The sequence below is a fragment of the Myodes glareolus genome, chromosome 16, assembly GCF_982192425.1.
Source record: "Myodes glareolus chromosome 16, mMyoGla1.1, whole genome shotgun sequence".
In the NCBI taxonomy this organism is placed as follows: Eukaryota; Metazoa; Chordata; class Mammalia; order Rodentia; family Cricetidae; genus Myodes; species Myodes glareolus.
This window is the reverse complement of record NC_142041.1, coordinates 73,654,533-73,726,621: the sequence shown is the minus strand read 5'-3', so window position 1 is coordinate 73,726,621 and position 72,089 is coordinate 73,654,533. Positions and strand designations below refer to the sequence as shown.

General features: G+C 39.0%; 3 protein-coding genes across 4 annotated transcripts in view; 1 reads left to right on the top strand and 2 right to left on the bottom strand.

Annotated features, from left to right (window-relative positions):
• Positions 1-16,864: 16,864 nt before the first annotated feature.
• Ca13 (carbonic anhydrase 13) lies at positions 16,865-42,075 on the bottom strand. Of its 2 annotated transcripts, XM_048420209.3 has the most exons (8): positions 41,923-42,075; positions 39,022-39,219; positions 32,418-32,536; positions 26,612-26,707; positions 25,212-25,274; positions 24,490-24,645; positions 18,806-18,961; positions 16,865-17,639 (listed from the first exon to the last, which is right to left on the bottom strand). In XM_048420209.3, exons 1-7 carry the CDS (start codon positions 41,957-41,959, stop codon positions 18,842-18,844), a joined length of 789 nt encoding a protein of 262 aa, XP_048276166.3. In that variant the 5' UTR covers positions 41,960-42,075; the 3' UTR covers positions 16,865-17,639; positions 18,806-18,841. The 2 variants fall into 2 exon arrangements, with proteins under 2 accessions (XP_048276166.3, XP_048276165.3); XM_048420208.3 differs by having other exon boundaries at positions 16,865-18,961.
• A 22,906-nt stretch (positions 42,076-64,981) lies between these two features.
• Rbis (ribosomal biogenesis factor) lies at positions 64,982-69,363 on the top strand. The gene is made up of 4 exons (XM_048420149.2): positions 64,982-65,141; positions 66,452-66,568; positions 68,881-68,997; positions 69,254-69,363. Exons 2-4 carry the CDS (start codon positions 66,455-66,457, stop codon positions 69,314-69,316), a joined length of 294 nt encoding a protein of 97 aa, XP_048276106.1. The 5' UTR covers positions 64,982-65,141; positions 66,452-66,454; the 3' UTR covers positions 69,317-69,363.
• E2f5 (E2F transcription factor 5) overlaps positions 69,352-72,089 on the bottom strand; it is a 15,593-nt gene continuing 12,855 nt past the window's right edge. Inside the window, exons 6-8 of the mRNA XM_085677399.2 lie at positions 71,959-72,089; positions 70,448-70,492; positions 69,352-70,025 (exon numbers count right to left, since the gene is read on the bottom strand). The exon at positions 71,959-72,089 is cut by the window's right edge and continues 137 nt beyond it. Of these exons, the coding sequence (XP_085533525.1) occupies positions 69,916-70,025; positions 70,448-70,492; positions 71,959-72,089 (286 nt within the window). The 3' untranslated portion in view covers positions 69,352-69,915. The remainder of the gene's footprint in view (positions 70,026-70,447; positions 70,493-71,958) is intronic.

Here is a 72,089-nt window from a genome sequence, read left to right as displayed (position 1 = left end):
ACCAAAAAAAAAAAAAATGAAGTAACCCACTATGTCTTATCGGATCACCATGGAATAAAGTTAGAATTCAACAATACTACTCCCAGAAAGCCTACAAACTCATGGAAACTGAACAGTCAACTACAGAACCACCCCTGGGTCAAGGAAGAAATAAAGAAAGAAATTAAAATCCTCCTTGAATTCAATGAGAATGAAGGTACAACATATTGAAACCTATGGGACACTATGAAAGCAGTGCTAAGAGGAAAATTCATGGACCACATAAAGAAAACAAAGAAAGTTCACATTAGTGACCTAACAACACACCTGAAAACTCTAGAGAAAAAAAGAAGCAGACTTACCCAGTAGGAGTAGAAGACAGGAAATAATCAAACTGAGGGCTAAAATCAATAAAAATGAAACACAGAAAACAGTACAAAGAATCATTGAAACAAAGAGCTGGTTCTTTGAGAAAATCAACAAGATTGACAAACCCTATCCAAACTAATCAAAAGGCAGAGAGAGAACATCTAAATTAACAAAATCAGAAATGTAAAGGGGGACATAAAACAAACACTGAAGAAATTCAGAGAATTATTAGCTCCTACTACCAAAACCTGTACTTCACAAAATTTGAAAATGTAAAAGAAATGGGCAACTTTTTAAATAGATAATGGTATCTTCTAAAATTAAATCAAGACAAAGTGAGCAATTTAAATAAACGTATAGGCCACGAGGCAATAAAAGCTGTCATCAAAAACCTCCCAACAACAACAACAACAACAACAAAATGCCCAGGGCTGGAAGGTTTTAATACAGAATTCAACCAGAACTTTCAGGAAGAGCTAATACCTATACTCCTCAAAGTGTTCCACATAATAGAAACAGAAGGTTCATTGCCAAACTCTTTTTATGAGGTTACAGTTACACTGATACCAAAACCACACAAAGACTGAACCAAGAAAGAGAATTACAGACCATGAACATTGATGCAAAAATTCTCAATAAAATATTGGCAAGCCAAATCCAAGAACACATCCAAAAAAAAAATCATCCATCTTGATCAAGTAGACTTCATTCCAGAGATGCAGAGCTGGTTCAACACATGAAAATCTATCAAGATAATCCATCATATAAATAAACTGAAAGAAAAACATATGATCATTTCATTAGATGCTGAGAAAGAATTTGACAAAATTCAATAGCCCTTCATGATACAGGTCTTGCAGAGATCAGCGATACAAGGAACTAAATATAATATAATATATCATGACTTAATATAATATAATTATTATATACAATAAATATATGTTATATTGCTAAATATAATAAAAGCAATGTACAGCAAGCCAACAGCTAACATCAAATTAAATGAAGAGAAACTTAAAGTGATTCCACTAGAATCAGGAAGAAGACAAGGCTGTCCACTCTCTCCATATCTCTTCAACATAGTGTTTGAAGTTTTAGTAATAGCAATAAGACAGAATACAGAGATCAAGGGGATTCAAATTGGAAAGGAAAAAGTCAAACTTTTGTTATTTGCAGATGATATAATAGTATATATCAGTGACCCCAAAAACCCTACAGAGAACTTCTACAGCTGATAAATACCTTCAATGATGGGGCAGGACACAAGATCAACTCAAAAATATCAGTAGTCCTTGCATACACTAAATAAAGAAGCTGAGAGAGAACTCAGACAAACATCACCTTTCCCAATAGCCACAAATAACATAAAATATATTGGGGTAACACTAACCAAGGATGTTAAAGACCTATTTGACAAGAACTTTAAGTCTTTGAAGAAAGAAATTGAAGAAGATATCAGAAAATGGAAGATCTCTCATGTTCTTGGATAGGAAGGATCAACATAGTAAAAATGTCAACCCTACCAAAAGCAATCTATTGATTCAATGCAAATCAAAATCCCAACGCAATTCTTCACAGACCTTGAAAGAACAATAATCAACTTCATATGAAAAAAAAAAAACAGGATAGCTACAACAATACTGTACAATAAAGGAACTGCCAGAGGCATTACCATCTTTGACACCAAGCTCTATTACAGAGCTACAGTAATGAAAACAGCTTAGTATTGGCATAAAAACAGAGATGTTGACCAATGGAATCTAACTGAAGACCCGGATATTAATCCACAAACCTATGAATACCTGATTTTTGACAAAAATAGCTAAAATTATACAATAGAAAAAAGAAAGCATCTGCAACAAATGGTGCTGGCATAACTGGATGTCAACACGTAGAAGAGTGAAAATAGATCCATATCTATCGCCATGCACAAAACTCAAGTCCAAATGGATTAAAGACCTCAATACAAATCCGAACACACTGAACTTAATGAAGGAGAAAGTGGGAAGTAGGCTTCAATGCATACACACAGGAGACCTCTTCCTATGTAGAACCCCAGTAACACAGACAATAAGAGCAACAATAAATAAATGGGACCTCTTGGAACTGAGAAGCTTCTGTATGGCAAAGGACACAGTCAATAAGACAAAAAGGAAGCCTACTGAATGGGAAAAAATCTTCACCAACCCCACATCAGACAAAGGACTGAACTCCAAATTATATAAAGAACTCAAGAAATTAGACATTAAAACTCTAATTAACCTAATTTAAAAAAATGATGTGCTGAACTAAAAGCAGAGAATTCTCAACAGAAGAATTTCAAATGGCCAAAAGATACTTTAGGACAAGTTTACCTTCCTTAGCTATCAAGGAAATGCAAATCAAAACAACTCTGAGATACCATCTTACACCTGTCAGAATGGCTAAGATCAAAAACACTAATGACAGCCTATGCTGGAGAGGATGTGTAGCAGCAAGGGGAACACTCACCCATTGCTGGCGGGAATGCAAACTCGTGCAACCACTATGGAAATGAGTGTGGCAGTTTCTCAGAAAACTGGGATTCATCCTCAGGATCCAGCAATACCACTCTTGGGAATATACCCAAAAGATGCTCAGTCATACTACAAAAGCATTTGTTCAGCTATGTTCATAGCAACATTATTTGTAAAAGCCAAAACCTGGAAACAAACTAGATACCCCTCAAGCAAAGAATGGATAAAGAAAGTGTGGCACATCTACACATTAGAGTACTACTCAGCAGTTAAAAAAAAAACAAAAACAAAAACAAACAAAAAAACAATGACATCTTGAATTTTGCAGGCAAATGAATGGAAGTAGTAAACACTATCCTGAGTGAGGTAACCCAGATCCCAAAAAAACGAATATGGTATGTACTCACTCATAATTGCATACTATCCATAAACAAAGGACATCGAGCCTTTAGTTCATGATCCTAAAGAAACTAAGTAATAAGGTAAATCCAAAGAAAAACATATATAGATCTACCTGGAAATTGGAAGCAGACAAGATCATCAGACAAAATTTGGAAGCATGGGTGCAGGGGGTAGAAGGAAGGGGAAAAGGGGAGGGTTGAGGAGAATTTAAGGGAATGGGATAGTCCAGATGGACGTAGGACAGATAGGAGAGCAAGGAAAGAGATCTCCGGATTGAAGGAGCCATTATGGGATAAGCAAGAAACCTGGCTCTAGAAAAATGCCCAGGAATCCACAAGGATGACCCCAGCTAAGACACTAAGCAATAGTGAGAGAGTGTCTGAATTGGCCTTGCCCTGTAGTCAGACTGATGATTATCTTGAATATCACCATAGAACCTTTGTACAACAACAGATGGAAACAGAGGCAAAGACTAACATTGGAGCACTGGACTGAGCTTCCAAGATCCACTTGAAGAGTGGAAGAAGTGAGAATATGAGCAAGGAAGTCAAGACCATGAGGGATTCATCCATTGAGACCAACTCCAACTGGACTGGGAGTGAATGAGCATGGGAACAAACTAGTCCCTCTGAATGTAGTTGACAGTTGGGGCCGACTGAAGGGCCACTGTCAGTGGCACTGGGATTTGTCTCTACTGCATGTACTGGCTTCTTGGGAATCCTGTTCTCTTTGGATGCATACCTTGCCCAACCTTAATGTAGTAGCGAGGGCCTTGGACTTTCCACAGGGCAGGGTGTATTGCCCTCTCTTAGCACTGGAAAGGGTGGGGTGGGAGGGTCTGGAAGGCGGGGAGGGAGTGGTAATTTGGATTGGTATTTTTTTAAGTAACAAAAAAGAATCAGTAGTTCTGTCACAGACGCTTATTAACTTTGTTTAAAAATATTCAATCAGAGAACTGGAGATGGAACTTAGTGGTTAAGAGCATTGAGTGCTGTTGAAGAGGACTTCAGTTTAATTCCTGAATCCACAGAATGGCTCACAATCATCTGTAACTCCTTTTTACAGGGCTACAATACCCTCTTCTGTGTTCCAATAGCAGCAGGCACACAGTGATACACAAACATATATGAAGGCAAAACACCCCTACACATTAAAAAAGAGAGAGAAACTATTTATTTACTAAATGAGAAAATAAATAAATAAATTTTCAAAAGCTCTATCAGTGGTGCTAATAGTTGGTCTCAGATTTCTCATTTGAGGGGAAGTTAGGTCAACTCAAAGGTCCCCCAGATCGTGTGAAAGACATTTTTGGGTTCCTGGGGTTCTGTACTACACAATCATAATCAGGTTCCCAGAAAACGTGAGTGTTTGCTTTCTCTAATTCTAGAAATGTCTTTTAAGGAAGAATACTGTGTGGATGGATAGATGAGTGTGTAGATGGGACCCCGGGGGAAGAGTGAAGCTTAGCAAGGGTACTTAAGAGTACAGTCTCTGAACTCTGGTGGAGGAACTGTTGTCCTGAGCGAGAGAAAGGCAGGAGCAGAGAAAAGTGACAAGCATTTACTGTGCCTGCCGCCTTGAATGGACAGGAATGCAGTTTGGCAGACAGTAGAATGGCGGTGAGAGCAGCCCTTGAGAGAGCCAGAAAGAAGCCTTTGATAAATGAGCCTTTGGCATTCACCGACAGAACTGCTTAGAGGCCCTCAGCCCGGGCTCAAAGATAAGTCTCATTCCCATTTGTAGAAAACTTGGGACATGATTGTAAAGTAAGAGGGGTGCAGGTGAGGGGTCCCCCTACATTAACATCACCCAAGGCTGCTCCCCTAATAATGCTCACCCCCCGCACCTCCCGCAGAGGCTGCCCAGGCTGTTTACTGTTGGTAAATTCTTCTTCAACCTTCTTCTCCCTGGCAGCTGCAGAAACAGTGTCCAGAGGGATCTTGCACAGTACCCAGAGGAGTGAGCGGTACTAGAACAGGTGGCAAGCTGCTCCCTGGGGAGGATGGTGGCCAGGAGATGCACCTGGCAGCAGGAGGAGGAGAGAGAGAAAGGAAAACAAAGAAATTATGACACTAAGTGTGAGCTAACTGAGTTACTAATAAGCATACGTGAGACATTCCCTAGGGTTATTAGCAATAAAGACAAAACGGGCTAGAAATCTGCACTGACCAAGTGGTGAATTAACCTTTCTCCCTTCTTTGTTTGCCAGTTCAGCAGTTTGAGCTTATCAGTTTTATAAGCCAACAGTGCCACCTTCTGGTCGAATTGAGGATGGAACATGGAGGTCCATGTACCGTTCTTTTTTCTTTTTAAGAAATCAGCTGATATTTTTTTTCTGTTAATGTTACCTTAATTGCAGCTAGACTTCATTTTCTCATCAATATTCTCATTTTCTGCAAGAGTTACTTTATCCCTCTCTCATCTTCTGTGATCCCTTCTTGAAATATGTCTCTCATCATAATACAGTTTTGATAGATATCATGTCAGGAAATAATGTGTTTGTTATGTTGTAAAAAACATCCATAGCAGTTCAAAGTAATGAAAAATACTGAAAATAGTTTGTAAACTTATGTTGTTGATGGCTGCAATAACAACTTAAACCTGTGGTACCTTTCGAGGGCCTTGAGGAAAGCTGTGCACTTAATGTATTAGTAAACCTAAAGAGGTGGGGTGACCTCACATACCAGCACTCGACTTTCAGAGGCTAGGAGAATCATTAGAGAGTTCAAGGCCAAACAGGTTCCAAACAAGCAAACAAAACTGATATATATTTTTAGTTCTATATCCAGTCATCTAGAGAAGAACAAAACTAACAGAAATTTAATTATACAACAATCTCTATGCTATTTCAAATGACTATGAAAAACTTTGAACTAAGAATCTGATAATGTTTATCATGTACTTTGGTGCTAGAACACTAGTTAAGAAGATAAAACCACTGGTCTGTTTAGAGACAGGAAGACGAGAAGAGCTAACACACGGAGAGCAGGCCCTGAATCTCACCTGGCAGCACACTAGAGCTGACTCTGATGGCAGGGGCCCAAGTGAGTCAGCCCTGAAGGTGTGAGGGCAGGAGAGCTGCACCCCCACCCTGACTGCCATGTGGAGACCTACATGAGGGAAAGATGCCCACCACCCCTTGCCTTCTATGCAAGTAGGAGAGTTGACCTCAGAAGCATGAGAGCAAGAGAGCTGGTTTTGCCTCTCAGAAACTGCAGCACTCGGGAGAGCAGGCCCTGCACCTCAGCTGAGCAAAACAGTAGAGTTGTCCCTGGTCCTGTGGGTATGGGTGTGAGAGCAGGAGAACTGGCCTCATGTCCCACTGCCTGCTGCCTTGGGTGAACTAGCTGGGGCACTGCTGGAGAGCTTGCCCTGGTATTGGCAATGAGGGAAACCTGGAAGGCTAATCAGCTCAGCTACCACCCAGGCCCAGGTTCACCCCAACATCCACCTCATCTGTGAACTGCTCGAACATGTGAAGGGGTCAGACTTGTGACTCCAAAACTGCAGGATTGCTATGAAACAACAACAAGATATCCCAAAAGTAGTCTCAGTGAGGAGCCAGTGTTAATGGTGTAGCAGAAGCCAGAGGCCTTGAACCAGACCAGTTATTCATTGATATAACTACTTACAACTAAGATGAACTAAAATATATATTATGTCACACTACAGCTTCCACCCGGGACTGCTTGTTTGTTTGTCTTTTAAATTTTACTTTTTTTGTGGGGGAGAATTGTAAGGGCAGAGAGCAGGTATGAAGGGACAGGGAGATCATGGATTAGGATGCATGGTGTAAAAGTCATAAAGAATCAATAAAAAGGTTTTTTTCTTAAATTGGGAGAGGAGGAAAATGGAGTGTGAGAAAGAAGGAGCAGGTAGACATTGGGCCTGGAAGAAAGGGAAGGAGGAAGGGAAAAATACTAAAATTATGATATTAATTTTATTGTGCGATGAAAAATAAGAAAGTGGGGTAAGAAAAATGAAAGAAACAGGTAGGGAAAAATCATTTGAGGAAGTAGTATTAGAAAGAACGAGAAAGTGGTCTAGATGAGTTGTGTGGAGAAAAATGTTCCAAGGGAACAGGAAAAGGGACATTCTAAAAGCAAGAAGTGTTGATGAAGAAACACAATGGGCAGGGCTAGGGGATGGGGGTGGATTTGAGGCAGATTGTGCTCAAATCATGACAAATTCACCAAGCCATCATCAAGACTTTCTCTGGCAGGAAGTCCCAGCATGGTGTTCCACAGTGTGAAGAACTTTGACCTGCTGGCTGCTGTGTGGAGATTTTGCAGCAGCACCACATTAGGCAGCATCAATAGAGCTAAAACAGTCTATACAGGTTTGAGAGGAAAGGGGGAAGAAGATTGTGAGACCTGAACAGCTGATGATGCTGTGTAGTATGAGGGCTGGCTTGTTGGGGTTTCTGTCCCTCTCAGTACCCCAACAGCCGGCAAGCAACAAAGAAAATCACACACAAGACTCCATAAGGTTACAAACTGATTGGCTCATTAGGTCAGGCTTCTTGTTAACTCTTATAACTTATATTAACCCATTATTCTCATCTATGTTAGCTATAATGGCTCCGTACCTTTCTCTGCTGGGCAAGTTACATGCTGCCTCTTCGGTGGTCTGTACAGGAATGGCTGAGAGAGAGCTTCTGCTTCCAGAATACTCCCAGTCTCTTTGCTCCACCCCTACTTCCTGTCTGGCTTTCCCGCCTATACTGCCTGCCTGGCCAATCAGCATTTTATTAAAATATGATTGACAGAATACAGATAATTCTCCCGCACCAATGCTGCCCTTGCTGAAGAGGAGTTTGCCAGGAAAGCCAATATTTCCAGAGAGGAGCTAGGGACACAGACATTGTCAAAGATTTTGGGGGTCATCCCACAGGTAAGTGGGTATGCGTTCAAATTTCGGGAAAAAGAGATAAAAAAAAATAGGTATTACCTACTTACATAAATAATACTTAGAGTTGTGGCACTAGATAAAGTAACAAAAAGCCAGAGACTGAGAAGAGAGAAAAAGAGAGGAAGAGAGAGAGAGGGAGAGAAACTGGGGGGGGGGGCAGGCTGGAAAGGAGTAGATAAGGAGCAACTAGAAAATCTATCTTAGATAACACATGAAGACACAGAAACATATATCTATGAGGTATGTGAAAGTCATTTAAGATTGTTTTTCTAAAAAATGATGCCTTTGTAATAAACATTAACTAGCTATGAGGACTAATTCAAGAATTCTGAGATATTCAATATTATCCTATTGAAATAATTTTTCAATCTCACTGAATTTTAGCAAGGGAACTCTGGTGGCAATCTACATAACAGGGAATTTTTGCTCAGGTGGACATATGATGAACCAACCTGATTCCATCCTAAAATCAGTAGCCATCTTGTTACAAGGTCAAAATAAGTTCATTTCTGTTATCTATAAAATTTAGGTTTGCATGTCTGAGCTTTTGAGCTGACTGTAACTTCAACCTTCCTGGAATTGGACTTGATTCATACCTGAGTCTTGACCTACACTCACCCTGATAAGATAAAGTATTCTACCAAACAATTTTGAGATGCTCTGCCAAGTTTCTATGTAACCATAATTCCTATGGAAACCTACTAGCCCTGCAGTTTTGGAGGGTTTTTTTTGAAGGGAGGGGAGGTGTTAGCTACATAAACCCCACTTTCTTCTATGTTCAGTGCTTTTCTTTTAAACCCCACTTCATGGAGACAGTCCTGTCTGACAGAAAATAAAGCTTGCTTAATTTGACTAAAAAAAAATGGGGTAATAGTCTTTACTTCTTTCAGTGGGATTAACACATGAAGTGAATCTTCACAGTGGAAAAAAAAAGAGATTATATTCCTCTGCCTCATAACTGGTGAGGAAGCCTTAAGGAAAAGAATCACCAGGGCTCACACCTCGAAGTCTTGTGGCTAGCAAGCAAACAGCTCTATGCATGTGCTTCTGTGTAGTGGCATGGCTTTAGCAGAACCTTCATTGTGAGGACAGGACCAATATATAGTTTGTGATTTCTACCGAGAGCACATAAAAGCACCTACCTCATAGTAAATAGAATGGTAATCTATACGAGGAAAGAAGTCCGAGTCTCAATGTGATGAGTGGCAGATAGATAAACGTACACACTCTGCTTACTAAAAGAACACTGTTAGGTACATGCAGGGAGACCCCTAAAGCTGCAAGATTTTCATGGATCGAAGGATGTTGTATAACAACCATAAAATCCGCTTACAAAACACTTCATATCTGTGAAATCTCCACTTAGTCACAGAATATGATGTGCTGGCTGGTGACTTTCACAGTGGGTGTCTCTCATCTATATCCCACCTGGCTGAAAACAGAACGGACCTATCTGAAACAAAATCCAAACCTTCCTCATAGAAATTTCCTTGGGAATAGAAGAGGAAGAAGTGATGAATCTTTCTGTACTGAGACATATAATCAACTACTTCATTCTCTTTGAATGTCCTCCTGACTATATCTGAAATTAACTGAAGTTTAGAAATGGAGGGCACATCTAAAAGAGTATTTTTGCTTAATTTGAAGTGGGTGGGTTCATTTCTGGTATAAACCTTTAAGGTAAGAGGATACTTTCCTTTGACCCTGACCTTGAGGCAGGAAGATACACTTTTAACCTGAACCACATCTTCAGCTGGAAGCTTATATAAAGAGATGGAAGATGGAAGCTTTTGCTCTTTGCCTTCTTGCCTCATCTTGCTTATAAGTCCATTCCTTCTATTAGAGCCTACTCTTCAGGATTCCAGCATCTTTATGTAGGATTTCCCTCTGTATGCTGTGCATACCATTGATTAATAAGGGAACTGCTTTGGGCCTTTAGCAGAGCTATAGGGAAACAGAACTAGGTGGGAAAAACTAAACAGAATGCTGGGAGAAAGAAGGCAGAGTCAGAGAGAAGCCATGCAGCCTGCCAGACACAGACTCCCAGAACTTTACACGGTAAGGCACAGCCTTGTGGCAATATATAGATTACTAGAAATTGATTAAACTAAGATGTAAGAGTTAGCCAGTAAGAAGTTAGAGCTAATGGACCAAGCAGTGTTTTAAATAATATAGTTTCTGTGTGGTTATTCTGGTTCTGGGCAGCCGAGACTAAGAAGCAGCCCTCTGCAACAGCATCTACTGAAGACTAGCTGAGATATTCAGTGTCATGGAGTGAGAAATTTCTGGATTCTGGAACTTTCTATTCAAGTCATTGTCATATTAGTTGGATCACAATTTGTAAGTCATTATGATAAATTCTCCTTCTCTCAATCTCTCTCATATATATGTATATATGTGTACACATACAAGAGAGAGATTCATTCTATAAGTTCTGTTTCTCTAGAGAACGCTGACTAGTAAACTCTAGTATTAGTTTTTTCACTCACTCAATAAATTGAATAAACAATATTGTTTTTTCAATCCCTGAATACCATAATGAAACATCATTCCCCATTACACATGAGTGTAGCAATCATATATAATAGTAAAATAGCATTAAGAATTAGACATTACTATTTATATTATGTATAAGAGTGGAGCAAAGAAAATTTTCCATAAGTAAAAATAACCTTCAAATTTGAAAGCTTTGAGTGGATGTGTTCAAGTGTACAATTAAGGAAATGTCAATTAAGGGAAGTTGATTTTGAAAAGTATTGTTAATGATTAAGAAGCTTACAAAGGTGAAACAATCAGCACTTTGTTGTCTACCTTAAAGAAGTAGTATTCGTTTGTTCACTTCTAAGAAAATATTTGGATATCCAGACAGCTGCTGACAGAAATAATGCTTCACAAGGGGAAACAATGTAGTTCATCTACCAACTCAGTTCACCAAGGCTTTCTCTAAAGATAGTTGCTGTTCTTCAGAACATAGCAATTCTTCCTGTAAATGCCACATTTGTGTCACACGGACAGCTCAAAATGGCATAGTCACAGCTTGAGATTTCAATTTAGTTTTTACTCCAGAGAAACAGACTGATGAATTTCTTGAAAAGCACATTAGGAAAGGAAAGGCTGAGTCACTGAAAGTGACCATCAGTTTACTAAAAGGGGAAATGGCTCGTGTAATGGTTGCTAAGGTTCAAAAAAGTAAATTCTCACTTGCTGTGGAATAATGCTTTTGTACACTGTAAAGATTTGTCACTCACATTAGTTTAATAAAACACTGGTTGGCCAGTGGCCAGGTAAAAAGTATTGGTGGGGCACCCAGATTAGGAGAATTCTGGGACTAGGAAAGGCAGAGATGCAGTCACCAGTCAGATGCAGAGGAGGCAAGATGAGAACGATACACTGAGGAAATGTTCAAGCCACATGGCTAAACATAAACAAGAATTATGGGTTAATTTAAGTTGTAAGAGGTAGTTAATAATAAGCCTGAGCTAATAGGACAAACAGTTTATAATTAATATAAGCTTCTGTTTTTTTTCTTTGGGACTGAATAGTTGCAGGATTGGGCAGGACAGATACTTCCTTCTACACTCATTGATGGTGTTTCCAAGAAATGGATGGAAGGCAGGGACATCTCTTGGTCTGTTGCATTCTTTTCTGTAATAATGGGGCTTACATGGAATGATGTCTTGAGAGGGAAAGAGCAGTGGCAGGTATTCCAAGCGCAGAGAAAGCTTGGAGATGATCATGCAGACTCTTCTTCATCAGCAAGACCCAGTATCATCTTATGTGAAGAAATGGGAAAACCAAAAACAACAAACAAACAAACAGAAACAAACCAGATGCCTTTAAGTTTTAACAAAGTTGTGAAGATTTTTTTTACAAAGAAGACTAATTACTGTTGGTTTCTGTGAATCCTGCTCAGATGTGGCTTTGATAACTTCTGTCCCAGCCCCTTGGAAGTCAATTTTGACCTTTAAAATGTATCTCAATTAGTGGTTAGAAAATATGCAGTAAGGCAATTTAATTTTCATGGTCACTTTAAAAAATTTGGTTACAGTAGTGGTTAGTGAGTTTAGGCTTAGCACTATCTTGATTATTATGGCAACCACAAAACAAGAAGTATACCAGCGATCATTTTGCTTTTAGTAAATAAAAAATTTCTCCTTTTGCAGTTTGGAACTTTTTTGAGAAAATTTGTTTAGAATTCATGTATGTATAGATTTTAATAATTGCAGCATGTTGGGGTTAGGGTGTCTATTTCCTCTCTTTCCCGCATATTTTAATTTTCCAATCTAGTTGGTAAATTTGTAGAACAATAAGAACTGTTTGTGTTAGTTGATTTTTTCAGAAAATCTTTAGTAAACAAACTTAGGAAGTAGCTTCCTAGAAATATCTTTTTATTTATCAAGGAACTGATTATTTCCTCTAGAAAAATACAAAAACTGGGGCTTTGAATTATTATTGCCTCTGTAAAGTTGTAAGAAAGGGCATACATAGTGTCTGCTTCTGAAGTTTGATTTAGGGATCAGAATTGTGCTTCTTTAAGACTTACTCTGTGAGCAAATGTCACAGCAATGATTTGTGCTCTTTATGCTCTATTACTTAATGGTGTCAAATCACTGTTGAATTTATTGTGTTTGTTTGCTTGTCTAATTATGTATATGAGTGTTTGATATATATATATGCATACACACACACACACACACACACACACATATATATATATATATATATATATATATATATATATATATGTTTGTGCACCAAATGCATGCTTGGGAGGTGAGCACAGGGGCCAGAATATCTAATCCTTGGCACTGGATAATATAATCAATATAAGCCACCCTGTGGGTTTTGAGGTTGAACCCAGGTCCTTTTGAAGAACAACCAGTGCTCTTAACAACCTCTGATCCACTTATCCAACTCCTGTTAAACTAGTCTTAACACCTACCCATGGAACCTTGGAATGCATGAACATTTTAATAACATCTTAATATTATTTCTCATATATAATGTTCTCATCTTAATAGTATTTCATGGTATAGGGCTTCAAATACTTAGCTAAATACAGAGATAGAATAAATTAGAAAAGGCAATCAAATGTTTACATTTCCCATTTGTATTTTATTTTCTGAAAACCTTCATAGTTATTCATTTAGAGTAAGGTAAATATTATTTCACTTTGGTCATAAAGATAATAAACAACATAAAAGGAGCACCTGGTGTTTGGAGACTGGCTTTAAACTGGGGAATAAATAATAGAGTTTGTTTCTGCAGTCTTGATTTTTACTGAGAAATCACCATTCTTAGTCAACATTTCTTTAACTAGAAGCACACGAATCAAACAATGAAGCACAGAACAGTATTTTGTCATTATTGTAATGTTGACTTGACAGCCTACTCCTGGAAGATGCTCCCAGAGGTCGGCAAACAACTCAAACTGCTGATCCGGAGCACTTTCCTCATTGGCCAAGGGTGGTCGTAGGCTTGATTTCAAGATTGGTGGCCTAAGCGGGTGCAAAGCTTCCTTTTGGAATGATTTCATAATCACCAAGACAGCAAATAGCTTCTGTTTTCAGTGGAATAATCTGGAGCACCTCTTATTTCATGGGGCCAGGGGAGGGGGAGATGGATACATTGCAAACTGTGCTAGGCTTGCACCTAATCCAAGCATTTATTTTCATCCATGTGCTCTTTCACTGGTAGTCAACAAATCCTTTTTCCCTTCCTTACATCCCTCCCTGCATCTCTTCCTTCCATCTTCCTCTCTTTCTGCTGCTCCTCCTTTCTCTTCCCCTTATTTCTTCCCTGCCACATTCTCCCTGAGAACTCCTCATGTAGGCCAGACTGTCTTCAAACATGTAGTGGTTCTCTGCCTCTGCTTTTTGCCTGTTGGAATTACATTGGTGATTTTTTGAGTGATAGATCCATAGACTACTGTGGTTAGCAATCCATGATGTTCACTGAATAAGCTCAAAGGCAGCTAAGAAAGAGTGGGATAAGATTAGGGGAGCCATCTCTTCTCCTGAGCTGTGTCTTCCCTTGGTTTTGGTGATTTGGTTCAGCATTGGGGAGGAGATTGGCCAAGGAAAATTTAGGCCAGACACATTTTAATATGTGTGAGCATAGAACCTGTTTTTTGGCACTAGTCTGGCTCACAGAGTGGGGAATGGGTATACACTGACGGCTAACTGAACTCCCAAGGGTGCAGTTAGATTGTGGTTTGGACTTGGCCTTTGTTTTGCCAATACATAAGCTAGATTAATGTCTGAATTTTTTTAAAAAATTAAATATATTTATTTTTACGTGTATGAATATTTTGTTTACATGTATCTGTAAACTGTATGTGTGCCTTGTGACCCAGAATTCAGAATAAGGCATCAGCTCTCCTGGAACTGGAATTACAGGTGGTTGTGAGCCACCATAAAGTTTCTGGGAACTGAACCCATGTCCTCTGCAAGAGCTACAAGTGCTCTTATACACTGAGCAGCCTCTCCAGGGCCAACCTCCGGATTTTTTTCTTTCTTTTATTGTGTGAGTCAGTAAACACCACCATTAGTCGAGTTACTTTGAAATTTCCATCAATGTCAAAATAATCTTGATATGTGTTCATTCCCCTGTGTACCAGTTTTAAAACTCTCAAGAGAAGAAAATGAATGATTCAAAATTCATCCTACCTGAAAACTTTTCTGACTGTTAACTTTTCATGTCTTAGATCCTCTTCTCCACATTGTCATGGTACTCCATAAGTACACCAAATTAAGAAACTTAGCATCTTATATTTTATTTATTTATTTATTTATTTTTCCATCAAAAAATTTACACATCCCCCCCCTCCTCCCGTTCCCCTCCCGCTCCCCCACTCACCCTCCTCCCCCACCCTTCCTTAAAAGAGGGCAGGGAACCCTGCCCTGTGGGATGTCCAAGGCCCTTCCCCCTACATCCAGGCCTAGGAAGCTTTGCATCCAAAATTGATCAAATCTGTCCCAAGAGCTTGGGAGATCTGAACTATGTAAGAACAGGAATCACCTGTCCGTCATCTTTATATCTAGCTCAGTCATTAGTACATAAGACACCCGGTAGTCATTGCTGAATTTCCAATGGGTGTTAGGTGTGTGACAAAGTCTTCCACCTCTGCAGATTTCCAGTCCAACATAAAAAAGGACCACCCCAACAGGTGCTACCACTGGGGAAATCTAAAGTGCTTTCCATATTTCTGTGCCTCAAACAGGATTACAGAGAGGAGCTGGACCTCTCAATAAATAAAGATAGAGGTTGCTGTGGGACAAAGGTCTTGTACCCTGTAAAGATTTGTCACTTATATTGGTTTAATAAAATGCTGACTAGCCAGTAGATAGGCAGGAAGTATAGGCAGGGTCACCAGAACAGAATTCTGGAAAGAGGAAAGGCTCAATCTGCAGTCATCACTCAGATGCAGAGGACACAAGATGAGTATGCCTTGCTGATAAAGGTACCAAGCCATGTGGCTAACACAGACAAGAATTATGGGTTAATGAAAGAAGAGTTAATTAATAAGAAGTCTGAGCTAATAAGCCAACCAGTTTATTATTAATGTAGGTGTCTGTGTGTTTCCTTGGGACTGAACAGCTGCAGGACCAGGAGCGACTGAAACCTCTGTCAACAGAAGGTTGTGGTTAGGAGGAAGACACTAACGATGATGATGGTCTTCAAGCCCACCTAACTTTATGTGTGGCCATGGCTCCTAGACTACCACAGGGAACACTGACTCCCACTAAGAAATGTGGAGGCTTACTGATCTTAGTAATCTCTTGTTTTCTTCTATGCTGTGGTTTTGTTTGTTTGATTGTTTTTGGTTTTGCACTTTCCATTAATTTGGGCATTAAATCCAATCGTTATCATGCTACATTTGAAATATTGCGTAATTCGTGCCTTTCTGTGGGGAAGCTGTCATCATGTCATATTGTTTCAATGCTAAGTTATTATGTATGCGTAGCTGAGGTTCAAAGAGGCTCCCCATACCTTCAACTCCTTCCATCACCAGTCAAGCACAGATGATTAGAATGGAGGGCATAAAGGTATTTCCAGAGGTCCTCATCAAAATACAAACCTGAATTCACTTTTTAAAATAAGTCACACCTTCCATCAGAAACTTAGGGCTGAGTCCTTCTGAATTCAAGAAGACATATACTCCCCAAGACTTTCTTTGTCTCCCCTGCTGTGAGCACAGCTAAGACCTTCAGTCTCTACCCAGAATAACTTGTACTAAAAACAAACTTCTGAAAAAGAATGTTTAATAAATCCACACATTCCTACTGGATGATTTGCTCTAATGGGAGCAAAGCAAGGAGATATGAGGCTCTGTCAGGAAGAGTTCTCTCAACCCATGACTGGAGTGGAGGATTCCTTGTTAGTAAAATTCCTCTTCAGGGAGTCAAAGGTGAGTTTCCAGTCACTCCAGAGAAATATCCATTTAATTCAATACAATGAAGAGTATTTTACGTTGATCAACATTGAGGATTTTGTGTTCTTCCCTCACATTGCTCAGTGTGCATACACTGAAACTGTAAGGACTTGGGATAACATCTGACTTTTAAAACATTTCAGGGGACATGGTTTTGCTTTGCTTTGCATTGTGCTTGAAATGTTTTTGTAATTTGAGATTATTTTCTTTTATAAATAGTTTAAAATATACAATCCAATTCCATCTGTTGCATATACAAAGCCTTGGTACTGACAAGTGTTTAATCTTGTTTTCTTTATTAAAGTTGATTCAAATTAAATTATAACACAAAATTCTTAACAAGCAAAAATAGGTGATGTGGGAAAAGGGAGATCCACATGAGTAACTTGCAATTCTATTGGAAGAGCCTATTATGACGGTTTGAAAGCACCAACCATCTACCTCCAAGAGATATACAGAAACAGATGATCTCCAAGGAAACCAGTGCTATGTGGGTAGTTTTAGCCCACTATGGTGAAATGTACATCACAGAGCAGACACCATGCTGCAGTGTAAATATGAATTATCAATTGTGTGACTCGAGGATGCCATTGGAACTCCCACCTTTCACACTCCAAACCATGACTAAAAAACAAACAAACAAACAAAAAAACCAAAAAAACAGACTCTTTCTCTGGCAGAACTATCCCCAGCTTGTGTTTCTCAACGAAAGAAACATCTTTTCACCCAACCCTGGTACTATTAGGGCACAGGACTATAAAAAGTGGAGTAATAAATATTACCTTTAAAAAACTTTCTAGAGGTATCCTATTTTAATTGTTAATTTATTTGCTGTATTTATCTCAGGTAGAATGACAGCTACAAAAATTATCAAAAATCCTATAACTATGAAACTCATTAAATATGTATGGCATATGGGTCTTCCTTAAAGTCCTAAGTTGGACCTTGAAAGAGAAAAACAATGGCTGAGGTGTCCATTCTAATCTTCAGGCTCTTGTCTTAAATGACAGTAGACTCCATCATACAATTTTTCTCAAAATGAAGTTATTCTATCAAGAAGAATACAAAGAACATTTTCAATAATTAGCTTTATATTTAGAAGATGAGAGAGATCTGAAACAAATCATTGAAATTAAGAAACCCAGCAACATTTTCTCAGAAAATAGCAAAAGTGTAACAAATATTCATGTCTTAACTATGATTATTGAATTAATGATAGGGTCACTTCATAATGGAAAAAAAAGAAACATGTCACCCATCCCCTTCACCAAATACAAACACTAGAACAGGTTAAAATTATTACCAAATGACATCTTATTCAATCATTAAGAGACTTAGTAACAAATGAGAAATGAGCTTTGCTAGAAAAATGCATTGGATGGCTTTGGCATCTATGTGAAACTCAGTTTGTTTTTTTTTCACTACTGACAGAAAAAACAATGGATATAAGATATCTCCCTGCTCTTTTAAAACACAAGCAAATATATGGAACCTGTTCACCAGCTCAGGGCAGTTCTGCTGCAGCGGTATTGTGTAGCCTGACAGACTGAACCAGTTACTGCCGGGAGGCAGCCAACACTACCACACGGTATGTCAGTCATCACCCTGATGGTCATTAACATTCTTAGGTGGATGAATTATATGAAATAAGGTCTTAAATAGTTGTTTATATCCTAAAGAATTCCTCACTAAAACTGTAGGTTACTTTGATCAAAAAAGTAAAAACATTATTCTATCTTAATTCCTGTGTGTCTCACATAGTATACTTTATCACAGTACACACAATGAGAGCTTGAAAAAAATACATTAAAGGAAATATATAGTCTTGATTAATAAGAAAAATATAAAAACCGTAAGAACTGATTGCTTGGGAATTATACCACTTTCAAAGTGAATTTAAAGTTTTTAGCAAACACTTTTAAAATGTGGTAGAATCAGCTAAAAGCCACAACAAACTTTTAGTACAGTCTGAGATTTGTAAGGCTGACCATATGGACATGAAGGCTGAAGCAGGTGAGCTGTGTGATATTAACAGACACCAAACAATGTTTACCAATTGGATATGTGTGACTGTAAATCTAGGAGTAATGAGCTAAGTTAGTTCAGATTTCCAGTTTTCTCTGTGATACCAAAGCCGCTGGGAAAATGGAACCCCTAAACTTAAAAGTCTAGAAAAGTTGTTAGTAGGAAAGTCTGAGTTCTGTTTTGTTTGCACCTCCATGCTTCTGGCTGTGCTGACCCACTGTGGCTGTTAGTAAAAAGATGCTCTCACTCTGCGGCCCTTCAAGGGCTGTGGTGGACGATGATTGCTCAACAGAAAAGCTGCCGTCTCGCCCTCGGCTGAACACAAGAGGCTACGGAATCTGGCCAGCTGTTGAAAATTAGAGCAAAATTAATTTCACCATAGAAAGTCAGACTGAACTTAATGAGCTGTGTGGAAAAGATAAAAGAGTTATAATCTTTCCACTACCAGCATCTAAAAATATTGCAATGCTAAATTTCTAAGTTGCAACTCACAAATCATAAAGAATTGTTCTGCTAGGTTCCCTTCACTATACAAACAATGATGGATCTGAAATTAAGAATATAAACATTCTTTACTTAAGGATCAAAGTTGTAAAAGTAGGAAGTGCTCTAAATAGTACATACTGATATTCACAGAACAATTTTCCATATGTCCCCTTTCTCCTCTCCAATACACACCTGGCATATTTTCTTACAAAAATATGCTCAAATATACCTGATGTTTAAAATCTGTTTTTCAAAAAGAATCTGTTTTTCCATATAATACAGTTATAAGCTTTTTTGTATATCAATAAACATAATTTTACATAGTACTTGTAACTGTTTCAGAGTTCAATATACATTGCCTGTTAAAAATGTGATATGAAATTCCAATAATCTGGGAAAGTTTAATATTGTTTACTATGATTTTGCAAAAGTCTACAGTAATAAAATAAAGACTGGATAAATTACCTGAATAATGCTAACCTCATGTGCTACAAAAAGAACTGCTTATTAGAATAAGGTTTGCTGTTTGTTTTGATTTTTGCTGTATTTTGGTGAAGACAAATTGGTAAACTGTAAGACTGAGAGCCTTTATTCTCTATGCAGTTTTAGTCCCCTGATCTCAGAGCCACATCAGTTAGGCTTCCATCCCCTTCATTCCTTGTACAGTATCAACCAGGAGGAAAGAAGAGGAGAAAGAAACTCTCAACATTGTCTTATAAGCATGGCCTGTAGATACAGGATCACCCATTTAGAAGCAGATCTTTGTCTTCACAAATGATATTCCAGCATGTCTTTTTAAGGAGTCCAGACATGGGAATAAGGAGATAAATGATTACAACTTAGTCATTTATGTTAGAGTGGGCCATTCTAGTTGAAAACAGATAAGACTTATGAGAAAGAATCGCTGATAAAATTCAGTAACAGAGCCTAATAAAACCCTAGTCATAACTCCAATCAAGGTGATGGTGTTGGGAACGCAGTTCAACCTCAAAATAGTGATGAATGAGCCTTCCAGGACAATGCACCTCCCGAGTGACATCATTGATTGCTTAGAAGACCTGTCTTTGTCTTTGGTTTACACACACACACACACACACACACACACACACACACACACACACTTATCTAAAAGCTTGTTAATGAATCCCTACCTCTGCATCCTTTTAACCTCATCAGTATAGAAATGCATCTTATAGTAGAACTTTCTTCTCCCAGCTTGCTCATTTGCCGAGAGTCCTACACCTGTCTCCGTACTCTCTTCATCACCATCATCATGTTTCTGAGAACATGTTTTCCTGGCCTGGCCTAGGCTTAAGATGATTTCTGCAAGCACATGATGCCCCTTGTTGAGAATTCACATGTATGCTCTTTCATGTGCTTACATCCTTTTTAAACTCACTCTGAAGTATGTTAAACCATTGACATTTGACACCTCACCCCCCAAAGAAATACCGGTATTTGAACAAATCTTTTTAGCCCAGCTAGGTAGGACCTGGCAAGTCCTGCTAAGGTTAGTTTCTTTTGGTTTCATGAACTACCTGGCTAGCTCAGACACCTTATCCCCTCATGTAGACACAGGCCCATTCTGGCAGGAAACTTGCTCCTCTTTCACTATACTGACTCAGCACCCACCCATTCGTGGCAGGTACATCCCCACATAGCCTGGAGGCTGAGGTAGGTATGACCTGCTTTGCTGGTTTCCTGGGCTTCACTACTAAGGTCTTCGTTTCCTTGAGTTGCAACCTCAGCAAGATGAAATCCTTTTTCGCAAAGTCCTCTACATTTATGCCATAGTTATACTCAGCTATCTTTAAGAACTCTCTGCTGCCTGCCAAAGGTGAGTAATAATGAAAATAACCTCCTTTCTGGAACATGGAGATTCAGACACTGTGCTAAGTGCTTTATATTACATTGTTTCATTGAATCTCCCAAATGACTTATCAACAATGCCTGTTACCGCATCTCAGTAATGACAATCTTAAGAGGCAACCAGGATGTTTCAACAAATAAGTTATTCATCAACTAAATCATGAACTACCACAAAAGTAAATTGCATTAAAATTTAAAAAAAAAACATTTTAGTTTACTCTTCTTTCACTTAGTTTTATCATGGAAACATTAATAAAGTAGGAATGTTTCTCCCACCAACACACGCCCGGTTCTCAACCCACATGCCTACCCAGTCTCTCTTTGCTTAATCCAGATGAATTGAACGAAGTTTGAAATTTATGCCCTGGCCTTTTATGGCCATTCTGTTATCAGTCATCCTCATCAACTTAGACTGTGAAACCCAATATGGACAAGTTCAGTCCAGATGACTTTGAAGCAAATTCCGAACATTGGTTCATTTCAGTTTAAACATTTCAGAATGTGCCTCTCTTAGAAGCTCACTTTAAACACTTTATTAGGCACACAGTGTACACTTTTCGCATCATTTCTGAGTCTTAGACTACTGCCACCCAACTATCCTTTCTAGATCTTTACAGATCTACATTTGCAGGTACCATGCAAAGTCACTTTTGTGAAGGTGATCTCAGAACAATTAAATAACAAGACTAGGGTAATTCCAAAAATTTCAGACCTGACCAGAACACATACACATACATACAGTAAAACAAAAATAAAAATTTAAAATTTTAAAAAGTAAATGTTTTGAAAAATTATTTTTGCTAAGTCTTTAAATCAATAATATAATTGTCTATATAAAAATACTGAGCAACTGAACTTTTTTGCATTTTTATAAGCTTTATATTTTAGGAAAAATTTAGATTTACATAACTACTACAAAAAGACTATAAATATTTCCCACATATCCCAGACTCAACTTTGCTATTTATTATGTATTACATTCTATGGTTCACTTTCCATAGCTATTGTTCTGACAATAGCTTGGAATCGTTGATGAGTCTCTTCTGTACTCAGACAGCCTTTGGTTTTGTCTAATAATGACTTTTATTTACTTTCTCCCATTTTTTTCAGCACTGGGTATTGACCGTAAGGTCTTGCAGGACACTAGACAAGAACTTTTTCACAAAGCCAAATCCACAGGCACTGTGTTGAAATGTCTTGTTAGCTTCTCAGTCTCCTTTTGCTTTTAACAACCTTGGCATTTTGGAAGGAGTCCTAATTAATTACCTTATGTAAGAGCCCCTACAGTGCTTTGTCTTAGAATTTTCTTTCCTTGTGAATAAGTTGAAACTGGATTTTAAAAATATCTTTTTCTTCATTCCTTAAATCTTAATAGTAATTTTAATGGTCATTAAATGCCTCCCTCCAGCTGGGAAACATTAAAATATCTAATAGTGTCCCAGCTGTAGTCATTTTAAGTTACTGTTTTGAAGGAAACTGTCAATTCATGGGAGCTCTAAAATTAAGTTATTCTTTCACATACTATCATACATGAAAAATCACATTAACAATTTTAGCACAATGAACCTCAAACATAACTGTTTGAATCCACTGTTGAGGCAGTTATAATATGCAACTTTGTAGGGAGTTACTTTTAGTAAGGTTCATTTCATCTCACTAAATAATTAAATTAAATATCTTTATAATGTTCTTGTCTAAATCACTTATGTATTGAAAAAAACAACAATAACAAAAAGTTATTTTCCAAGTGTATTTAAAGAATAAAGATGTTCTTGAACTATGAAGGGAAACATTATCCACCTGCCATTAGCCATTCTGAAGTCATAATACTTAACTAAGTTTTTCAATTTTAGTAAATGACTAAAAGCAACTTAGCAAGTGAAAGGAAGAAAATTAACCCCATTTATAAGGCCACTGACTCAGAAGCAGGTTTTTTTTTCTCATTAGGTGATGAACAAAATTCATAGGACTCCTGGATTGTTAGTGTTTATTTACTTGTTAGTTTAATGTATATGAGTGCTTTGTGTGCATGTATGTCTACGCATCACTTTCATGCCTGGATATTATCCAAACTTTCATGAAGTATTTTACTAACTATACACTAAGTCGTTTCTTGTCTGTAACCCAAAATAAGGGAAAACACTCAATACAATCTCAGTGCTCACTCCTGAGATGACCTTAGAAAGCCAAACCAGACTTAGCCTGATGGAGGCAAGATGGAGAACACAAAGCCACGCAGACACACAGGCCTAGTGCAGGACGGCGTACTAACTCACTGCAAAAATAACTGCACCTACTGCTGTGAAGATTGCAATGTCTACCTTAAAAGAGCTAAACAGACCTCCGACGAAAGATTTTGTCTGAGAAACATAATGTTGAGGAACATATTTCTGAGGACTTACGATATCCTGAGATTCCAGACCCTGTGACCTACTCTGATGGCAGGGAGGGACTGAAGCATGAGCAAGGCCCTTAATTTGATCCCCTATCACTTTGAAAGATAAATAGAACTTTACAAAGAAAATGCCTGAGTAAATACTTTAGCAAGGAAGGTACAGATGGGAGCTACCTCTTAGTAATGTTCTTTCAGGCAGCCCCACAAAAGTTCTGTCAACAAAAGCCAAAATTCAGTTGACATTACCACAGTGGAAACACATAACAGGAGAGCTGCCACTCGAAAGTGTAAGTATACAGCATTTCCTTTGCTTGAAGCTATCGGGCATACGCATGTCTCAGGGACTGGGCTGATACCAATCTCAGTGTTCATTTCTAAAACTGTGGGAGCAGTAGTCTAGGAACTGAGGAGAAAGGAGAGGGTTGCCTTTCTTGAGGCATCGCTGTACTAACTGTCCTCTCTGTATGAGACTGTTTCTATGTCAACTGAAACAAACAAACAAACAAACAAACTAACTAACTAACAAAAGCAAATAAACACGCCTTCAAAATTATGTTTCACACTCAAAGAGACTTAAAGACAGTGGCTCTCAACCTTCGACCCTTTAATACAGTTCCTTCTGTTGCAGTGACCCCCAACCTTAAAATTACTTTTGTTGCTACTTCAAAACTATATTTTTGTTACTGTTATGAATTGTAAGGTAAATTTCAGATATATGACCTCTGTGAACATCACAACCCACAGGTTAAGAAGTGCTTAAAGTTTAATAACATAATATTTCTGAACAATGACTACAGACTTACACAAAACGTCAATTAATAGAGTTTTGAAACCATTAGCCTCGAATTGTGTGGCACATGCCTATAATCCCAGAACATGGAGGTTGAAGCAGAAAGATCCTGATTTCAAGGCCAAGATAGGCTACTTAGAAAGACCTGGTGGAAAGAAAAAATGAAGGAGAAAGGAAGTGGATGAAGGAGAGAGGAATCCTAGTCCAACCATTCACCTAATTAATGGAGGAAAACGCCAGGCTCCAAAATGTGGCAGAAATAAAAACAGCATTAAAAAGTGATTTAGCAATTTCCTTTGATAACATCACAATCAACTGGGAAGAATTATCACACCTGTTCAGAGCTGATATTTATAGGTTGTTTTAAAACAATCCATGTGACGCTCTCAAGAAGAGGTGGGACTGTCAGAGAACCGGGATATGTCCAGTAGTCCCAGGATGATGGAAGCAGACACAGGGGGTCAAAATTTGTGAATCGGGTTTGTTTGCCCTGGGAAAGCAAAAAGAATATTACAGATTACAAATCACACACAGCGAGACACAAACACATTCAAATTCTGTGTGATTACTTACTATCATTCATTAATATTTAGTAAAACAAATCTCCATCTTACTCCAAAAAAAAAAAGACTAGATAAAGTAGCCAATTCTATGAATTTATTTAAGAAGAACAAGAGAGGCAGGCATATACCTACATCCTAGCAGTCAAGAGGTAGAGGCAGCGGGGTCATGAGTTCACGGTCAGCCTGGGCTCTAAATGACATATGTAGAGAGATCCCAGGTCAAGAGAAAAAGAATTTCACTTTACATAAGTAGTCTTTTAAATAAGTTACAATTTAAGTCTTATTTCTAAAATTATAGTATTAAGAACATAAATCTGCATACATTTATTGGTGATTCTTTTAGATAATATCAGGTTCTTTGCCCCTTTAAAAAGATAAGTGACAGTAAATTCGCTCTGCAGCTTTGGTCTGGTATGTTGATACTCACTTCAAAGAAAGCAGGAGAGAAGGAAGTTATTAGTCACTAACAAATAGTAATAGTAATTAATTTTACCTTTTCCTTAATGGAATCCAAAATGTCAGTGATCTTTTGCAGCTGGGGATTGTGTTCCCCAATCTAAAAGATGTAAAAGTTCAAAACAAAAATAGTTATAATAGCAAATTAGTGCAAGCACTCCATTTCTGTCCTTAAGTTTAAATTATTTTCTAAAAGCCAGAGTCAGCTCAAGCCTATAGTGACTGTTCTAGAACCAACGTTCTCTTCTACCTGACAAGCTGATTATCCCAGAAGATTTTAGTAAAACAATTTTTTTTTGTAATATCTGAACAAGATATTACGGAGATCCTAGACTGCACCTACAGTCTGGTTCCAAAGTTGGGAGTAATAGCTTCACATGTATCAGATGGTGTACCAATGATTTGTTTTTATTTTATTTATTTATTTTTGAGTATGTGTGTATGTATATTGATCATGTATATGTGGATGCCCGAGGAGTCTAGAAGAGGGTGTCAGATTCTCTGGAGCTGGAGTTATAGGCCCTGGTGAATAATCTGACTATGGTCTGAACCCTGGTTCCCTGGAAGAGCAGCAATCACTCCTAACTGATGAGCCACATTTCAAATACAGATTAACTTCAAAGAAGCACTGCTTAGACAAGTGACTGACTATTAAGTCAGCTGTGACATTTGAATCCAGACTGACTGGGCTGCTTACATAAAATCTTGGATCTCCTACTTGCAAGCTAAAGTTACTTGAAGTCCCAGATCAAGAGGCTACCCTGAAGAGCAAATGCATTCTAAATACAAATGTATAAAATGTATACATTTCACTAATAAAAGTGTTTTCAATCTACCTAAATGTTTAAAACCCTGAGAGATTCAAGTGCCTTCTCTTGCCATTCTTGGATCCTGTTGCCAACACCTAGAGTTCTCAGATAAAATCCTGGCTGCTTCCCACATCACTCCCAATCTCTCAACCCTGCCCTATCCCCACAAGTTACAACATCACACAGATAATGAGGCATGGAAAAAGAGCACACCCTAAAGAAACTGTCCCCAAGTGTGGTGACAGAACTTGTCTGTTCACATGCAAATATCAGAAAAGGAGAAGTTTATGGCTTTTCTTTTCTTCAAAACAATTGATCAGTGTGTTTGAGGGCCTCAAAGTAATTTTCCTCTGTTCCCGGTCTCTAAATGTTGAAATCAGGAACCAGAAAAGCCTAGATTTCTTCTTGGGATTTCAGCTGTTACTTCTGCTGCTATTTTTGCTGATGCATCAGTTGCTACTCACATACAAATGCTCAAGTGGCAATGCGAAAAATAATTAGAGAGTTTCTACACTACTATGGAACATTTTACTGTTCACCTCAAAAGGGAAATACTAAATTTAAAACTAGTTTCCTGTTTAAAACTAGTTTATGTCTGACTATTTAAAATGCAACAGTGGATTCTCACCTGAAGAAATATTCCCAGGACAGCCAGCCCATCCGACTCATGAGCTGCCTCAACAAAGCTGGGGTATTTGTCTGAATTCCAGTGGACAACATGGAGCTGAAAAGAAAGCACACAACATAATTCAAACATTTGCATAAGCATGGTGAAAAGTGTAAATGCAAGTGAAACATTGATATAACTGCCTGGTGCTGGGGCCTCAAATGTATAAGGAATCTGTAGTAGTTTGACTGTAATTGACCCCCATCAGCACATAGAAAGAGGCACTGTTAAGAGATGCGTGGCCTTGTTGGAAGAGGTGTATCACTGTGGGATTGGACTTTCAGGTTGCCTTAGCTCAAGTTACACCCACTAAGACAGTTCACTTTCTACGGCTTGTGGATCAAGATGCATAACTCTCGGCTTCACCTCCAGCACCATGTCTGCCTGTACACCACCATGACCTACCATGATGATAATGGAGTAAACCTCTGGAACTGTAAGAAAACCCAATTAAATGTTGCCATAGTCATGGTGTTTCTTCACAGCAATAAAACCCTAAAACAGAATCCTTCAGTAGACCTTGACTTTATCCTTCTAATCTATTCATATAAAATGAGATCAGAACAATTGCAGGCACCGAGCTATCTCTGGTCAACTATTTGAAAGCACGTTTCCTATGTCCTGAACATTTTGCCCACTTTCTTCAGTCCTACCACACTCCAATATTGTTTTCATGTGACCTGCGGCCTCTGCCCCTCACTGAAGTTACTTCAAATGAGCAGGTATGGGCCAGATATAAGCTGTCCATGGAGTTCACTGAGGTGCCTGCACTGTAAAGGTTCAAGAAGTTAACTCGTATAAAGTGGTTGCTGAGGGTAATAAGGTTGTTTCTAAAACTGACCTGTCATATTTATCACTGCAGTCTCACATTTCTGTAGCTGGGAAATGCAAATTCTCCCTATGATAAACTATTTTAGAACTAGTCATGTTTTTATTATTAGATTATTTGTACTGTTAAGTGTTAGTTACATACATTTGTGGGATACCATTTAGTGTTCTGATGGAGGGGTACAATATTCCCATAATCATATTGAGCTGACGGACATAGGCAGTTTACATTTACTACCTTATATAAATATGTTCAGATCCATTGCCAAGAGCAAGTTTTGATGGAAAAAAAAGAGGCTTTGGGTCAAAGAATTGGAGGTGCCTGAACATGAAGAAAGTGGCAGCTAGTGCCAGAAGAAAGGGAGAGAGGAGTTTGAGAACTTGAGACTCTTGAAAAGTCTCTGCTTATTTTGTAACTTAATTCTCAGGCAAGCAGACATTCATAAAACCCAACAAAAACCTACATGTGAGCAACAGAGTATCCTTAATACAGAGGAATATGAAAAATTTCAGAATAACCAAGATGACTACCACTTCAGTTCTGCTTGAAAGAAGGACAGAGAGGAGCCAAAGGGCAACATACCATGCCCAAAAAATTTAGTTCCTATCATAAATGCTGAAGGCCATGCCATGTTGTTATAAGCAATGACCTGATGATACCAAGGATCACCTCAGATAAGATCCTTAGGGATCTTCTTCGCAGCTCAGGAGCAGAGCACTCATTCAGCCTTCATGGTCAAATCACCCTCATAGCCAACTGTCACAGAGAAAACTTGGCATATTCAAATACACATTTCATCACCATGCTTCAGAAGAAATGCACAACTTACAGGCAACGGAAATGAAGAGAATTGTAACAGTGCAACAAGCACAGAAACAAAGGGATATCCAGACAGAAGCATACAAAGTGGGTTCTGTACCACATTCCTAGTTTATGTGAGATAGTAGGGGGAGGAAAGAATCCTCAAACCACTGCATGATGAAACAAGGCTCACAGGACTCAGGAGAGATACAAACATTCCACTGTGGGGATAGGCCGATGAGGGTGGTAAAGTTTCAAATGGCTCTGTGCCAATTACAACAACTCCTTAAATATCTTGCTTAGTGAGAAATGGCATCAAAGGTTCAGGAACCCAACTGGTTAGAAAATGGGTGTGTAAGTTCAGAGAAAGAAATCTCCTATGTAGACATCTTTCTGTTAGCTAAGCAACAATAGCTTGAAATATGATGAGAAACCAGATAAAAAAATCTGTTTATTAAAAAGTCCTCTTCTCCCTCATTTAACACCTTCACAGGGGAACATATATTATAGTCTCTTTTTGTATTAAAAGTAAACAAATTAGCAACTTCCTACTTCCTGACTAACAGGATCATCAATTAGAGATGAATGACAAGTAATTAGCCGCCACAATAGTCAGATTAAGATTGTTCCTACAGGGCAGAGTAGCAAACACACCAGATTTTGAGCACCAGCAGAGGCAGGTAGGTTTCTCTGAAATTGAGATTATCCTAGTCTATACAGTGAGTCCCAGGCCAGCCAGAGTTACTTTGTAAGACTATTTAAGAACAAAATTAAAAAGATTCTTACTTGTTAGTAAAATCATTTCTAAATATAGTATTTATTTAACTTTAGTGCTTTTAAGATAAATGATTGTGAGATCCAAAATATGCTGCCAAGTACTATAGGAAAAATCTTTCATGAATGTGGAAATCTGATTTATGCTTTTCTTACATTAATGTGTTAGTTTTTCACCTGTTCTGAGATCATCGGTTTATAAAGAGAAAAGTTTTATTTAGACTCACAGTTTCAATGGTCTCAGTACATGATCAGCTAGCCCCCACCTTTTTGGTAGGTGGCAAAGTAGCATGTCTCATTTGGAGTACCTGACAGAGCAAACTGGTTACCTCATCACCAGGTAGCAAAAAATGGCATGTGAAAAAGCAAAGTCCCACTACACCCCTCAAGGGCACACTGGAAATGACCCAAGAACTTCCTCTGAGGCCACCCCTCTCAAAGGTTCATCAACCTCCCAATAACAATAACCTTGGGAGGAAAATTTTCAATGAGGGGTCTTGTGGGAGATAGTTCAGATTAAACATATAACAATGATAGATAAACCATAAACAAATACAGTTTCCAATATAGACTATTAACCTTTTAATTACACTATTCTTTCATATCCATGTGAATCAGTTACTTTTCTGTTAATGTGATCCATGACAAAAGCTCCTTACAGAAAAAAAAAAAGTTTATTTGGGCCAAGGGATCCAGAGGGTTAGAATCCATGATGGTAGGGAAACAGGCAAGCAGGCACCAGGCATGGTGGCTGGAGCAGCAAGCTGAGAGCTTGTATCTCAAACCACAAGCACAAAACAGAGAGAGTAAATGGTGAATACAGCAAGAAGCCTTGAAACCTCAAAGTCTGCCCTCAGTGACATATTTCCTCCCAGCAAGGCCACACCTCCTAAACCTCCCCAAACAGCAGCACACATAGGGGACTAAGTGCTCAAATACATGAGCCTATGTGGGGCATTCCCATTTCAACAACCATTGCATGTCTTGGCACAAATTTTTTCATGATGAGATTTCTCTAAGCTGTCTATAATATCATAAATCATAGTTGAAACATTACATTTTCATATGTTGCAATTTAAAATGTCTTTGTTTTCTTTTTGTTTCAATTTCATAATGGGAAATAACATGATTACAGCTATGTTCTTAAGCAAAGGTACCTAGAAAAGCTAATTCACACACTGGAACCATCTCTAGAGCTGAGCACAAAGGGATGTTTCTGAACTGTGGGCCAAATGTGACTGTCTCCCAGACATTAGAAATTCCAGCCCTGATATCCTCTGTGAAAATCCAGGTTTGTATCTACAGCCTTGCTATAGGCAAGCCCCAGTGGCATGGCCTTCCAAGTATATCATGAACCTCTACAGTGTCTTTACATTCTTACTCAAATTACCACTGTTTGCCTCAACTCTTTTGTAGTCTTCTGCTTTGTCTCCCTCCTCCAACATCCGTCCCACAACAGCCTGTTCTCCACTTGGCAGTCAAGTGTGTTTTAGAAAATAGAAAGCAGAGCAGGTCCGCGCTCTGCAGGACAGGGGCCTCCCCTTGTCCTCTCACCAGTTTCAGTCCTATAACGTGAACTCTTACTCTCCCTCAGCATGCTCAATCTCATTCCTACTGCACAGCACTTCTCTTTGTTATTGCCTCGACCTAGGAAACAGTCTGAGTCAAGATATTGTTCACAGCGCCTTCTCCTTGTCCTTGCATGCTGTCTCAAAGAAGCTTTGCCTAACCCCACAGTCACTCTTCAGGTCACATGCTATCAGTGTTGCCAGAGAACCAAACACCTAGCACTTCAATCCTCTCCCCTGAGGACAGAGTAAGTATTGCAACATAAAACACTGGCAAAATGGGAGTGTTAGAAGGCAGCCTAAAGGCCAGGTACACAGGAAACAAATAAGGAAACTGGAAAAGAAGTTCCATTTGCTGGATTTTCTGAACAGCACTCTCCTGGGTGTCTAACCACATCTCTGAAAATGAAAAGCTGAAGAGAATCTGTAGCACCTGGTAACTAACTGCTCAGTCTGCCTAGACAAATCATAGGCCAAACTCGCTCCACTCAAATAGTCTTTGTTGAGTCAGGAAAGGCTTGGCTTTCATCTTTTGGTAAAGTTCAGTGCTATTTAATGGTATTAAAATGAGGTATATGGCACTCCATATTTTAAGTAGAGGATTAGAAGAGTCAGAGTATTCCTAGTAAATGCAGTTATAACAAAAAGGACTACCTTACCAGAGAAAAGGGAATAAGACAATGGAGCATTAATTTTGGACTTCACAGAAATGGTATCATCTCAGGACACCCAGACCAAGTGATCAGCACAAAGGAGATTTATTTTCGCCAGAGGGGCAAAGGGAAGGGAATAGGAGACAAAGACAGGAGATACAGGATGAGAGTGAAGGGGGTCGGAACAAGAAAGAAGGAGAAAGGATACCTGTTCTGGAGGGACAGAGGACTGTCTCTGTATAGTTGCGGCCCATAGAATAATGCATTCCATTTTAATTGGGCATGTTAATTAGGTGAATTAAAGGGGGCCTTTGATTGCTGCACTTTAATACTTTGATAGCTGAATCTTTGTAGTCAGCCTCAGGAGGAGGAAGTGGCTAGCGTTAGGAATGTAATCTAATGGTTTTAGCAAGGCAAAGTAACCAGGGAGAAGGGCAAGGCCTGCCAAAGCCAAGTTTGTCCACGCTCCCAGAATCCCTTCAGTGCTGTTTATCTATGTTTTGAATAGTAGCAGAGTGCATTAGATTCTTGTAAATACAGTCTGAATTTCATGTCTAAAGCACTAATTGTTGTCATGTATGGAATGTGAGCTTTGCTTATGTCTGATTATTTGTGTTTGGATCAAACATGCACAGAGTTGAACATAATACAAATGTTTCTCTTCTCTCTGGCCTTTGAAATCCAACAGAGGAAGTTTAATGTCACATGACTTGGGTTTTAAATAAATGAATCATAATGGCTCACTGGATAAATAACTTATTCTTTTCCAGTTAGTCTCTGATTTACACCTTCTCTCACCAACAAATATACTTCTTATTTTTACTGTTATTCCTGTTTGGTCTTGTTTTATCACATAGAATCTTGTCATATATCCTAGACTGCTGGCCTGGAAGTCCTGATGCTCCTGCCTAGACATCTCCAGTGCAAGGATTGCAGGCATGTGACACCATGTTAAGATTCACCCATTTCCAAACATATAAGCAACACTACACTCTCAGAGTTTAAGGGTATGAGCGGCCACGTGTGAAGCTTTCCTGTTAGATGAATGATGCTGTCTCAGACACCGAGGTGTCTAAGTACCTGAGGATCTCTTGGGACTATAGAAGGCTTCTGCTATGGAGTAGGTTGTTTGTGCACCTTACCTCTGCAGCGTATCTCACTCCATCTACCATATGTTCAGAGCCATGGTCATCTGCTGAGCCCCAGTGTAGGTGGAACTGCCGCAACCTATAGCTTCCAGTGAGAGGACCTCCACGCAGAACTAAACACCAACACATTTTAAATGGTTAGCAAGAAAAATCACATTGATCCATCCCATCAAATCTTCTCCCTGAATCACTAAACACGTTCTTGTCCTTACAAATCGGTTCTGTTTGCTGGTATAGATACAACTTTACATATATGAAGGGTGAGAGAAAGAAACACCACTGGAAACAGAGTCCATCATGTAGATCTTTACAGAATACTTGGTAAGTCACAACACACCCACAGACAGCAAAGGAAAATGGACTGGAATTCTCAAAAGTGAAAATCCACTCTATTTAACTGAGAGCAAGCCAGATTCCCTGCATAAGAATATGAAAGGCAAAAAGGGTTCATTGTGAGCTTGGGAGAGCCAAATAGCTTGTATGATTAGATGCAGGCTGTGCAGGATGTCTGGATGACAAGGATCTGGACTTTCTCTATCTGCATAGTCTTGGATAAAACCTACCTTCTAAGCTGCCACTTACTCATCTAGCCACTGGAGAGAGACAGTCTCCCTAAGACTACTGTGCAAATAGAAGAAACATGGTAAGCAAGAGACTCTCCAGTGCACAGTACAGAGCAGCACAGTAGCTGTGCTACCCACCGCTACCATGGTCATGCTGTTGCTGTGACGTTAAAGACTGGTGCACCTTCTGTGCTTAGAGGAATTTGCAAATAAACATAAAATATAAAAAGAATTTAAATTATTTTTTAAAACTCAAGATGTCTTTGTCACTTTGATGAAGTATATTTCAGTGTTTTCCTCCAGGAAATATTATCTCTAAGATTATGATAATAAAATTATATTATAAATATATATAAACACACTTTAATACAAAGCAGTCCTAAACTAGGTGAAGGAGCACACACTTGTAATCTTGGCAACCGGAGTTATCCATTGAGTTTGAAGCTAGCCTGTATAACAAATTAAAGAATAAGAAAAGGGAGGAAGGAAAAGAGAGAGAAGTGAAAGGGAGGGGAAGGAAGGGAACAGAAGAGAGTCCTAAATTAGTTCTGCCTAATTGTTTATGCTGCAGACATAGGGACAGAAAGGAAACTTTGTATGCTGAATACACTAAACTCCACCAATGTAATGTTAAGTTGGGAGTGACACTCCAGCTCCTAACATCCATCCCAACCCACTGGTCTGGGAGTTGCGTTTGCCTGGACTCCAAATCCCAGCATGCCAGGCCCTGACCCCTCCCCGGGGTAGAGTCAGGACCATTCTCACAGGGTATTTAAGTGGGCGCCCAGAGCAGGAACACATGGTCCCAGGTTTTGCATGTGCTCCCCAGTTTTCTGTCTCCCTGCCATGCTCTCGGCCACCCGAGAGTGTTGCATTTCATAAAATATCGGTATGTTAATTTGGTTTGATTGGGCCTGATTGGATTTCTTAAGCGGCTCGTTTTAGGATTTTTTCCTAACAACCAACAGACAACAAAACTGTTAGACTGGAGAAACATAGATAATAACAACGCATATTTAAATTACTCTTCAGAAAGTGTACCAGTGCTGTGTGTTCACACACCACACACACATATGCATGCACACAATTAAAAATGATAGTACCCAAAGAAGGCTATTTCAAAGCACTCTGAACAATAAAAAAAAGAAGAGATCACCATTGAGGTCAGTGTGTGAGTTTGCTCTTGCTTTCCCCTGAGAAACACAGTACTTTTGTTGCTTCTCCTTGTACTGTGCTGCACACATGAAAGCAGAGACTGCGATCCTGCTATTCCCACTGCCTAGCTTGGTAACTGTCAGAAGAGATGCACAAATATCTGATGAATAAATGGATAAGATATTTGATTTGCCTTTAAATAGATTCACCATGAGTCCCCTGAGTGACGCCAGTCATATATTCATTACGCAGGCCTACACTGACTGCAGCTGGAATGGCACCTGAAGGAAAGTACTCAAGTGCTCTATTGTGCTTTTCTTTCTTGCTGTTGCATAACAAAATCTGAGCTGGCCAAAGAGTCAATCCCTTGCGTATAGAAAGGAGATTAGAGAGCTTAGGTAATCAATGTGGAATTGACTTTGGGAGAAAACTCAGGCAAGCTGGCTCTGGAGAAAGAAAGTGATACAAGCAGCACACATTGTTAGAGAGACATCCTACAGTTAAAGTCAGGTTAGCCAGCTTTGCCTGGCTAAACTATGTGGATTGTTTTACGGGTTACACATTCAGACTGTACAGGTCAGTATTTCAGTAAAATAGCCAAGTGAGTTTATGATAAGCGAATGCCTAATTGTGGAGAAGACTATTCTATTGAATGGGGTCAGGTCAGGAAAAGTGAGTTTAAAATATCTCTTTAGCTGGGTGATGGTAGCACAAGCATGTCTTTAATCCCAGTACTTGGGAAACAGAGGCAGGTAGATCTCTGAGTTCAAGGCCAGCCTGGTCTACAGAGGGAGTTTCAGGAAAGCCAGAGCTACACAAAGAAACCCTTGTCATAAAAAATATCTAGGTTATTAGTATCTTAATAAAACAGTTAATATGTGGCACAAGACTAATAGTGACAATTTATTTTTAACTCTTTGTGTGGAGATGGGGGGGGGTTCGAGACAGGGTTTCTCTGTGTAGCCCTGGTTGTCCTGAAACTCTCTCTGTAGGCCTTGAACTCAGAGATCCTGCCTGCCTCTGCCTCCTAACTGCTGGAGTTAAAGGCCTGTGCCACCACCACTGCTTCTTTTGGCGTTTTAAATAGGCTGACTCATGACCCTCCTAATTCAGCCTTACTGTCAGAATTTGGTTCAAGAATGGAGTTGTACTAGAAGTCTACGTTCTTGTGAGAAAACTCTAAGGAGACAAGATGAGTCCTGTGACTCCAGGATTTTCAAAAACGTGAAATTTGTCTTGGAATGTGCATTTGTGTTCCTCTCAGCTGTGTAGCATGTAGAAGTGCTTGCTACCGTTGTAATGGTAAAAATGAAATGCTGCAGATCCCCAAGTGGCTACAGTGGCAGAAATGCTGCAGGTCCCAAGCAGCAGCAGTGGACAGTGGTCCCGAGAGCCACTAGTTCCAGGCAGGGACAGCGCAGTTCCCCAAGTGGCTGCAGCAGGCCATGAGTCCCAGGCAGGGAGCCTCATGGTGGGCGAGAGACAGATGGATAGAAACGCCATGCAGAGTGAGGTTGGATATTTATTTAGTGGGTTATGAAAGGGAAGGGGAGAAAGGGAGAAGAGCAGACAGGCAGAGAGAGAGAGAGAGAGAGAGAGAGAGAGAGAGAGAGAGAGAGAGAGAGAGAGAGAGAGGAGCTGCCTCTTCATGAGGGAGATGGAAAACAGAAGGAACTCAGGCTGGAAGCTGAAGATCAGCTTGCCTGGGTAAAGAGGGAGGGAGTGGGTGTGGCTTGTCTCTTAATGGGACAGAGCATACCATTACAGTGTCGATATGCCTCTATGGAAAGACATGTTTTTGCTAAGTGAGGCTTGCCTGTTTGCCCTTGTGATAGGACATTTTACTCTGTCTGTAGCTTTGAATGAAGTTGGCTATTGCGTGAGATTTTAGTCTACCTCATTCATAGGTTCCACTCTCCCAGGTCCCACAGCCAACTAGACTGGTAAATACCTGACAAGAGAAGGAGTTGCAGGTGTGCGCCAAATGGTGGGCTGCCATCCCTGATGAGTAAATAATAAACTATTTTCTCCATTTTATTCTTTTAAAAAAGTAATAATTTCTCCAAAGTCACATGTGCTATTGTTTACCTTCATTTAGAATTTTCAAAAAGAAATCGCTTCCAAATAAAACACTAATGTAAAAGGTCAAGAGAAGCCAACCTGCCAGTTAGAACAGTGTAGAAAGTTCTGGGTGGAGTGATCCCAGGACACTACGGGAGCCAGAGTCAGATGAGATGCTGAGAAAAGGGAGTTCTGAGTTTAGAAAGACGAGTATCACAGGCGAGAGCAGCCCATCTCCACTACCAGGTTTCTCTTTCCTCGTCACCCTCCTCTATATGCAGTAGATACTTCTTCCTAAAGAATTCCATGCCCATCAGTCCTCTATTAACATTCTGAAGAGTGGGTGCCTGCAGGTTAGGCAGTGTGCACATGGGCATCTGTTCAACCAAGCAAAAATCTCAAGGACCATGAGGACAACTCTGTGCCTCTGCTGTGTTCACTGATAACATTCAGAGTTAACTTTTAGTCAAGAATGGCTTCTTGGAGCTGGAAAGGTGGCTCAGTGGCTAAGAGCACTTGTTATACAAACATGTGGGCCAGTATTTGAAAGTCAGGGCTGGGAATGGTGGCTCCCACCTTTAATTCCAGAACTCTAGAGGCAGAATTAGGCAGATCTATTTCAGTTCAAGGACAGCCCGGTTTATATAGAAAGTTCTAAGTCAGCCAGGACTTCACAGAGTGACTCTGACTCAGAAGAACAAACAAACAAACCACAAAACAAAAGAGAAAAATCTAGATGTAGCCATGAGGCACCTGCAAGCCCTGTGGGGTAAGGCAAGCAGGATTGTTGGGCTTGCAGGCTGAAGGCTTGTTCCAGGTTCATTGAGAGACCCTGTCTTAAAGGAATAAAAGAGTGGAGAGGAGAGGAAGGGAGGGAAAGGAAGGGAGAGGAGATACGGGGAGATGAGGGGAGGCGGGAAGAGAGAGAAAGAGAGAGAGACCTCGACTGCTGCAGATCAAATTGAATTGAGAAAATTTTTTTCAAATAAAATACTAATATTCATCCTTTTTGAAGTATTATCTCAATACTTTTTATTCTAATTAGATGTGAGCAGACTTTTTTGTTTATTTGAGAACATTAGATATTTTATTATTGAAATATTATAAACATATCCTGTTACAAATGTGGATGGTAGCAATTTGATATTTAGAAACTTTGAACTGTTTTTCCAAACTTCTCAGTACACTAAGCCCACCTAATAACAGATTTACAAAACTCTAAGCCCAGAAGAAATGCAGTTGAATACATATAATAAGGCCGGTTTTCCCTTTCTGCTTCTCATAAAAAGAAATATCACATTCATTTTTCTTTATGTACTTTGTACAGGTCCAGAGAAAGGCACCCCTGTGATGATCTGACAAATGCAACGAAGACACTTATACAAGCTAACAATTTTTTCACTAACAACAATGCTTTTTAACAATAGTAGAATATTATGATTTTAATTATAAGCTGATGAATCAAATGATTAAATTTTTTCAGTCCTTAATAGGAAGCTAATGACATGGCTCAGGAGATAAACATGCTTTCCCAGCAAGCCTAATACTTGAGTTCAATCCTTGGAACCTACACTAACCTCCCTAAGTGCATCAAACAATGACGTGAAAGCACAAACGACAACAAGTTTTCACACATTTCCATTTGGATATATATTTTTAACACAGTATCATTCATGCTTGGCAGCAGGTAGGCTCAAACAGTATTAAATATTCATTTTAAGTAAATATTATTTTATTCTCCCTTTAAGTAATAAACGGACATGTGAGTTAAGTTTCTACTTAGTGAGTCCACAATTCACATTGTGAAAGATATGAACCATGAGCAAATCAAATATAATTTTTAATATAAGTAATGAAAAATATAAGGATAGATGTTTTAAATATTTTTATTTTTAAATTAAATACCTCTTTCCTTCTTCCTTAAATGTTCAGTATTAGGACATAATAATAAATTATGATAATTATATCTTATCTATTATCAACGGTGTTAGAGCTATACATTTTAATGAAAAAATCCACTAAATATTTTGAATAGGAAAAATTTTTAGAGTAATATAACACTAGCCTAAACATAATTTAAAAAGTAAATGTTAGATACTAATACGGCATGCATATATGTGTGTGTGTGTGACTTCAAATATACATACATATATATCTAAATATATATCAATTTAAATATTAAAGAAAAGTGCCACACTGATTACATAATAATAAACTGTAGGGATATACTTAATTTTTGTCCTACATTTCTCTATGTTTTGTTTACTACATATACATATTGTGATTGTAAGCAAAAAAATGATTTAAAAAGCAAATCTCTTAGTACTGTATGCTTACCATAATTAGTAAAGTAATTATGACTAAACACTTTCCAGAAACGTGGGACTAGAGAAACGGCTCAACAGTTGAAGTTAAGAGTATCTGTTGCTGTTGTACAGAGGACCTGGGTTCAATTCTGCATACCCACATGGGAGCTCACGAGCATCATAACTTCTAAACATCCACACATTCATACATGTAAAATAAATAAATCTAAAAAAATAATTAAAGTTTCCAGGAAAAAGAAAGATTAAAATCTTTTATGAAACACTATTAAACTTCAATATTTTAACTGTTAAGTAATAATAAGCTGAAACCAATTTTTAAATGTCATGCAGCACACTTTTCCTACAAATTTTCTCTACTATTTTATGGTAACATAAAGATCCAAATAGATAGCACTTAAATTCACATGAAAAAATATGCTTCAATTTTGAAAATCCCAGAATGAGAGATAGGAGAATAAGTCTTAAAACAACAAATAAGCCAACAGAGCTGACCTGATTTGTCCTCTGTGTCGTCGAAGTCAACGTTGAAGGAATGACCACTGTTGCTGATGATTTTAGCTGAGGCAGGATCATACTTGATACTGAGAGGTCGGAGGGAGGAGTCATATTTCACCTCTTTGGTTTTAATCTCAATCGGAGACTGCTGATCACCATCAGCAATGGGGAAAAATTGATTCCAGTGAATAGGGCCTGATATGCATAGGACCAAAAGAAAAGGGCTAAGTAAGTTCTTCACTCAACAAATTAAAGTTGATAGCAGGCCACAGAGATGACGGCTCCACGAATAAAGGGCACGCAGTACAAACGCGACGATGAGAGTTTGGGTCCTCATCATCCATATGAACGCCAGGTGGGTGTGGAAGCTCATTTGGAACGCAACACCTAGGAGGCAGAGACAGAGGGTGTCTGGAGCAAACTAGCTAATTAGACTTACTGAATCACTGTCCTCTAGGTTCGCAGAGAGACCCTGACTCAATGATGCAGAAGGTGATGGAGAAAAAATGAGAATGACAACCAAGGTCAATCTCTGATGTTCACACACACATGCACATGTATATATACCCACACACAAGAAAACACTCGCATACACAAGCATGTCTCCCACAGCCCCCTGAAAAAGATTAGTAAAAGTAATATCCTCATCCTCAAAGCCCCAGTAACTATATTTTAAGCAAGATTAGTACTTTGTGGGCATGGAAAGCATTTATTTTGCTTTAAGTTGTTTACATAATTAAAATGTGCTTATAGGTAAAGGAATACTTACATTTTATAAAGTATTCCCCAAAGATACCCATCTACCAAGCTAAAACAAAAGTACAATTCATTGTTGCAAACAAAGAAATTCCATCTCAAAATCAAGAATGTGCCCTGCCTGCTCCAGAGGCCAGGAAGTCTATAAAGTAGAGAGATGAAAAGATCATGTTAAGCATCAACACACTCTGTCCCAAAGGTGTCTGTGAATCAGATGCTTTGGGTCATAGCAATTTCGCATTAAAAATCCCCAGAAGACACTGTACAAAAGGCATTAAATTTTCTTATTCGATCATCTCACTTATCTTTCTATGTGAGACTCTTTCTGTTCACAATCTAGTCTTTGTATTTAATATAGAAATTCTTTCCCTTTCATGGCCACCACATATAAGTTTGCTAAGGAGTACAAGATTTCAAATATGCAATGTGTCTGTCACAATGTGCAAACATTTTTTATAATAGGCAAGGCGCTGCTTTCGCTTTCGAACCCCTTTCTTCATCAATTCCTAGCCATCCACAATCAGAGCTGTTTATAGAGAAGTCAAATCTATGAAAAGCAAAAAACAAATAGCCAATTTATCTAGTCGCTTGCATTATTGTACCTCTTAAAAGAGGCCTACCTTTGTACATTTTCTAGCACATTCAAACTTAAACGTTAACATGGTTGGTTCTTAAGGAAACAGCACATGGTTCCTCAGATCTGGTGAACTTTTGAACATCCACAGTGATATATAATATTTGGTGATGTCACATGGCCAAAACCATTAAAAATGATCAGAGGTTAGTGGAAGAAGTGACAAACTGCTTGGGAAGAGGCAGTCTGTCCTGTCCAGAGTTCCCCTTCCATCCCACTTCATCACTGCTGCCCTCAGCTCAAGATCCCCTTACTCTGATCAGTCACTAATTTTGTCAAACAAGAAGAAATAACAAGGCTTGCTAAATTAGGATGTGGCACATCACAACAGAATTTTCACAAAATCTCCCTTTAAGGTGTGGGTCTCTTAAAACCACTGTATCTAAACATTTTTGTAAAGTTAAAAAATGAATAAGATATAAAATGACTCCTGGTTAATGCCTTTTCTAAGAGAAATTTTTAAATTTTCTGGAGAAGAATTTTATTGAAAACAACACTTTCTACTTCTTAGGGTAAAATCAGTACTTATTGATTAGCACAACCTTATACCTGCCAAATAATAAAAGTTATTCCATCAAAGACAAAAATTAAAAGTGTGAAATTGTCTTTCCAAAGCACAAATTAAAGAATAGTGAAATATAAGATTGTCATTGTGACATTAGTTTCATTCTTAAAATTCTCAAGTTCATCTGGTGCCATTTTAAAATTCATGACAACCTCAAGCAAGCTGCAATTAAAAATGATTTTTTTCCATTAAGGCAAAAGGATGACCACGAGTTCTGCCCAGTCTAAGTTACAGAGTGAGACACCATCTCAAACCACAAAGTCAGAAAAATAAAGTAAAAGAAAGGAAAAATTTCAGTAAATTTGCATGAAATGTACCGTAGAATACTGTCCAATAATGTACATGAAATTGAAGTTTTTAATAGTATTCGCAAACTCCATTTTGATAGACTTCTGCAATTCTTTCTCTGCAATTCTTTTGAATAATTACTTTAAACAATCAGTTCAATTCAATAGACCAAGCAGAAAAATGTTTTATGTCTAATACACTTACAATATAAAGAAAAGTACATATCTCATTGCCACACTTATCAATAAGTACACTTAGCGCCACGTTATGATTTCTATAATCATTGTTAAGCTTTGATCTCTGAACGGATCCTTTTGGTAGGAAAGGAAGAGTGAAGAGCGAGCCCTAAGCAAGCTTCACGCCAGTATGCAAATCACAAGTTAGTAAGATTTCTTCCACAGTCTCTGGAAGGCGTCCCGTGCTCACGCCGTGCTCATGCCGCCCTGAAGTTGTCCTTCTCTTCTCACAAGTGTGCCATCTGACTTCTGATCTCTCAGGCTTTCTCCGGACAGTGGTGGGCTTTTCGAGTGAAGGCGAATGAGCACCTCTGTCGGCTCTGAAAGAGCACACTAGGAACCAGGCCCCTGGCCCCCACCCACCCACCGGTTCAGAGTTCCCACCAGACGGCACCTGCCCCTGCTGAAGTCCCGCTCACCGTTGTGTTCGCCATATCCCCAGCTCAGCCTCGCCATGGTCCTCGATGGAGAGCCGCGAACCCTATGGCAGGGCGCCCGAGCCAGGGAGCTGGGCGGTCCCAGCGGGTGGAGGGCGGGGCCGACCCGTGCCCGGGAACCCGAAACCGGAGGGCAAGGTCGTCACCCTTAGGGGGCGCCCGAGTGGGTGGGGGGGTCCGTGGCCAGCAGCCAGAAGGGTTCCCCAAGGGGAATTCCTGCTTTCTGGGAAGTCGACACCCCCGAAGAGACTCTTCTGGAAGTGACTCACCCAAGCAGGAGCTGCCAGCTAGAGGTGAAGATTTTGACTGGGAAATGCAGGGAGCCTTGATGGTGGCAGTGGTGATTACAGAGGCACAGACATCACTGCTGGTAGCAGTAATAACTACCACTTAAAATAACAACTGCTAGTTATGAAGTGCTAACCTCACGGGCCAGCCCTCCCTGCCCCCACAGCCCCATCCTTTGCACTCTGCATTACTCATTTCTCTGGTTCCTTTTTGGCTTACTTCAGCATCTTGCAGGCTTGGCCCTGCATAGAAGAAACCAAACCTACTGGATTCTTGGTTCTCAAATCCTACTACCCTTTCAACTGTTGCTGAACAGTAAAAACTGTGTGACTTTCGAAATTATTAGTGTTCTAGCTGTCCAAGGCTTTGAGTTGTGGTCAGTTTCCAACGCTGCTTATGCACCAACTCGTGAGAGCACTTTCTTGATGAACAGGAGCTTGACATTAAAACAAGATGAGTGACTGTTTAAATATCATCTCTTTCTTTCCCTGCTATCCACAGAATTGCTGGGTGAAATAGGAATCGAAGTCACTGGAGAGCTGTGTGGTAACCACTGCAAAATATACACCACTAAATAATAATTCATTTAACTATTGCGTATTGTTACCCCCAGTTAAATACCACACACTGCAGCCTGTCCCTCAGCATAAAAGCAGCAGAACAACTTTTCAATATAGTCTTAAGTTTAGTTAAGCTTAAGACGCCTGCTCTGTGTCAGCAGAATGCTAGCTCCATTTTTTTCTCCATTTTCTGGAAGAATTAAGTTCAGTTATGGTAATAACTCAGTTAGTGATAATTTTTAAGAATAAAAGTTAATTCTTATAGAAATTAATGTATAAATAAAATATGAAAACACTCCCTTTCATCAGAGAAGAATGCGTACAGTTTGTGCAGGCCTGTGGAATGGCTCAGCAGGTAAAACACTTGCCCTTCATGCCTGCTCACTGGAGTTCAATTCCTGAATCTACTCAAATGTGGAAGTAGAGAATCGATTCCACAAGTTGTTCCCTGGCATCCACGTGCATGCCCTGACATGCAAGTACCAACACACACACACACACACACACACACACACACACACTCACTCACTCAAATAATAATAAACACGTAAAAAATGCATTAGGGCTCCAGAGATGGCTCAGTAGTTAAGGGCACCTTTTGCTCATGCAGAGGGCTTGGGCTCGTTTGTCAGCATCCACATGGTGGCTCACAACCATCCACAACTCTAGTTCCAGGGGATCTGACACCCCTCCTGACTTCTATGAGAACCAGGTATACACATAATGCATAGACATGGACACAGGCAAAACATTCATGCACATAAAATAAAAAAATCTTAAAAACAGTTAAAAGAACATACATTCATTTTTCCCTCAGTATGTATAGGACCTTAAGCAGACACATTTTCATATTTTCAGGTAAAGTACACACAATCTCTCATATCCTTTATTACCATTTCTAGATTCCTTTTAATGTCTAATACATGCAAACATTTGTAAGTAGTGGTTAGGGTATTTTTAAGGGATTAATGACACAAGAAAAAATCTTTACGTGTTCTGTCCAGATACAATTAATTTTTATATATTTTATATGAAGTTTAAATTCACACATCTCACAGATAAAAAGAACAGACTGTGTGTTAAATGTGCACACATACACATTATGAATGTGAATATATTATTGTCCTGTATGTATTTAAGATTATCAACATGAAAAAAAAGTAAACCTAGGTGTGACCTTGCTTGCCAACTTGACACATGTGGGAAGATGGAATTGTTCCCATCAGACTGTTGGTCTGACTGTGTCTGTGGGGACATTTTCTTGACTGCTAACTGATGTAGGAGAGTCCAGGCCACTGTGGGCAGTACCAATGCAAGGCAGGGAGCATTGGGCTGTATAAGAAACATAACCTGGGAGCAAACCAGGAATGACATTTCTCCATGATCTCTGCTTCAAGCTTCAGCCTTGAGCTCCTGCTTTGGCTTTGCTCAATGATGTGCTGAAGTTTCCTCCTTGAGTGACTTTTGGTAATGGTGTTTACACAGCAAAAAAAGAAGTAGGGCACTAGGTTACCCAGCTAAATAAATCCTCCACCTCTGCCTCAGTCCTGTGGGCACAGATTTTAATCACTGGTGGCATAATTATTCATCATGTCTGTCCTAGTTTGCTTTCTATTGCTGTAATAAACACAACTAAAAACAACTTGGAGAGGAAAAGATTTATTTATTTAACTTACACATCCAGACACAGCCCACCATTGAGGGAAACCAGGGAGCTCAAGGCCAGAGTCCAGAGTCAGGAACTGAAGCAAAGACCACAGAATAATGCTGCTTACTGGTTTATTTGGCATGGCAGCCCAACACCACCTGCCCAAGGGTAGCCCTGTGTCCACAATAGGCTGGGCCCTCCCACATCAATCACTAATCAAGAAAACACCGCCACACGCTTTGGATAGCCAACAATCTCAGGGAGGCACTTTCTCAGTTGAGGTTCTTTCTTCCCAAATGACCTAAGCTTGAATCAAGTTGTCAAAAACTAATGAGCACAGCGTCTGTGCAGTGAAAGAGGTGATTAAAAACTCGGTTTCCAGAAACACTGACCCTGGTGTCTTTACTTCATATCAACTGCCCATGCCTCATAAATGCAGATAACTTCCCTATAAATTAATTCATGTTCATTATCACATCACAGTGACTAGTGTTCTTATATTAGTTTCCAATACCCGATAATAGTTATCTATTGAATGGATCAATGAATAAACAATAAATAAATAAATCTGAATTTGAACTTTTGTGGTTCTTCCTCTGGCAATCTGTTCACTTTTCCAAAACTGCAGTGTGTATAACAGGAAAAAGCTCAAAGTACCAGTCACAGGAGAATGATTAGATATCCCAAATAGCGTCTGCATCATCATCAGCCATCCAACTATGGAAGGAACCAACAACTCCTTGAGCAATATGGAGTAAGTCCTGGCACAAACTAGCTTGGAGAAAGAAGAGAAAAGGCAAAAGAATGTAAACATCATTTGTTTAATGGAAAAAGAAAAATAGGAAGGTTCATACATTAGCAGTTTTTTGGCAAAAACCTCTTTAAGAGGATTTATTTAGTTTTATTTTATGTGTTTCCAAGTGTCTGCCTGTCTGCATGCATGTACGTATGTGTACCACACACATGCATGGTGCCTGAGAAGGCTGGAAGAAGATACTGAATCCCCTGGAACGTTAATTACAGGTGGTTTTGAGCTGCCGTGTGGGTGCTGAAAACTGAATTCAGGTCAAAAGCAGTAAACTTTTAAACTCATAAACTCTGAGCCAATCTCAGCAGATTTAACCAAAAACTTTTGGAAAGATGAAGACACAAATTAGCAAATTTGGTTTCTCAAATGAGGCAGGTACAAGTGGAGGAGATGATGGTTTACGAAAGAGTGAAATTGTCCAACATACCTTCTTTCTGTTTTTATTAAGTTTTGTATTTTTCAAAAAAAAAAAGGTGAAATCAGTGAGGAATTGTAGCACAAACCTATAATCTCAGCATATGGAAGGCTGGGCAGGAGGGTTCTAAATTTAAAGACATCTCTGTAAGTCAGTGAGTTTGAGGCCTCTAGAGCTATCACAACATTTTGCTTCAATAAAATAAAAATATAAAATAAAATGAAGGCAGATAAGGTGTTTCAGTGGGTAAAGGAACTTGCTGCCAAGACTGATGATCTGAGTTGTGTTGGGGAACATTATTTTCAGATGTATTGCTTTTGTTTATGCTGCATTTGACTAACTGTAAAGCCATGGCTCTTTGTCTAAAACACCTGATGGTCCTAATAAAGAGATGAATAGCCAATAGAGAGGCAGGAGCACAGATAGGTGGGGCTGGCAGGCAGAGAGAATAAAAGGAGAAATGAGGATGAGAAGGAAAATAAGGAACAGTAACAGGAGAACAAGGAGAAGGGGACATTAGGGGCCAGCCACCTGACTACACAGCAAGTCACAGAGAAAAAAAAAGGTATGCAGAAATAGAGACAGATAAAAGCCTAGAGGCAAAAGGTAGTCGGGATAATTTAAGATAAGAAAAGCTGGCAAGAAACAAGTCAAGCTAAGGCCTGGCATTCATAATGAGGAATAAGATTCTGAATGTGATTTATTTAGGAGCTGGGTGGTAGGCCCCTAAAAAAGCCAAAAGAGAAAAAAACAATATAACAACTCTGGAGAGTTGGATAGCCAGAATTCAGCTGGATAAAGAAAATAATTGACTCCCTCAAGTTGATTTCACAAGTATGCCATGGCGCATGTGTGTGCGCGTGCTCACACACACATACACACACACACACACACACACACAAATATGTAAGTGTAAAAATTAAATGAATAAAATGAAAGAGATTTTAAAACTCTAAAATTGGATTCAAAGAGAAACAAATAAACTGATTATTTATTGAAACGATTACAACTATATAGAAAAAAATGTTTTAATGTATAGCTCTAGGAATATAAATCATCCATAGAGAATACACTAAGAACATCTACAAGAACAACTGGAAGAGTACTATTAGATTGTATTTGGTAGAAATATTAGTTGTGTGATCCAGAAAGTATTTTTTTCTGTAAAACAGGAATAAACAAGAGTATTGATGCAGAAGTGGTCATGGTGGCTCCTAAAAATGTGAAGTTGTAGAAGCCAAGGAAGAATCATCCATGTGGAAAATTCTGTTCACTGGAAGATATTAAAAGTAATGAAGGAAAGAGACATGCAGAAAATTAAAGGGACATAGTGAAAAACAGGAGCTACTCACTCTGAAGTCTGACTGAGATCTGACTGGTAGGGAAGAAGTTAGCCTAGCACAGCTAACAACCTTTGCCGTGAAGACATAAAGACATCTCTTTTCTGTAGAAATTACAAAGAAGTGCACTTAATAACAGTGAACCACGTTCAAGGCCTAAGTGTGCATGGCCACACGCTGCCTTTTTTGTTTACCAACTGTAAGCCTACAATTTTCTAGGACTCTCACAACCCAAGCAAGGAGCTCATTTACATAAAAGCTCTGAACTAACTCCCTGGAACCTTTTGTGCGCAACTAACAAGTCATATAAAGTAAACGGTCCTGATTTGCAGAAATTCAAACTTTTATACCACTCTCCAGTTGTAATAATTTTGTAAAATGAGAAATGATTAGATGTGTTCTGTGTACAGGCTTGTATAGCTTAAAAAAAAAAGCTCAATTTACATCAAGAATTTTGTAAAAGAAAATAAGACAAAAAGCCAACAAATGTGAGAGGGAGATGTAGCATATATATACAGAGATGATAAAAAGAGAAGGCTTTTGAACTAGAAAGTATTTTATATGACAAAATAGAGTTTTGTTGTACAAATATTATCTCACATTAGAAATAGAGGCAAGAACAAAGCCATATGCTTAAAATGTGTTAGTTTGTAAAAAGAAATAAAGGTTTGTGAAAAATAAAACCTAAAGATAGCATAGATCTTACTATTTACTATTAAAAATTACAAAGGTCAAAATTAAGTGCACCAATATAAAATTAAAGCCTAATTTTCTACATACATCAGTAAGATTTTCTTAAAATCCTGATCTGTTTCTAATGATATTTGCCAAAAAAAAAAACAACAAATAAAAACACTGGCTTGTAAAACGTATTTTTTTTTGCTTTCCCAAGACAAATAGATTTTCTACTAGTTTGTCATACTGTTAACTACTATTGCTAAGGTGTATTCCAGATAAATTCACTAATGTCTCATCTGCTTTACGCAATCTACAAAGCCAGATTCAAACCTGTTAGTTTTGGATGGAAGGACTAACTACAAAGGGCATTGAAACAGATCACCACAGTCTATGTAGTTTATTAGAAGAGCTATTAATATCATAGGCAGACAGAAGAGGAGCAACAACATGCAAGGGCTCCAAGGAGAATTCAGGGCCCTGCACCAGAGAGAGAATGACAGGGTCTCTGAAGGGGTTCTGAATACACATGACAGAGGAGGGGATGTCTTCTTCCACCTTTTGAGGATGGGCAGGGGCTTTACAGCAAGAGTCTGCAGCCAGGCTCTCTAATTTCCAGGCAAGGTGCAGCACCCCTTTGGTGTAATCTCACTCCCCAGGTGGGATTTCAAGACACTGACAAGCCAGCTGAGTCAGGACTTGCAGACAATGCTTCAGGAATTGCCTGTCAGCATCTCTGAGAGACGTCTGAAAAGAGGTTGGATGCTAACCATATGTTCTTACAAATCCCATCAATCACCACTATCTTTTAAATATGCTCATGTGTAAAATGTTTTATCCCTTTTGCAATCTTAGTAGTAATTCTATTAGTCTTCAACCTTTGTATACTTAACTGCTCTCCTAATTTTATCTCTTCTCATTTATAGCCTATCTACCCTCAACACAACCACTCGTACAAAGATCTCTGTACCTCATGTCCCATGTAAACTGATAAATAAAATTCATCATCACACAAACCTTTGCATTTAGAAGGTGAGAGTAGGGTGTCTTTTCTCACTGCGTCTTCTTTACTACTGCCAACAATTTCCATGTGAACAATCCTCCTTGCTTTGACTTTGTTCCAGAAACATCCAAAGGAAATAATTTGTGTTATGAATGCAAGACATGGACGCATCTTTAAATTTCCACTAGTTACAATTTTGAAAGGAGAGAGAGAGAGAGAGAGAGAGAGAGAGAGAGAGAGAGAGAGAAGTGAAATTAGTCTTTATGGTAAATGTTATTTAATCCAATAGATCCAAATTATTATCACTTCAACATGAATCCATCTTTTAAAAACACTAGCTGTATCAGTTAACAACTCATGTCTCAGCTCAACCCTGACCTCACCACACATTAGTGACTCTGTGAAAATAAAACTTTGAGACGTTTTCTTCATTGAAAGCAAAATGCTGATCTTTCTTCAATAGGAGGGTGTTGCAGGCCAAAGGAACCATTCTTTCTTCTTGTCATTACCAGAGATTTTAAGACCAAAGTCTGAACCCTAATAGATCTGATGAGACAGATGCATCTTCAATATACCAGTCAAAGAGACAAGTAATGATGAAAAATCATTTACTGAATGTACAATGACTTAATGTCTTCAAGGTACTGGCATAAGGTTTAGTTTTAAATATTGTATAGATTATAACACATTAGTGATTAGCATTGGCTTCACATGAAGGAAAGAAGTAAGAGCACTTCCCCTTAGAGTCATTTACCCAAGAGTGAGTCTAGATTTAAATTCTCTACTTCAGGCTCACTCCCATGTCTTCAATGCTCTGCCTGGCATATCATTCGGATACTGCACCAAAATGCTGTCATATTCATTCGATTGTCCCTGTGTCTGTGTGTGTCTATCCTTATGTATATCTGTCTTAACTTGTGTATGAATGCTGTGTGACCATCTGTGCATCTATGAGTGTGAGTTGTTTCGTTCTGTCACAAAGAACTTTGCTCTGTATTTATTAAATAGTACAGAAGCATCACATGGGGGAAAGAATGGGATACTTTACAGAAATCTTTAATAGAGTCTTACAAGGGATTATTTCACTGGCTCCAACTTATTCTAACTGACCCAGACGACAAACATCATTGCTTATCAACCAATATCCATAAATGTTGCATTCAATGTGTGGTAGATTTTAAGAACCTGCTTTCAATTTCTGTATTTGCTTATTTCAGCAAATGATTCATGTGCATTATTCTGGGTCAGGGACATGGATAGCTTAAAATTGCAGCTATGCGTTAGCTTAGGTAGTAAAAGTTGATTACATGGGAAATCCAAGGCAAGTAAGGTTGGTCGTTACACTGTTACCTTAAAGGTAAAGGTAAAACAAAGAGTTTCAGTACACAGCAGATTAGCTAGCTGTCTTAAAAGACTTCTAGGTGTATTGTTAACTTTGAATGTGAGATCCAGGAAAAGTTCCAGTTCCTTAGGGTGTAAGAGATATTTTCAGAATATTTGCATCGTTACAAAATATAGGAATAGAAAGAAGTATGCATAGCTAAACAGTCCCACCAAGTCTGGTCCTGTCAATCACTGACTGATTCATCATTATCTTATTAGCTGCAGTCTCTCCTACTAGGTGGCCTGGTAAGTTGTTAGAGCTTTGTGGAATCTCATCCTTGGAGGCAAGTTTCTCCTCTAGCTGACACTAGGCTTCATCCTTTCCTTTCCCTAGCAAGGGATTCTTGGGTGAATTTCCAATTCCTTGAGGACTATTATTTAAATAGTCTGCTAGCCAATGGGAGGGACTCAAGTGCTTCTTTACACTTTCCTTCTGAGCTATTATCAGTGTCTGTTCTCCACAGCACACCAGCATCAGCAGGCAGGTTCAGAGTCCTACCCAAGACTCCTGGGCAGCTCAACCACCTCTCCACACAAGCCAGCCTCGTGCCACTATCTTGATAAATAGATTCCTTGCCTCCCTCCACAGGATATTCACTACCTGCCCACTTTGGCCTTCCTGACAGAGACCCTCTAGGCCCAGAGACTATAAGACAGAAAATAAGGATTAGTGGTTTTAGCCACTAATATTTTCTTTTGATTTTCTATGCAGCCTTTAAAAACTAAAACAGTATCAAACAAAACAAGAAGAAAAGATAGGCTTGTATAAAACATTCTAGCAAGAGATAACAACACAAATCATCCAGGCATGGCAATGATCACCTTTAATTCCAACATTCAAGAGAGACAGCCAAATCTCTGTGAGTTTGAAGCCATTCTGGTCTATATAGCATGTTCCAGGCCATCATGGATGACAGTGTGTGCTGGTGAAAGTGTTTGTTTGATCAAATTGACACCCACTAGGGTCACCTGGAAAGAGAAAACCTCATTTGAGAAAATGCTTCTGTACAACTAGCCTGTAAGGAAATCTGTGGAACATTTTCTTGACAAATGATTGATGTAAGAGGACTCAGCCTTCTGTGGGTTGTACCACCCCTGGGCAGGCAGTCCTGAGATGCAAACACAGCAAGCCAATAAAGAGCAAGCCAGTAAGCATCCATCATTCTTTCATGGCCTTTGCTTCAGGTCTTTCCTCTAGAGTCTGTCTTGTTCCTACGCTGGGTTCCCTTCATTTTGGTACTGCAAACATTGGCTAACATAAACCCTTTCATTGCTAAGCTGCTTTAGGTATGATGTGCATTGCAACTGTGCCATAAAGGAGTGTTCTAGACAGAAGGTCAAAGACCAGAAACGTAACATGTGGATTAATGAGCAATAAGGAAGTAGCAGGGGCAGAAATAACTCCCGAAAGGTTTGTCTGTATTCTGAACACTGTGTTTGGGATGACGAGTTATGGGTCTGGTCAACACTTTAGCACTAATCCTTCCATCTACTAAACTGAGTAGATCAGTTAGGAAGAGATTTAATAAAGCCAGAGAGAGAAGTGTAGACTAAGTTAGAATGTGGTTAGGGCTGGTTGCTCATCTTCATATTCCTCTGAAATTTTTAATGAGTCAAATATTGTTGAGTCTTAGTTTGAGAGTTTACATTCTCAACTAAGCTTGGAAATTACAAAGCTTTGCATAATCCCCCTTTAAAAAACCTTTTTTATCCTAAAATTTAAGATGTCAAAATGTAATTTGACAATACACTGCCTTTTTCGCTTTTGACAGCTTTCTGTTCGCAATATGTATCTGCCAAACACTGGACAATTTCTCTAATTTTAAACCATTACCTGGATTTTATTTTAGTACCACAAAAATATGAAAGGACTTCATATTCCTCTTGGATACTTTCCATCATATCTATGATATGCATTTGGCTATTCTTAATCTTTACTTATTTTTTAATCGAGCCCTTCTTCATGACTATAGTGAGTTAAGGTTCAAGATTTCTGGGCATTTGTCTGGTAAGCTGTCTGGATAGCATTTCTTGGTTAAATTAGAAATGTTGTAGCACACTTTTTATTTCTAACTGTGTGCTATAGTTGTGTTACAGTGGTACTAAAAGAAGATACAATTTTCTTCTAGATATGTCTTTCACATCATAATAATGGAAGCACTTTAAAATAATGTGCAATCCATTGTTGTTCATACTCCTTTGCTTTTCACAATACAGAGAATTTTATTTCATTAAACAAAAGCTCATGCCATGTGATGGAGATACAGTAATCTGAGTGGTAATCTAAAAGTAAAGAGTGCATGAGAAAAATAAATAAACACAATTAATATGGTGTCTTAAAATAGGAAACATGAGCCCAGTGGTGGTGGTGCACACCTTTAATTCCAACACTCAGGATGTAGAGACAAGCAGATATCTCTGTGAATTCAAGACCAGCCTGGTCTACAGAGAAAGTTCCAGGATAGCGAAGGCTACACAGAAAAACCCTGTCTCAAAAAGTGAAAAAAAAAACCAGTAGATAGATAGATAGATAGATAGATAGATAGATAGATAGATAGATAGACAAAATAGAAAGCCTGCAACTAAGAGTAAAGTCTATGATTTGCTTTCTATAACTTTCTATCAGTCAGCTAAAGTCATTTTACATTTGGCTACAAAGAGTTAGTCATCTCTTTTCATTAATTCGTCTTTTACCTCCATATATTTCTAGAAAGTTGATCTAGAATACAAGCTTGAGGATCCTATGTAAATTATATAATAAATCTTCATTCACTTACTAGAAATAAATATCTATGTCAATGAGGGTTTAAAACAAGATTCACCATTTCCACAATCAATAATAAACCTTTTCATGCTCCAATTTCAGATTTGTAAGAGGAAGGTAGAATTCACTGGGTGGGTAATTTTACTGTTTGTTTATCTCATGCCACCCCAAAACAAAGCTAAACTAACTCCCAAAACCAAAACAAAACATAAAGCAGCAAAACTGTAGAGATTCAGATTACATAAAATTTATACTGATTGTTTCATACAATGGATACTAAGAGAAGCCATAGTTAGTTCATAGTCATCCAAGGACCTCCTTGGAGCCTTAGGGTTCATCATCTGTGTCCTAAGCCATGGACTTCTTTGCAATCACAGTGTAAAATCTCAAACTCTGCTCCTCCTCTTGCTTCTTCCCTCCCTCCCTTCTTTCCTTCCTCCCCAACTCAGTCTACAAAACATTACTCTTAGATTAGAAGAGAATAAGAAGGCAACAGTCAAGGGCAAGATAGAGTCTGAACGGTGTATGGAAATCACCTGTGCTGGTGACAGCATATGCAGATAATAGAAACCACAGAGGCTGATGGGAGCCTAATAGAGGTGAAGAGGTACCTGCATGGGATGGGGTAAAGGAACTACGTGGGAATTAAGGAAAATCAACTAAGTGGGTGTATAAATGAAGTATAATGAAAACCAAGTCACTTACCAGTGAAGAAGGAAATAGTAGATCAATTAGAAAGTTTAAACCTTGTGAATTCAGTTGAAAATTTAGGTATTTGGTATGAACTCATGCTTTAATCATTTAGTATGAAAGACAGCAGCTGAGTTGTGTTGTGTTTGTTAATAGGTAGTAACATATAGGCATATATTGGCGAGATCGATCCACTGAGATGTGAAAGTGACATACCCCTGTTCTTGGCTTCTAAATATTCTTAATTAAAGGAAGTCAGGGTTCTACAGATATATGATTGATTCTAGAGCCAAGAAAGAACAGATCCCTGATGAGCCTAGAATAGTTTTTTACATTAGAGCATAAGATGTGGTCAAAGAATGTAGATGAGCTCCACAATGACACAGTGAGTGCTTGTTTAAAGACACGCCCACTGACTCAAACTGAGCAGCATTAAAATAGTTATAATAAAAATATCATAATCTACCACATTGTGGAGGCCCAAAATGTGAGTCTATTTCTACATTGACCAAAGGGCAGAAAGATGGAACTTACCTCTATTCCTTCAAGGTTATTTATTGTGTTTCTACCTCAAACAAAGGTCCCACCTAGATTTAGATCAGAGAGCTCTGCTCTCTCAAGGCTATTGTCAAAATATGTGGCTAATAGCCAGACCTTGCATTTCAGGAATAGAGAAGTAGATATGTTTCTACCTCAAACAAAAGTCTAAGGGTCCTACTAAGGTTCCAGCTCCTTTATGGAGTTGGCATTAGATTCCACCCAGGGAGTGGTTGACCTTCAGAATGTTTCGGTCTAGGGAGTGACAGTGACTTGTTTTGTTCTAACAACAGAATATTTAACTATGGATGTAGCCTGAAACCTTCAACTGGTCTGTTCATTTCCTTGTATCATATTAATGCAGTTTATTTTTATTTCAGTACTCACTGGAATGCTATCCTGATACTTTTTATGGCTTCTGGTCTATTATTTTTATGAGTCTTTGTATTCTGTACTAATATTTCTAAAAACCCTATGCCCCTACTATAATCTATTGGCTTGGTCTGTCACGTGAGTAATCTGTTCCTTTAAGAGACAAGCCCTGCCCACTCCCAACCTCTCCAGTCCACCAAGGCAATGTGCGCTCTCTCTCCCTCTCTCTCTCTCTCTCCCCCCCCCCTTTCTTTGGAGAAGCAGCTTCTGCGTCTTGCTGCCTTCTCCTCCCTCCTTCTCCCCTCCCCCACAGCATTCTCCCCTTCCCTTACCCCTCCATAAGACACTAAATAAACTCTATACCCAGCTCTCTCTTCATGGTATATCTATCTATCTCTCTCCTGCTGAGGCCTCAGGCCACCTGCCAGGGGGCCCATGGAGACCTCGGGTGATCCACCGCCACCCTTCATGGGATCAGTCTCTCACCTGTTCTTTATGAATGATAACATTGGTACTGTAAACTCAGCATGATATCCCTTGCTGCTGAGGACTGCTAGGAATCCTGTAATCTTCTAACTCTTCTTCTATATGGTTGCTTTTCCAACGTAAAATCTAAGGAATTCTACACCCAACATCAAACGGTAGGCTCTTCCCACACATCTGGCCATGTCTTCATAATATTGCAATTGCTCAGCAGTAGTTCCCCGGTGTCAAAACAGCCCAGTACTGGTCAACCATTTGGCCACCAGGCTTAAAGCCCCTTACTTGGGCCTCCAACTCCACGTGATGACATAGGGGTTCAGCTCGTGTCTACCAATTCTCACAGCCCCTGAGTGATGACCCAAAGTCAGCTTGAGCCATGGTCTATGCTGAGTTTCCATGATGCTGGAGTTCAGTCTCTGCATCTTTTTATCTTACTCATGGAAACTACACCAATGCCCTTCAGATATCAAACCATTGCCGGGTCCCACTCTGTCTTGTGGGCTTGATTCTGGCTCCCTGCTTGGTGGCATAATGGGCACTCTGTTCTGCCAGCATTCCCCCATGCTGCCTCCCACTGCAGCTGTGGAATCTGTATCTCTTCCACTCATGGGGCCCTGCTTCTGCCACTGCTGCACAGTGAGCGAAAATCCTAAACCTGGATCTTCTACCAGCCCACTTTCCAACTTTCCATTAGTTCACTGGGACAATTGACAAGACCACCTCTGGCACATCTCATGAGAAAAGTTCTCGGGCTCTGCCTTAGCACTGCCCAGGGCCTCACGGATCTTTGGGTCTATGGAAACTTTCTGTGATATTGTTCCCATCTGCTCTAGTGCCTCTCAGGCAACTGTCCTTTCTCGGGTTCTCCCCAGCACTGCAATCATTGAGACATGCATTCATTTTTCGGGTCCAGGACCCTCAGATCTGTGGATCCTTTTCAGGATACTATTCCCTTCCAGCCTAGTGTCCCTCAGGAGACTGCCTTTCTCGAACCCTGTTATCTTATGGACAAATGGATAACGGACTGATCCAGTTTATTTTTCTGCCTCACCTGTGGGAAGCAGGCTGGGATTTCTAATTTCTACCAGCAGACAGGAGGATTAAAAAAGTTTCCATCCAGCCATGCTGTGCACTGCTGGAGTCCTGCCAGTGTCTCACATTCATCCTCTTTTCCTTTCACTGGGCAGCCCCGCCCCACCCGCCTGCAAATGCTCTCTTTCTTGCTTCTATTTCTTTTCCTGTTCCTATTCTGTCTCTTCCACCTCTACAGTTGCTGGTCCCACAATAACCGGCAAGACTGGTCAGATCCCAGTCCTCACTCCTCACGGTGGCTGGCAGTGCTAAGTAATTTTCCTGTCTACTTCATGTATGAAAGAATGTGTGAATAGTGTGGCCACAGGGATGTAATTCTGTTTTAACTGCATGTTCTACACAGCCTCTATGTCTCTCTGGTTATTTGTATCTCTTTAAAATTCCCTCCATGGATGTGAAAACATAGTTTCTCCGTACAACACATGACCACCACAATTTTGACTAAGGTCAGGTCAGATGACCTCACCAATGTCTTGACTAAGGGCAGGTCAGTGACCAAGTACCACCATCTTGACGAAGGGCAGATTAGGCAACCAAGTCGCCATCTTTACTGAGGTATATCTTGCTTAGTCTCCCAGTTTTCTTGTGTTTTGTCTCTAAATTCCTCTTACTAACTCTGTTACATAAGTGTTTTACCAAGTGCTTTTGGTAGGGCCCACCAAAGCATCCACTTCATCCAACTGCTATTTTATATGTGTGTGTGTGTGTGCATGTCACTTTTGAGTTAACTTTATGTATAACGTAAGTTAGCTTTAATTCTGTGAGTATATGTGTATAAGACTTAAATTCAGCTGGGTGTAAACGTATGTATACTTACTGTTAAATGTTATAATTGTTTGTTCATTGTATCTCATTCCAGACTGAGAAAACAATAAGTCTCATGTTTTAAATTGGTATATACTCTTAACTCTCTTACAAAACTACTGTTTATGTAATAATTCAACCCTGCTTTAAGATAAATTAAGCCGTTCTCCACTATTGTCAAATCTACCATTAAACTTCTATTGTAAACAGTTTTTTCTTCTTCGTCTTTCTCAAGTATAAATCTTTCCTGTTAAAAAAACAGAACAGTCAAGCTTGGACCCAGCTCTCCAGGCAGCTTCTATATTGTAATCATAACTTATCTATACCCTATAAAGAGCCCTCAAATGCTCAGAGATTTGGGGAATACAGCATTTAAATGTTTAATTATTGAAAGAGTTTTCAGAACAGAGAGACCCTCCAAAGAATACAGAAGACAGAACACAGATGGGCACAGGACAATGTCCAGTCACAATTCATTTCAGCAAGTGAAAGCACTAACCACTAGGAGAACTGCCTTTTATCTAAACTGAGGATCTTCACATATGGACAAAAAATCAAATGAAATTGACTTGCCAGATGCTCAGGCCAAGGTAGGCTTGTCTTCCTACAGATTTTCTAACCTGTCAGATCTTCTGAAGCCTGGCAGGCCCTGCTTCTAACAACAGAAGACAAATACAGTCCTCATGCCCTAGCCCTTAATGACCACGGAGGACACTGAGGAGTGGCTGTAGGTAGCCAATAGAGAAAGTCCTCTGTCATTTTTTAAATCAATAACTCAAGTAAAATTTTGTCTTTCTCAAACATCTCTGATGAAGTTTGATAGTTGAGAGATTTTGTCAGTTTAAAAGGACAGCCTCACCAAACAAATTTTATAGTCTTAAGATATATAAATGCAAGTTATTAAAATGTGTATCTGCAAGTTATAAACATGTGAGGACAAATACAAGTTTTCAAATTTTTCTTTCATGCTGTTTTTCATGGTCTTAAAGATACTTTTCATTGTGTAAAAACATCTGTCACAGTACATTCTGACATACTGCTGTTTATACAATTTTTGTGTCTAAAGCTTATATTTTTACAAACTCAAAAAATTCTTGTGCATTCCAAAGAGCCATCTTAAACAGGTCAGATACACCCCTATCAATTCCCTGATCCTAAAACTGTTTTCTTCCTAAACTTAACGTTGTCCTCTGCTCTGCCAACAACTTGCCAGGTTCAAGAGACATGGGACAGTTACATACCATGAATCGTGGACAGGAGTAAAGTGATCAGCTAGCCCAGGATGTAACCAGCACCCAGCTATCTCTGGCCCCTCAAGACTTCAATGCCCACAAATAAGCAGGAAGTGGTCTTGAGAATCTGCCATCCCATATCCTTTAACCTGCTATGCTTAACTTCTACTTTTTTTATTATAAGAAAATAGATGGGAATGTAATCTGCTGGCCTGGTCTGTCACCTGGGTACCCTGTCCCTTTAAGAGACAAGTTTTGCCGACTCCTAACCTCCCCTTTCTGCCAAGTCAAGATGATCTGCCACCCTCTCTCTTTGTCTGTCTGCCCTTCTTCTGGAGAAGCAGCTTTTCTCCCTTCCATCTCCCCCTTTTCTCTTCCCCCTACATAATCCATTAAATAAACTCTATACATAAGCTCTCTCTGCATAGCATATCTGTCTGTCTGTCTCCTACCTAGGCCTTAGGTCACCTACCAGGGAACCTACTAAGGCCTTGAGTAACCCACCATTGTTTCTCATGGGGCCAGCCTCAGGATACCAGCATGATAACACCTACCCTGGACAGAGGTATTTTTGTCAAGGCTGGTGCCTGACACTGCGTAAGACAGGAATCCACAATCCCATACTAATATAATCAACAAAAAAGATGAATACATAAATTGGTAGAGAAGAAAACTTTTAGTTGCAATGAAATATAGACTATAGAAGGATGGTAATAATTAACTCACCATAGTCTATATTCATTTAAAGATGGGAAGATTGCTGTGGGACAATGGTCTGTACCCTGTAACTTGTATTTTAAATAAACACTGACTGGCCAGTAGCCGGGCAGGAAGTATAGATGGGGTGGCCAGGCAGGACGTAAAGGCAGGGAAATGAGAATTCCAGGAGGAGGGAAGTTTCAGTCTGCAGTTGTCACCCAGACACAGATAAAGCCAGACACAGAGCAAGCAAGATATGATTGCCTCGCTGAAAAAGATACCAAGCCACAAGGCTAACACAGACAAGAATTATGGGCTAATATAAGTTTTAAGAGTTAATAAGAAGCCTGAGATACTAAGTCAATCAGCTTATAATTAATGTAGACCTCTGTGTGATTTCTTTGGGACTGATTGACTGCAGGACTGGGTGGGACAGAAACCTCAGTCAACAGAAGATTAATTCAACCAATTATACTACCAGGCTGTTCATTCTCTACTATGGTAGTGGATGGAGGACTGAAAAGTTTTAAAGTTGGTAAAGGGATAAAACCAAGATTTTTTAGACTTTTTATGCTGTGTGGTCCTGATGGATCCCAGCTTTATCACTGGGCAATGAAGCAGGCAATAGCACAGTGAGCTTAGCTGTGTGCCATGAAACAGCATCCAGTGACCCATGAGTTTAACAGAACACTCACGTGATATAGCATGTTTTTCTCACTTTCACTCTTCTCCACTACAAAAAGCAAAATTATTTTTAGTGTATGGGCTGTATAAAAGTGAACACTGGTCTAGTACTGTTCCTCTTGCTGCAGTTTGTAGATTTCTGCTTGAACATAATCAGATCACAACTTTAGCAGGTTTCTGGAATTTCATTCATAAATGGCATACTTTTGTGCATTCATTATAGTTTTACAGATATTACTAAGAATAATTTTTCTTGTGCATCCATAATCTAAGTTATGGTGACCTCTTGAAGAGAGTAAAAGTGTCCTTACATTCCTTTGAGGTCCCATAGGTCCTGGATGCTCAGACTATTTTAGGAGAATGAAGCTGGTGGGGAGACTAAGACTGAGCAGATTAATGGATCTACTTAGATTTATCTTATATTATACTCAGTGCAAGACTAGCTTTGTTACTGTGATGGTTTGGAAGAAAATGCCCCCCAATGGGAGAGGCACTATTAGGAGGTGTGGCCTTTTTAGAGTAGGTGTGGTCTTGCTGGAGGAAGTGTGTCACTGTGGAGGTAGGCGGTGAGGTCTCATATATGCTCAAGATATCACCCAGTGTCTCAGAGACAACTTGCTTTGATCAAGATGTAAGGACTCTCAGCTCCAACACCATGTATGCCTGCAAGTTACCTTGCATCCTGCCATGAACTATACCTCTGAACTGTTAGAAAGCCACCCCAATTCAGTGTTTTAATTGCTGTAGTCATGGTGTCTCTTCACAGCAATAGAAACCTAACATAGACAGTTCCCTAGATAGCTATGACTTTGGTTATAGGTGGTTTTTAATTATATGTACTCTCCTTTTCCTTATTATCCTTACTTAATCCTTGAAGTGCTTCCAAGTTTTAGAATGGAGCTATGTGAATGAAGCGTTAGTTTCAGAAGGAGAACTAAATTTTTGAAAGATGTGATAGTCAACCTTAGTTTACTTGATACGATTTCAAATCAGCATGAAAATGAATTGCTGGACATGTCTGTGAGGGCTATTTTATGATGTGGGAGTCTCTTCTGTGTGCTGTGATTATCATTAATGAATAAAGAAACTGCCTTGGCCTGTAGATAGGTTAGAACTTAGGTAGGCAGGGAAAACTGAACTGAATGCTGGGAGAACGAAGGGCAGAATCAGAGAGAGACACCATGAGCCGCTGGAGACAGATGCTGGGAATTTTACCTGGTAAGCCACTGCCACATGGTGATACACAGATTAATAGAAATGGGTTAATTAAGGTATATGAGCTAGCCAGTAAGAAGCTAGGGCTAATGTGCCAAGCAGTGATTTAATTATACAGTTTTCTGTGTGATTATTTTGTGTGTAAGCTAGCTGGGAGGCTGGCAAAAATAAGAATAAGTGGGGCCTCCTCCTATAGATTGTCACTCCAATGTGTGCTAACTAAATGCACAAAAAACCTGACAGGGCTCGAAAAGGAATTCTAGACAAAAAAAAAATACAGATTTTAACACAGCTTCTAGGTGTTTGCCGGCAGCTTGCTGCAGCCTCTTTAAGAGAGAGTTTCCTGTTTCAACTGTAGCAGGAAAAAAGCCACGGCCATTTTAAAATGTCAGATTTCTGGGCCAGGCTGCCAGCACGACCTCTGGCTCTTTTGGGAGAGCATTTGGATGGGGTTTTGTGAGCAGACTGCTGCAGTTTGCTTAATGGTGACATGGACTGGCTGTGTGTCTGGAAATGGGGTGGTGAGTGCAGCTCAGAGGCACAAGCGCCATGCTGGAGTGTGCGGAGCTAGCAAGCAGTACTGTACAAACCTTAATAACTGTGCTGCTTGAGCTTTAAGAAGGACTTCTGGTCAGAAAATAATTACTGATATGCAATGTAGACAAATCCAGATAAAAAGGCCTATAAATGGGTCACAGTGTTAGATAAATGTACATAGACATGGGAACGAGAAGAAAAAGAGTATAGAGAGTTGAAAAAGAAGAAAAAAGTCTTAAAGAGACAGAGTAAAAGAAGTAAAGAAAAAATCCACGTAAAAATGGAAAATTGACAGAGTCTGGATTATGTTTATTATTGTGTTATCTTTGCGTTTTTTGACTATGAAGGAGCTAAGTATGGAGAGACATTTCATTGTATAAGCTACTAAGCTAAACAAGCATATATGTTCTAAAGGTATCAAGACTTTCAAATTTGGGTCTAAAGATATGTTGCTTTGGAAAAGAGATTCTTCTTTTGTTTTCAAAGAAGATGAGAACCTGTGGATTGTTTCTAGACCAATATGGTTTGATAGACCGCGCCCCCTGAAAGGTTGTTGTGAACACCTTTAAAAAATTACTTCACCCAACTGCTGACTGAGATGAACCTAGCACATAGGATACATCATGAAAGACCTGATTAATAGTGCCCCCAAACAGCAGGAAACAGTACGGACAGAATTACGCCCATATTCCCAAATATTGTCTATAAATGTTTCTTTTCATTTAAAGGGGGATATGATATAGGTATGAATAAATTGCATTGGTATGGATCTTGGTTTATTGATACAAATTTAAGGTAAAATTTGTTATATGTATATATACATTTCTGCTCTTGATTGGGGTATTGTGATTGTATAGTTCATTTAAAAAATGTAATGTATGGTTAAGAAATATAGATTAATAGATAATCATCTATAATAGTAAGCTTGTAATCATGTTCGTTAGATTTTCTAGATACATAGAAATATATTTCAGTAAGCTAGGTATTCTTCAATTTTTTCAGATACCTTCAGAATATGGCATTTAAAATATTTAAAAACTTAAGACTTTTCATGACATTGAGACACATCTGCTCCTGGAAGCACAAGCTACTTCAAAAGGGTGATGGGCATCGAAGGTTAGCCTTTTGGGCAAGAAACTGCTCTTGCCTGGACTGCCGAACTGGATATGCATGACCAGCAGAGAAATGACTGTTGAACTTGCATAAAGGTGAGAAGATCCTTCTTCCTTCAACAATTTTATATTTGGTTAATGGAGGAGTTGAGACCCACCATGAATGTGAAAGATAGCATTTCCTGACCTAGAGTCTCAGACTGAATAAAAAGGGGGACGAGAGTTGCGGGGTACATTCGTCTCTCTCTCTGATTTCTCACCGTAGATGCAGCATGATCAGCGGCTTCACCGTCCTGCTGCGGTGACTTCTCACCACACTGGTCTGTGAGCCAAAATAGCCTCTTCCTTGAGTTTCATTTCTCAGATATTTTGTTGAAGCAACAAGACAAATAACCAAAGCAGACATGAATTGTAATATGATTTTATTCATTTCCAAGGTTGCCAGTAAAATTGCAGGCCAGCCAGGTGGTGTGTATGCCTCTAATACCAACAAGTGTGGAGACCAAATTGGTGAACCTGAAATTTGAGCCAACCTGGGTGACAACAAACCCTGGTAATATGATCTTTGTAAATGTTTTTAAAGGCTTTCAAAAGTCACCATGCATGCTTTTTCTTTACTTAACAGGTCACATAGTTCACAGAATAAAATGGCATTTGGAAAGTTAACATGTGTCTTATCTTTATCAAAGTCATATCTTATTCTTGTTTTAGACTTCCCTAACTCTGTACAATAGTTCTGTGAAGTAAGTAGGCGAGTCAAAACTCTATCCAGTACAAAGAAAAAAAAAAAGGTCCAAGTTAGGTCTGGTCTCTCCAATGTAATCTTTTACCTCTGATAATTGAGAAGAGGAAGATTGTTCTAGCCATTACTGAATCCAGGGAATCAAATGATATCATGAATTCGCCAGTTACACTACCATTTTTCAACCTAACATACCATTTTTCAAACACCTAGTTGTTTTCCCTTGTGGCACCTTCATTTTCTTCCCAGCTCCTGAATGAGATGGTCAGTGGTTTGAAGCCCCAATTTTGCAGCATTCCAAGGAAAAATCGTTAAGTCCAAATAGCAACATTTCACCTGGCTCTAGTTGGGAAGGCCTTAGAGGACTTCATTATCTGGCTAGGACCACTTGATGTAACAAAAGTGGTTATCCAGAAAGGGATACTGAGAAAAAAATAATATCTGAAAGGGACAGTAGCCTTCTACAAAGGAGGCACAGGGAAATAAATGAAGTTTACCTAGGTTGAATTGTTGGATATAAAAAATAAAACAGAAACTGTCTTTTTGTCTTGTATAAGGCTTTTGTTTTCACTTGTATAACTATGCCATTTCCTTGGTCCTTGGTAGATGTAGCCTTATGTCACAATTTTAGACTAAAAGCTACCCTCCACAGATTTTACCACCTTAATGACATTCTTTTGCATGTATTGCTTTATCTTGTACGAACTTGTCAATGACTTCACATTTAAGGAACAAAATTATGTCTCTCTTCTTTGTATCAGTATTTATAACTCTGGTTTTGCAAAATTTGATGTCTTTCTGTAGCTTTGGTTTAGTTTTGACGTCATCCCCACAACCACACAAAGCAGACTTTTATTTTTATTTATTTATTTATTTTGTCTTGCTTGGGACAAGAGAGCTCTGATCCAAGGACATTATCACATATGTGAGCTTCACAGGTATTTCGAATTTTCTTTCATTTTAACATGCTTTAGAAGTGGATCTTCAGAAAGAATAAAAAATAAGTGTGTGTTAACAGGCAATTATGTTTCCTTACGGAATTTATTCCTTCATTTTCTGTGACGGGTGTAATATACTGATTCATTGCAGCCGAGTTGGTCATCATTCTACAAGTAGATGAAGGACTGATTAGGTGCAAAGAGGACTTGAGAGGATGCTAGCCGTGGTGGACCCTTAGAAGTGGTTCTGCTCTGGGCCTCAGTGGTGCCCTCACTTGAGGAAGGCAGTGGCACTGCTTTCTTTTGGTACAGAGCACCAGCAGTCAGGATGCGTCTAAGATACAGAATTTACATATAAATGCCAACATTTCATTCATTTGAAAACTTTCCCCGTGACGTCTGGGAAATAAGTAGAAACATGTGGAAACAATTATGTGACAAATTATGTGACAAACTTGAAAAATATGAATAGGTTTTTCTGAAATGCGCTTATGTGAAACGAGCACAAAGACGGAAGGTGAAGGGGCTTTTCTGAGTTTTCTAATGAATTCATTTCGCACAATATACTATTGTGAAAGATATCTTGTAAAAAATTTTCTTTTTGGAACAAAAAAGTAAGAACGTGAAAAGGATGTGAACTTTTTCTTCAATGTCGCAGCGCCACTTGCCGGACATCCCAGAGCCCGCAGCCGGCTGGTGACTCCGAGTTTCTCAGGCTCGATTGCCCGACTTCGGCTTTGTCTCTCTCGCCCCGGCTCGCCTGCTGGTCAAATGCCGGTGAGACTAGCGATGGGGCTCTCACGGTGCGTGGGAGAAAGGTCGACCGCGGTGCGGTCCGTTAAATACAACTCCGTACACAACTGACGCCTCTCCCCCCCCACCCCCATGGCTCCCGGTTCCCTTTCAGGGCTGCCCCTCAGTGTGGGCGGGGCGTCTGGGAAAGGGCGGGACTTATCGCTGAGGGCCGAAAGTGAAGGGCTGGGCTAAGAGGAAGCTGTACTGTGCGTGGTGGGCGTGGCCCCGCTCGGCGTGGCCCTAGCAGTGGGCGGGGTTACGGTAGAAAGCGCTCACGCCGCCGGCGCTTCTGCAGGGAACTTCCTGTGTCCTGAGTTAGTGAATGGTGTCACTGGGAGCCTGGACGACCGCGTGGAATTTGGGGGTTTGGTGAGACGCCTACGAGGTTTGTCCGCGGCCGGGGTGAAAGGTTTGGGTGAAAGACAGCGGCGCCGATGGCTCTGTTCTGCCTGTTCCTCGGGGCTGTGGACCGAAACCGTGCGGCTGCCCCTTGGAAGGCTGCCTGTGATTTGACTGTGTCTTCACCACACAGCTTTCCCAATCCCTGGCTTCAGTTAGGTTGTTGCTGTGCTCGAACTGCTCTTTTTCTAGCTTAGAAAACGTATCTAGTCATTCGAGTGTGTTACACCTTTACACCTGTGTATGCTTTATGCTGATTTCTTTGTGTTATATCTAATAATCTAATATCGATTATTACTTCAGACTTACTACTGATTAGTAAATCAGTTTAGCTTTTTGTCGACTGTTTACTCCTGTAATAATATATTTTCTACTGTCTACTGTGTGTGTGTGTATGTATGTATGTATGTATGTATGTATGTATGTATGTATGTATGTACGTATTGATTTTTCGAGACAGGGTTTCTTTGTGTAGTCCTGGCTGCAGGCTGGCCTGGAGTTTAAAGAGATCCGCCTGCCCCTTCCTCCCGAGAGCTGGGATTAAAGGTGTGCACTACCACGAACCGTTTGTGTGTGTGTGCGTGTGTGTTTACGAACAAACAAGACAAACCCTTAAACTTGGGCAAACTCTTTGCATCATTTTTTTAATCTGTAAAATGGGAATAACAAAAGGATTGTGGTGAAGAATAACTGAGTTAAATCACATAAAATCTTAAATCCAGTGACTATATCTAGTAAAAGCTCAATAAATTTAAAAAATTCTTTACATGAATTCTTAAACAGATTTGGCAGAAACTTCTAAGGTAGAAGTTATGGCTTAAATTCGCATTTAGCCTGAGCAAAGAAAACAAGACTTCAGTGTAAAAAACATTTTTATATAAATTATCAAGGAAATTGTTGGAAGGCATATGAGGGAGGAGGGAAGTACAAGATTGAGGAATGTTTTTGATGGGGTATGAGAGAGAAGAAAGTAAAAAGGAGAAGAAAACTATAGTAATAGGAGCCAGGATAGTATATTAGTGTGTGAACTCGTAGAATTGTTGCCAGTTACTACTATAAGATGCTGTAGAGAAAAAGTTTTGCTTATGTGTGTTGACAGTACCAAATTCAGTCAGTAAATACTGGGTGTCTCAGGCCTGGTGCTGGGGACACAGAAAGATTGAGATGTATGTGCCTCATTTGTACCACAAAATGTTTATGTAGCAATTTTAAAAATAATCAGAACTAGGATGGTCTTAAAAATTTATGTTATTTGTGCCTCAAAATATAAGCAGTCTGAATCCTTTTCTTTTCTAGACAATGGCCAAGAACAAATTAAAAGGGCAGAAGTCCAGGAATGTATTTCATATAGCCAGCCAAAAAACCTTCAAGGCTAAAAACAAGGCAAAACCAGTTACTACTAATCTTAAGAAGGTGAGTATTTAAGTAGTATGTCTGACTTTATTGTTTATAAAGTGGACTTAGAAACTAGTGAACAATAGGGTTTTGTTACTTAAACCAGAAATTCTTAGCTTTTCTTACTAGGTAAGATTATTTTTCAAATATTAAGATAACCTTCTTTTTAAAATATAAATTTAAGGTGGGATGTTAAAAACTAACAACAACATCAACAAGAAAACATTAACAGAAGTCACTGTTAAACAGTATGGAGGACAGTTCTTACTAGTTCTGAAGTAGATTTGAGATTCCACTACCAGAGATTTCCAGTGTCCAGCAACAGCTTGGTAACTAGTACCAGGCAGCCTATCAAACGGAGCCAGGCTGTGGTGCTGCCTGTGTTTAATCCCAGTGCTCTGGGAGCAGAGGCACGTGAATCTCGGAGTTTGAGGCCAGTGTGGTATACAGAGCAAGTTCTAGGACAGCCAAGGTTACACAGAGAAAACATTGTCTTGAAACTCCCTTCCCCCATCAAAACCTATAAAATGAAAAATACAAAAAGTGCTAGAGAGATGGATTAGCAATTAAGAGCATTTACTGCTTTTGCAGAGGAACAAGATTGAGTTCCAAGTATCCCATGGGGGCACACAACTTACTAACTCCAGTTCTAGGGGATCTGATAACCTTTGTTGGTCTCTATGCCTTCCTGTATGCACATCTCCCTTATGCAGGTCCACATACATACACATAAAAAAATTTGGTAAATCCTTATACTTCAAAAAAAATGAGAAATTGTTTTTATGATTAAGTAGATTGTGTACTCTTAGAGTGTTTTCTAACTTCAATAGTAAGTGATTCAGCTCTCTAGGATGTAATAGTTGTTATAAAGGTTCATTAAAAACTGACTTTTATCAAGGGCTGCAATACATTTTCTAAAGGAGATTTATGATTTCATAATTATAAAGGAAGTAAAGTTGGGTAAGACCGGAGTTTGGAGTGAGTTTTCCACAGGGTTTTCTTTGTAGTTGCAAAGACCTGCATGAAAAAGAGCTAATACTAAAATAGGAAACCTGACAGCAGCATGTTCATAGTCTATTTGAGGAATATCACTTTATTGAGCCTTAAGACACTAGAACTTTTACATAAGCTGATAGGATCAGAGAAAGTAGGTAGCCTGCTTGAAGTTAGTATCAAATAATTTCTTCAGAAAGTGGCTGTATTAAATTTTATTTAAACTCATTTAAATTGTGATTGAAATTTGGGACAGTGAATTTAATGAAGCCAGTCAGATAGTTATGACTTCAGTCAGCTTAAGATGTGGACTCAAATTGGGTCAACTGTGTTTAGCCAGGTTACTGAGCAAAGTTTGTCAAAGTATGAGAGAGAGAAAGAAAAGCATATAAAGGATTGGTAGGAATCCACACTAATAAAGGGATAAGGTGGACTGTGAGGATTGAAAAAAGGGTTTTGAGTGAACTTTACTGTGACTTGAAAAAGTAGAGTGTAAGGTGTCTTGTAGAAGCAGAGGGTCCATTGTTAGAAAGATCCCACAGAACAGGGCTTTGAGAGGAAGAGGCCATTAGACTAGATATATTGAACTCACTAAACAGTGATTCCATATATAGAGTGGTCAGAGTCTATGAACTCTGACAAAGCAGCAGATAATTGTGGTATTTCTGGGTGATAATAGGAAGTATTGGTGTTCTCATGAAGAATGTGGTACAAAGGAGCCCGGAGGCTTTGAAGGAGAGATCCTGGTAGCAGCTTTGAATACACCATTTCTTCTCTATGTTCAGACTCGAGGGCTAGTGCACATAGGAAACAAGTGTCCAGAAAAGGGCTCAAGAGTTGTTTTCAAAAGGATTGAAAGTATCTGATCCAGGTTTCTTGCTTTATTAATGATAGTTAAACGCCATAGCCAGGACTGGTCACATAAAAATCTAGAAGTCTGTGTGTATCATCTGTTACTCGTATGTGGGCCTGCAGACTCTGGAAGAGACGTCAGATCCTCTAGGAATGGGCTAGAGGCAGTTGTGAGCCACATGATGTGGCTGCTGAAACCAGCTCGAGAGCACAGATTTTGATCTGTCTCAAGCATGAGGCAAATCCATGTAATTGATGATTTTAAAAATCCAAACTTTCTGACTAAATTTCCTAAAAAGCCAGCAGTAGTTTCTGTGTGAATTATCAGTTTGGTAGAGCCAAGAGTTTATAGACTTTTTAAAAACTTTTTTTCAGCTGTGTGTCTGCCACATGCATGACAGGTAGGAGTGGGAGAGGGTGTTTGAGAAGACATTTAGACAGCTCAGTACTTTAATAGTTATGAGAGTATAACTTTTTTTTAACAGATAAACATTATGAATGATGAAAAAGTCAACAGAATGAACAGAGCTTTTGTAAACATACAGAAAGAACTTGCAGGCTTTTCAAAAAGTCTTTCTCTGAAGTCTGTGCAAAAGGAGCTGGTAAGTAGAAATTAGTTTCATAACAGATATTGAAAGCTAACACACTTGAAGTGTAAGCATTTTTTTTACCTGGCATTTTGGTGTATATAGCATTTTAGATCATATTCAGGCTCAAACATGAAGTGTGAATATAATTTATTTCCAAAGGTAAACTAGAAGAATTAAACTAGGTAGCAGCTTATATTCAAGGCGGTTTAGTTTGCTTTTGTTTAAACTTTAGCTTTTGTTTTTAACTTTTTTCCCTTTGCTTCCTCAGAAGCACCATGAAAACGAACCAGCTAATGTTGATGAAGCAACAAGACTAATGGCTCAATTGTAACACAGTGACATTCCCCCAAAGATCAATAAATTGAATGCTTTATACAACTTTATTTGTTTTAATCTTGTTAATGTACAGGCATTGGCACATTTTAAAAATAAACTACATAAACAGATCTTTCCTATACTCTAGGAAAGTAGAATGTCAGAAGTCAGCAAACTGATAGACTTAAAGTGCTAAAACAGAAGGCACTTCACAAAATCTCTTCACTCAATAGTGATGCCCTTCACTTTATATGTGGCAGTGAATGTCTGAAGGACACATAGATATAACTTTGTGGCAGTAAAAATATAAAGACAAATAAGATCTTCTGGGCAATGTTTTGCCCTTCTCCTTTTCTCTCAGGAGAAGTTACAGCAGAATTCAGCTTTGAAAGAAATTGAATATAATCACTGGAGGGACATGCTGGTAGGCAGTTAATCATCCCCCCTGAAGCAGTCAGAGCCCTTTTAAGTTTTGTGAAGTAAATGTTAGTGAAGAATATTTCAGACTCAGTGAACTAAAATGGTGTTACATTCATAATTTTAAATACTTAGGTTATTAAGAATTCTACAATGTTACAGTTAGAGGTAGATAACAGTCCCAAGTTTCCATGGAATCTAATAATTTAGTATCTGAACATCAAACAAATCACAAACTCCTTCATTGTCATCTAAATTAAAGTTGTAGTCATCTGCTGGGGTAGGAGAAAGCCGTAAGAGAGGAAACACTGCAAAAAAAGGAAAAGATTCATTGTTACAGTTGGTTTCTACATGGGTTATGATTAACATAAAATTTCTCAGAATTCTGAATCAAAAACTTACACTAAATCCCAGAGAAATGATTAACTACCGTACTATACATAACAGATTTTTTAATGATTATTGTATACATTTCATATAACACTATGGCCAATATTAGTGATTCAGTGGGCAGCTTGGAATTACTTGATGTGACATACTATTCAATTACTCCTGTGCCAGTATGTGAATAGTTTTCAATGAAAGTGGTTAAGTATTCTTTTTGGGTTCTTTCCCTAAAAACGCAAGTAAATATAAATTCTAAAAGATGCCTACTATAATCTTGAGTCACATGGCATTTACTCTTTAGGATAGTAAGGTATATCCAGTAGTAAAATCTTCAACTACTTACCATCAGAAGACATCAGTTCATCAATGATGTCTCCACTAATAGACCCTGTTGAAAACACAAATGTGATAGAGGCAATTACATTTCAATAGTGGTAGTCACATCACTAGTTTGATTGGCATAATCAAATTAAAAGTACCATCACATTTTGGGAAGACAATTTCATAAGAAACTACTTTTCTTGGAATGCCTTTAAACTTGCAAACTGAAGATACAGTGGAAAAGAGCCCATTCTTCTAAAACTGAGTTTGTAAAGAGTATAATTCGACTCACTCAACAACACCTCATTTCTCCTGTTAATTTTTATCTTCGTATCTTACACACCAAAACTTTCCTTTGCTTAAACAATATTTCTTCAGCTTATTACTTCTCTTTTCTATCCCCCTCATTGCACCCTATTCTAGTCCTAGGTTGTCTCAGCTGTGGAAACTGCAAACATCTTGTCTTTAATCTCTAAAGCTCCTGAAATGCCACCCTCTGCTTCCCAAAAGCAGTTTCCAAGTCACCATACCCTCATAATCACCACTGCACAACTAATGTCTACTTTCCCGCATACAAAGCTGGTTTATTAGCTAGCATTTTCATCTGATATTTTGAACCTCTAATGTGTCCCCAAGTAACTCCTCTCACTATACCAAATGGTACACAGAAATTTTTTTAAAATGTTCTTTGGAAGCCAAGGTACCAACTGAGTTTAAGCTAAAACATATATAATTTATTTACCTCATATATTCCAATTAAATTGGAATTAATTAGTACTTTCTTCATCACTATACTTTCTTTTGTGCAGCTCTTCAGCTATAGTATATAAACTTATATAGAGAGGCGAGATGTATGAATGCAACACAAAGCTAAAACAAACCCATGTCCAATTAAAACTCTAGTTTCACTGTTACTGATTGTAAAATTTAGGATTAGAAGCAATATCCCATTAGCAAACAATACACATTATATAACACAGCTTTTAATATCTGCAGTGACTTCTGTTATTTGTTCAGAAAAAAAAGTTCTATATAGTCTAAACACTGCTACCGATTAGATATTCCTGTAATGTGCATAAACACATACATGCATACAAATATGTATCTCATATGACACCTTGGCTACTATTGACAGATCAGTGATTCAGGTGGGTAGCTTGAAATTGCCTGTGGCAGGAGTATGTACAAAACTGTTGATCGTGACATACTGTTCAATTCTGCACCAGTGTGTGAAGTTTTCAGTAAAAGTGGTTAAGTATTCCTTATGGGTTCTTTCCCTCAAAATGCATATACATATGCATACACACATACATATTATAGAAAGACAGGGTCTGCTTCAAAATCTTCCTTATAATAAATATTCTAGTGCTAGATTTATAGACTATAGAGGACACTAAATTAAAACATCAAATAAGCATATTTTGCCTCAGATAAAAGCTAGATTATTTTTAAATAAATATAAATTTATTTATAATAATAATAATAATTTATTTATTTATTGATAAATTTTTAGATCAAGGGCTTTCTACCAACCTGAAGATATTTCTGTAGCTGGTATCTGCTGGAAACTCTGGCTTCTTTCAGAAACTTGCTGCTCTGGCAGGTTCTGAGCAGCCATGGTGGATTTCTGTGGAGTCCCTGATGTTGGGGACTGGGATGAAGAC

Bases quoted from the DNA above. Each gene is read 5' to 3' on its own strand.
- Ca13 (XM_048420208.3), bottom strand. From the start codon at position 41,959: ATGGCGAGGCTGAGCTGGGGATATGGCGAACACAACG. The intron at 32,537-39,021 runs GTCAGCTCTGTT...GTTGGTGTTTAG, and splicing joins CGACACAGAGGACAAATCAG to TTCTGCGTGGAGGTCCTCTC. The intron at 18,962-24,489 runs GTGTGATAATTC...AATTTTCAACAG, and splicing joins TAAATATCAGCTCTGAACAG to CTGGCCAGATTCCGTAGCCT.
- Rbis (XM_048420149.2), top strand. From the start codon at position 66,455: ATGGCCAAGAACAAATTAAAAGGGCAGAAGTCCAGGAATGTATTTCAT. The intron at 66,569-68,880 runs GTGAGTATTTAA...TTTTTTTAACAG, and splicing joins TTACTACTAATCTTAAGAAG to ATAAACATTATGAATGATGA. The intron at 68,998-69,253 runs GTAAGTAGAAAT...TTGCTTCCTCAG, and splicing joins AGTCTGTGCAAAAGGAGCTG to AAGCACCATGAAAACGAACC.